The sequence below is a fragment of a genome, unplaced genomic scaffold (assembly GCF_019419815.1).
Source record: "Pyrus x bretschneideri cultivar Hongxiangsu unplaced genomic scaffold, Pyrus_bretschneideri_v1 Contig45, whole genome shotgun sequence".
Classification (NCBI taxonomy): domain Eukaryota; kingdom Viridiplantae; phylum Streptophyta; class Magnoliopsida; order Rosales; family Rosaceae; genus Pyrus; species Pyrus x bretschneideri.
This window is the reverse complement of record NW_025999779.1, coordinates 1-72,089: the sequence shown is the minus strand read 5'-3', so window position 1 is coordinate 72,089 and position 72,089 is coordinate 1. Positions and strand designations below refer to the sequence as shown.

The 72,089-nt window shown below is 37.1% G+C and overlaps 3 protein-coding genes, 1 long non-coding RNA gene and 3 pseudogenes across 7 annotated transcripts; 4 read left to right on the top strand and 3 right to left on the bottom strand.

Moving 5' to 3' along the window:
• The first annotated feature begins 7,464 nt into the window (after positions 1 to 7,464).
• Positions 7,465 to 16,756, top strand: LOC125469769 (cytochrome P450 71A22-like). Its single transcript, XM_048567538.1, has 5 exons — positions 7,465 to 7,596; positions 7,685 to 7,912; positions 11,188 to 11,308; positions 11,411 to 11,613; positions 16,367 to 16,756. The coding sequence occupies exons 1-5, from the start codon at positions 7,465 to 7,467 to the stop codon at positions 16,754 to 16,756; spliced, it is 1,074 nt and encodes a 357-aa protein (XP_048423495.1).
• A 1,190-nt stretch (positions 16,757 to 17,946) lies between these two features.
• Positions 17,947 to 20,387, bottom strand: LOC103927660 (protein PSK SIMULATOR 1-like). Its single transcript, XM_009336601.3, has 2 exons — positions 20,088 to 20,387; positions 17,947 to 19,716 (listed from the first exon to the last, which is right to left on the bottom strand). Exon 2 carries the CDS (start codon positions 19,651 to 19,653, stop codon positions 17,947 to 17,949), a length of 1,707 nt encoding a protein of 568 aa, XP_009334876.2. The 5' UTR covers positions 19,654 to 19,716; positions 20,088 to 20,387.
• A 7,636-nt stretch (positions 20,388 to 28,023) lies between these two features.
• On the bottom strand, positions 28,024 to 30,643 carry LOC125469798 (annotated as a pseudogene).
• A 7,242-nt stretch (positions 30,644 to 37,885) lies between these two features.
• LOC103930169 lies at positions 37,886 to 42,015 on the top strand. Of its 4 annotated transcripts, none has more exons than XR_007251976.1 (6): positions 37,886 to 38,057; positions 38,274 to 38,361; positions 38,547 to 38,639; positions 41,584 to 41,629; positions 41,757 to 41,846; positions 41,992 to 42,015. It is a non-coding gene; the product is annotated as an uncharacterized LOC103930169 (long non-coding RNA). The 4 variants fall into 4 exon arrangements; XR_007251975.1 differs by having other exon boundaries at positions 41,988 to 42,015; XR_007251974.1 differs by having other exon boundaries at positions 37,887 to 38,057; positions 41,757 to 42,009.
• Positions 42,016 to 53,383: 11,368 nt separating this feature from the next.
• Positions 53,384 to 54,396, top strand: LOC103930170 (EG45-like domain containing protein). The gene is made up of 3 exons (XM_009339471.3): positions 53,384 to 53,715; positions 53,806 to 54,088; positions 54,180 to 54,396. The coding sequence occupies exons 1-3, from the start codon at positions 53,610 to 53,612 to the stop codon at positions 54,184 to 54,186; spliced, it is 396 nt and encodes a 131-aa protein (XP_009337746.2). The 5' UTR covers positions 53,384 to 53,609; the 3' UTR covers positions 54,187 to 54,396.
• Positions 54,397 to 54,653: 257 nt separating this feature from the next.
• Positions 54,654 to 56,850, bottom strand: LOC103930181 (annotated as a pseudogene).
• A 10,230-nt stretch (positions 56,851 to 67,080) lies between these two features.
• On the top strand, positions 67,081 to 71,443 carry LOC125469756 (annotated as a pseudogene).
• The last annotated feature ends 646 nt before the right edge of the window (positions 71,444 to 72,089 follow it).

Below are 72,089 nucleotides of genomic sequence, written 5' to 3'. Positions count from 1 at the left end.
GATACACTTGTTTTGCTGCAATACGATGTGCTTGACTAAACAGCTTTCTACGAGCTTCTTCAAGTTCTAATTTTCCAGTAACCTGCAATGCCACAGAAATTAAACTAAACTTATATATTTATTTGTTATTTTTAATTCAGTGCAGATGTTATGACTAATTAACAGAGACTGACACCAGCAACTAAAGCACTGATGCCCATTTTATGCTTTCAGTACTAGATCACTTATTCCACATGTCTTCCTAAAAGCTTCGCCAACAGCTGAACAAAGAATACAAACTCTAGGTTACATGTGACGTTTTATGAATTTCCTATCTACATCCTATACAAATGATCATATAACTAAAAGTTTTTTTTTTTATAATTGTAGACATCGAAGGAACTTTCGTGTTCACAATAATTATTATTAAGGAGGGGAGGGGGAAGGTTCGAAACTATTACAATAATTGAAGGAATGAGGGAATTTCGAACCATGATGCATGGGTGCAAACCGTACACCATATCCACTAGGATATTAGACCACATGCTCATATGACTAAATGTTGTTACCACGTAGCAGGCCCGGCCCAAGCCTAGTGCCACCAGAGTAGTTGTCCAGGGCCCAAAATTGAAAGGAGCACCTAAAAAAAAAATCCAAATAATTAGGAATAAAAAAAGAATTGTCCAGAGCCCAAAATAAAAGCTGGAGGGCAAGACCCCAAGTTTGACAATAAATGGATTGGCCCAAGTTTTGGGCATTAAAGAAAAAAAATAACTTAAGGGGGACCACTCATCCCCCAATTAACCCTAAGCTCCTAACACATCTAGCCTTTTTCCCAATTCCCCACCCTACTTTGTTTCCCCACTGCCCTGCTGTCTCTGTTCTTTTCTCTCAATTACATTGGCTGCAAGTGCATCATTTTAACTCCCAAAATTCATTGTTTCCCAAATTTAGACTACAAGCTGCTGCGCTACAGCTTCCAAGCCTAATAGGTCCTTCTCAGCACCATTCACCATTTAGTGCATTCACCAACCCTTTTGAGTTTTGAGGTAAACTAATTTTTAAAATTTGAATTATTAATTCATAATTTAGTATAAAATTTTGCAAGTGACATAGAATTATATGATAATTGATGTATAGAATTGTTGTTGTTGATGAATTGAATTCTTGATTAATTGAATTATTTGATGAGTAATGATATTCATACCATGTTTTTATACCACCTTAGGTGGCATCTGATGTAGACAGCCACATCATTTGAAAAATTTGCAAAACTCATGAAAATGAAAGAGAAAGACTCCTTGTATACCACAATCATCACTTAATTAACTAGTTTTTCTTAATTATTAGTTTATTAAATAATGAACTAAATTTAAAAATCTAATTAATTCAAATGATGTGGCTGTTTACATTAAATGCCATCTAAGGTGGTATGAAAATGTGGTACCAAAACATGGTATAAATAGCATTACTCTTATTTGATTTCATTTCAAACCCAATTTTTCGGTTCAATTTTATCAATTTTAATAATATCTTAGACTATGTGTTAGTGCTTTTATAATATATATATATATATATATATATATATATATATAATAGATGTTAGTGTTTTTATAATATATAATATGTGTTGGAATGATAATTTTGATAGAAAATTTTTGTTATATCATATGTAGGTAATTATTGTGACATCCCGTTCCGAAATTCAATGTATTTTATTCCCGGTAGCAATGAAATTTCTAAAATGCCTTTGAGATACCACGTAAGCCATCCACGTGGATCTCAAGTTTCCTTTCACTTTCGTACTCTTCTTTTACTATTTCTGAATAGTACGTATTTTTACGAATACGTGGCCACAGGCTTAACTCAATTAGGAATTATAACAACCAAATTATTTTCAAAACTATGTAAAAAATACCTGAGACAAATTCAAAACTTGGAATTTTCTTCTTGTGTAGCGTACACCACTGCATGGGTCCTTTTTGGCACATTGAATTTTGCCTTCGTGCAGAGATATTGCTGCATGTACTGACCACTTGGGTTAGTGTGTGCAAGTGGACTTCAAAATAATGGTTTTAATAGGTTTTAAAAACCTATTTCCTCTCATCCAATCCTTCACATCTTCCCGAGAATTTTTTCCATGTACTTGGAATAAATGCCGACCTGGAGTTCCATAAATAAAAATTTGACATGTGCATATTTTTATTATTAAAATGCCAACTATTTTAGAAATTTTCACTAAAAAAATCAGAAGCTTACGAGAATCAATCTGAGACGCTGATTAACCACCCAGTGCACCGACCTTCATCACCGGCCGGCAATTTAACTAGCGTCATCTATCCCACTCTCTGTACTTTCTTTTTCTTTCCTCTCTCTCCCACTCTTACTTCTACTACATGGAACCTAGGTATTCTTGGTGAAACTCCAATTTAGATCCGATGTCGCTAATCCCGATCTATCAGCTGTTGGAGCAGCCTGCGTGTTCTTATTCTGGCACACGAAAGAGAAGAAATAAAAAGGGGAAGGGACACGGAGAAAGAAAGAGAAAGGGGGAGAGGTGAGAGGTAATGGTAGAATCGGTGGGGATGGTGCGTGACAGTGAGATGGATGGCGTTTTACCTTCTTCTTTCTTTTCTTTTCTTTTTTTTATTATTTCAATTATTTTCTGAAAATGAATATATAATGGTAAAATGAGTATTTCAATGAAATTCATTAATCACAGTGCCATTTAAAAAGTGGTGAGACAGGTGTCAGACAATTATTACTGGGGAATTTCAGGTCACCTTGTGTGATTGGTACGTGAAAAATTTTCTCCATCTCCCCATCACCTTTGCCTTTTCCTTTTCCCCCTCATTTAGCCGGATCTCTCTCTCTCTGTTCCAGCTTTCTCTCGTCACTCTCTTTAGAGCTTCGTGAGCTCTCTTTCTCATTCCTCTTCAAACCTTCAACAAATCAAGCTCAAAAATATTATTTTTGGAATCCTTGGAGCTCAAGGAACCCAACCATGGCCTTGCATGCGGCATCAGTGCATGGTGCGAGGTTCTACCATTGAAGCCGAGAGCTTGAGCTCTCAATCTTGAACCCAAGTGATGTTTCTATCACTATCTTTGTGTTCATGAGTTTTTCTGTGTAGTTTACTAGCATGCATGCATGTTTCCACGCGTTTTGAAGTATGGTTCCTAACCCACCATGTTTTCCGATGAGTTGTAGATTTTTTTGGTTGAGTTTGAAGGTGCAGGACGACTTCCCACTACCCCAAGGCCACAAATTTGAGCTTGCATGTCCAAAACCACTTTGAAACTAACGAAAACAGAGAACTACAACTCGGGCCATCACTTTCAAGCCATTTTCAAACGATCTTCGACAAAATTTTGGCCTTGAAATAGGTAAATCTTATTCCTCTCGTCCTAAGCTTCGTTTTGATATATTATGGGCAAATTTTGGTTGTGAAATGGCTTTGAACAAAGGGTTTGAAACCTCCCCAGATTTTCTGACGAAAATCTGCAACAAACCAAAAAACAAAAACAAAAAAAAAAACCCCAAATTGGAAACCGGCCCAAGCCCATACTCGGATCCGTGGGCCAGATCCAACCCGGACCCATTTTTGAAATAGAAGGGAATATTCCGTTAAAGTTAACTGTTCACAGTTAGTGGATCAAAGTTGACTTTTTTGAAAAATTGCCCAGGACCCTCCCTCAGGTATTTTGACACCCTGATTTCGTTTCCACACTCCGATTTTCCAAATTCAATACCAATTGTCTCCAAATTCTATTTTGAGCAAACTAAGGGGAAATTAGGTGTTTTGCATCAATTATTATTAGTTTAATGATTAGTATAGTAATTTTCTATATAGGAGAGGACCACCGAGAGGAGTACCGCAGGCAAAATAGGTTGGACGGCTACCACCCTGCGACATACCAGTGAGTGAGTCTTTCGATTTTAAATATATATATATATATATATATATATATATATATATATGTGTGTGTGTGTGTGTGTGTGTGATTTTTTTTCACATGTTTTTCTTTACATAATTGATGTCACATGCGATGGTTATTTTCATTTTAAATTTTCTACGTTGTATATTTTTATTAATTTCGAGTATAAAAATGTGGCATGACATCTTTATTTATTATATCTACTCATTGTTACATGTTTGCATGGTGTTCATTAGTTAGATGTATTGTCATAGGCCAAGGACTAGCTTCATGTGTATGTTCACATGCACCGTTACGTTCGCTTTGGATCCAAAGTTATGTGCCAACCTGTCCTTAGGTTTGTTGTTTAGACTCGTATGTGATGCGCGTAGCGTCAGCTTCACATGATGTAGTACTAGAATGTAAAACCTACACCCAGTGTGACGACCCGTCCCTAATTTTACAATTTTATTAATATTAAAAGAGTGAATTGACGAAAATGCCCTAGAGGTGAGATTGTTGACTTTCATTGATCGTCTTTTCATGGTGTGTACAAGTTACTATTTTATTGTGTTCTTGAAGTACTCAACCGTACGAACGTGTAGGTGCAAGCTGAATTGAATTCGAAGCTGCGATGAAAAATTTACAGATCCATGAATCTAGCAAATTATCTTTGTAAAAAAAAAAAAAATACTATTTTAGTTCTTTTATTATTTTTATGTTATTTTATAATATTTTCTTATCAGATAATTGTGGTGATGGGGGCACACACGCCTTTCTCACCCACTCACTCACTTCCACGTGACACTTTCTTCCCCACATTACCAAACCTTCCCTCTCAGCTTTCTCTCTCTCTCCTTCCGGTTTCTCTTTCGCTCTTCACTCTCTCTAAATCTCTCTCAGCTACCTCCCCCATTCTCTGATAGTAGACCACACCACCATCACCACTCGCCATTCAGGCGAACACCACCCATGAAATCTCCCCATCACGAACCTAACCCAGGTCGAGACACATCGTCTCCTTAATGCACAGTACCATCACTGTGCAAAACTCTGATCCAACAAGTTCTCTGGCGAAGGTAAGGCCTGAAACCTTCCTATAAATTTGTAGATCGTGCCTAAGACTACGTTTGGGATGTTTTTGAGACGGTTTAGTGGTGTTGGGCATAGGAATCATGTCGGGGAGGAACTTCCCTAGATTTTCCAATGGACCATTGTGTTGCCGACCTTTTTCTAGCCATGGCTGAGACCCAAAACGGTATAACTCGAATCCCTACACCTACTAGCTTCATTTTGGCATTAAATGGCGGATTTTGGTTGAGTTTCGAAGTTAAAGGAAGCCGGAAAAGTTTTCCAGCCAAAAATTCGGTGTTCTCCTTCACTGGGTCTGGCAGGTGCAACCCATGAGCCCACTAAGTCAACCCAACCCGGTTAAAAAAAAATTAAAAAAAAATGCCTTAATCCCAAAACCTGATCCTAGCCCGACCCAAACCTTTGGGCCATTCATCCATGACCCATTAAACCCAGTTGGCCCATTTACCAAATGGAGCTGGAATATTCTCTAGAATTTTTTCTATGAAATATTCTCTGGAATATTCCTTATGCTAACTTTTTCGAAATTTCTCAAAAACCCTCATAAGCTAATTTCAAGATCCTAAGTTCGTTTTTGACATCCATTTAGTGAAATTCTAAAGTTTTAACGTAGTTGACAACCGAGATGTCTTGGTTGACTTTATACGAAAATTGCCCGGGACCCTCCTTAGCGTATTTCGACGCGCTGATTCCAAATCCGCCGTCTATTTCTCCAAATTCAAATGTTTTAATTGATTTTTACTAATGGATCTCAATATTATGCTTATGTGCGATTACTATCGGAGACTCCGGCTAGCCTAGTTCGAACGGCTATGACCTCGCAAGTAACTGTGAGTGAGTCTTTTCTTTTATATAGTATATATATAATTGTTAGTTTCCATACATACATTTCATAAAGAGTTTTCTACAATACGTCTGGATTAGCATAACGTTTATAAGATTTAGCACATTGATGGAAATTATGAAGTTATGCTACGTCCTAAGCAATGCACAGATATGCGTATTATTATTGATGTCATAATTATATTTACTGCTATGAATAATATTATGCTGACTAGAATTATTGAATCACTGTGGCATGACTATATTTATGTCATCTGCTCATCATTTGCTACACCGGTGTTAGTACTCACCAGGGCTAGGGCCAGTCTTTCACGTGTATGTGCACATCGCACCGTACACTCACTTTGGATCCATTGTGGATGCCAGTGATGTCCTAAATTGCTATAGGCAATTAGGACTTGTATGTGATGCGCATAGCACCAGTCTTCACGTGATTGTAGTACTAGAGCGTATATCATTGTTACACCTAGTCTTGGTCATGTCAGAATATCTCTGCATGAACTTGTGTGTCAGCATGTGTCATGAGCACTCGATATGATACATTTGTTTATGTGAGATTATGTGACTATCGAACGTTACATGGTTATTTACGAAATATATTGTGACATGGAGTTCTTGAGATATTGCAGGCTACAGTAAGTACTTTCATACTATACGTAGTATGTATCTTTTGGAAACTATACTTGTTTTATAGCGAGTGGTTATTATGTTTTCGAAAAGTTTTTTACAAAACTTTATTTTCAGGCCCACTCACCCTTGCTTATCGCCCCTCCAGGTATTAGTGGCTAAGCTTTTGTGTCGACAAGGATTCTTGGTAAATCTTGGTATTGAAGATTACCTCGATGGTATAATTCTCATCCTACCTTACTATACTTTACTTATGCTCTGACATCATGTGTGAAATGGGTTTGTTCCCGCTCACAAGCGCACTCTTATATTTAGGCACTTTTAGGTTTAAATTTATTCACATTTTCCACATCACTTCACTTTATGGCTTCGTCACCCTCCTGGTGTCGGCCAGCATAGCTCGCTTCGGAGTCCAAGTGGACATTTCGGGTCAGAGTGTATCACCCAGCTTGTTCATGCAGTTACTTTATGTATGACTTGTGTGCCTACATAGATAATGAGCAGTGATTTTCATAACAATGAATTTTTAATAACTTTCATAGGTGTGATTTTATGATAGCTATTTGAGTTTTGATGACGAGATATTTCGTAGTAGCACCCTATATCCTTTAACTCATTCGTGTTGTAGGGTTCCCTACTACCTATATTATTACTTTGGGAAATCATATACTTGTTTTACAGCAAGGGGTTACACATTTTCAAAAAGGTTTTAGAAAACTTTATTTTTCTAGGCCCACTCACCTTTATTTTTCGCCTCTCCAGGACATAGAGATTGAGCTCATGGGAGTACAAGGTTTCAGTCAAAGTAGCTGACTGTTCTTTGGTCAAAATAGGTTGCTTATGTATTGAATAATCATCCTTTACAGATGAGACATCTTTTATATTTCTGCACTATGCTCTAAACTTCATGTTTTGTAATAAGGGTTACCACCCAATCACGTGTGCACTCTGGTTTATTTATTTAAAGTTTAAAGTTTTCCTCACTTTTGCACTCTAACCTTACTTTATGGCTTTGTCTCGCTCCGGGTGTTGGCCAACACATCACAATTCAGATGGACACGTGGACATTCTGGGTTGGGATGTGTCGATTTTTGCGAACAAATTATCGAAGCCATGTCTTTTAGGGAACAACTCTCTGGTAATATGAAAAGGAAAAAAAAAAGGCAAAGGACAATGAAATTTCTGAAAGTTTAAGAGGATCTCTTAATAAAAATTTTTCTACAAAGAATGAGTCGGTTGAAAATTTGAGAGAAAATGATGTTGGTGAAGAGTCACAAAATGTTGTTGGGAAGTCTCATGATCATGAAATTGGTGGTTATGTGGAGAAAGATGTTAATGACGACTCTCATGACCATGAAAATGGTGGTGATTTAGAGGAACATGTTGGTAATGAGTCTCAAGACCATGAAAATGGTGGTGATGTGGATTTAAATGTTGATGATGATCATATTGGTGTAGAGGAAAATATTGAATTTCCTAAACCTATTTTCCATTTAAACATTTATGATCCAAGAGTTTGGGATGGTCTTAATGCAAAAATGAGAGACTTACTTGTAGAAAAAGGACCAGTTCAAGGAATCTCACTTATCCTAAGGACAAACTCTTTAGAAAATGTTCCTCACACTACTATGATAAAAAAAAAAATTACGAATGGGTGAAATTTATGATAGGAAATGGCTCGTGTACTCAAAAGAGTTGGATAAAGTCGTTTGCTTTTGTTGTAAATTGTTTAAAACAATTGCCTCAAAAAGTGAGTTTGCAAAAGATGGAATTAGCGATTGGAGACATCTTGGTGACAAGCTTGACCAACATGAAAAGAGTAAAGAGCATCTCACTAATTCGAGAACTTGGGTTGGGATGAAAAGTAGATTGACAAAAAAATCATACAATTGACAAAGAATTTCAAATGTGAATCAAGAAAGAGACAAATCGTTAGAAACAAGTGATGCTTAGTGAAATGTCTTGCCATACGTAATTTAGCAATTCAAATGAAAGACCTTATGAAGACTCTAATAGCAACTTCTTAGGTTTACCTGAAATGATTGTGGAGTTTGATCCAATAATGCAAAAGCATTTTCGACTCATTGAGAATAAAGAGATTCATCATCACTATTTGAGCCATAAAATCCAAAATGAGTTGATAGCTATTTTAGCTTCAAAAGTCAAAGCTACAATCATTAAAAAAGTAAAAGAAGCTAATTTTTTTTTCTTTCATTCTTGATTGTACTCCTAATGCAAGTCATATGGAACATATGACTTTAATTTTGAGATGTGTTCACTTGTCAAGTAGGTCAATAAATATAAGGGAGTATTTCATGGAGTTTTTAAGTGTGGAAGATGAAGGATTATTTTGGAAGATCATGTTCATTTAAGCAACATCAATAGCATGCAATTAACAATTAAAGGCGGAATCATGCTTGTATGCACTTAAAAACAAAACATTTACCCATGAAATTCAAAGCCTAGTAGATAGGTGAACCAAGACTCAACTCAAAACAAAGTGAGTTGAGAAATCAATACCTTTGTAGATTCCTCTTTGCATAAGCAAAGGCTAATCACCCAAAGAGAGGGCCTTCATTCCTTGCATCTTAGATCCATGGATTTGGATAGATGAAAAGGTTTCTCCAAGTTCCCAAAATTGAGAACCTCTAATGATTCATCACCAAGGCATAATGAAGAAGAAATGAGTGACCTTGGAGGAGTTTGATTGCTAGATGATCCCTCCAAGGTGGCCGAAATTTTAGAGAGAAATGAGAGCTTGTGTTCTCATCCTTTCCCCAAAAATAACCCTTAATGAATTTTAGGCTATAAAGTCCTTTATATAGTCCCTTCAAATAAGTGACCTAATGGACCAAAAGCCCTATTCTTCTAACATGGCCGGCCTATAGGTTTATTGGGCTTTCAAGCCCTTTGTTTATTCAAGTTGTCATACAACTTGAGTTAATGGGCTTGACATTCAAATCCCATTGGGCCTTGCGGCCCAAAACTAACCCGAGGTCTTTAACGAACTTATTCGTTTGATTAATTAACATATTAATTAATCCTAGCCTTAGATAAATAATTAAACCATTTAATTATTCTTACTCATCTCCGTTGTTTCTTCAAACTCTACCTTACTCGGTGAACGATCCATTAGGTTCCTTTTAGCGAGGCAGTGGGCGATTCAAACTCTTTCAAATCGATTGTGAATTGAAACTTACTTTCAATTCTCCCGTTAGTGATAATACACTTTTAGGGCTTCCACAAACCATGGTTGACGCCTAGCAGCATGTCATGGTTACCCAAGCTAATCAGAAGAGGTGGAGAACCTATTCAGTTTTAGGATTACAAATGCAATACGGTCTTTCTCTAATACAATACTCTTGACCACATTGTTTGGTTTGATAATTTATTCATGTCTACTATCCAATGTGAGTCTTGTGCTTATATGATTACCTTGAATGTGATTTGGAACACATTCCTAAATCTCATTCATACTTTGGCCAAAGATTCTTAATCATATCATAGAGTATTCTCCCTCAAACAGTTTGAAGGTTAGAGATCCCTTGTTGCGCATTCACTTGCCTCCATGGTTAAGTGGCTTAACCCCAACGATGCCGTAGACACCCTCCTGATGGAGTGACTTTGACATAATCAAAGATTAAGGACCTAACCACAAGACAACTGTGATGCCTCAGGTCAAAAGACTAATTTGCATTATCCCAACCATGAGTTCTCATGTGACATGAATATGAGAACTCTTCGTTGATCGTGTTCAGTGAACTCATTCTCTATTGAGCACCTACGTACTTGTCTTGATGTCACACACACCAATGACTCGAGACTAGTCACTCTCCCTGAGAGAAGACATAGCACGTATTGATCTTAACGGACTGTCAATGCCCAATTGACAATCCTATGATCAGGAACGTTTAGGATGTGTCAACGAAAGAATGGTCTCATGAATCTAACTTCTTTAGATCGCATTCTTCCAATCACATATTCCTTGGACTTATCGTTTAAGCATATAACATTTATATGAGATGGCTCAAACAATAATCTTTGCCCTTTACATTTAAACTACATTAGTTTGAAATGTCCGTAAAGTATCATCATATGATTGGTTTTAGGGCACATTTCCAACAGAAGATACATCAGGATGACTTTTTAATGAGTTGCAAGATGTCCTAAAGTCTCTTGATCTTGATATTGATAATGTGAGGGGACAAGGTTATGATAATGGTCTAACATGAGTGGAAAACACCAAGGTGTCCAGAAAAGATTGCTAGACATAAATCCCATAGCCTATTACATGCCATGTGGTTCTCATTGTCTTAATTTAATAGTTTATGATATGGCAAATTCATATCTTAAAGAAAAAAAAAATTTTGGAGCATGTCAATGCATATATATGGTGTTTTCCAACTCTACAAAGTGTTGGAATATTTTGCTTGAACATCTTGATGGTTTAACTTTGAAGTCATTGTTAACTACTCGATGGGAAAGTCACATTGAAAGTGCTAAAGCAACTAAATCCCAAGTAGCCCAGGTTAGAAATGCTTTGTTTAAGTTTGTGGAAATTACTGAGAATCCTCAATTAAGCAGGGATATAGGATGTTTAGCATTAGGAGAACTTTCAAGTTTTGATTTTGTATTAAGTTTGGTTATTTGGTATGACATTTTGTTGAAGATTAACGTGGTGAGTACAAAATTACAATCTGAATACATGCGTATTGATGTTGTTGTACAGGCATTGGAATTACTTGTTACATTTTTCGAAAACTACAGAGAAACTGGTTTTGCTTCTGCTATGAGTGATGCTAAAGAAATTACACTTCATTCGGAAATTGACCTTGCTTTTCAAATGAAATGTCATAGACCCAAAAAAAAACATCATGACGAAGTTGATGGTAATGATAGGGAACAGCAGTTTGCTGAAAAATCATTTTGAACATATTATTTTCTTGTTATAGTGGATATTGCTATTTCTCAACTGAAACACAGGTTTGGACAGTTAAAGCCTTTTGAATCTATTTTTGGCTTCTTGTTTGATGCACCAAAGTTAATTTCATTGGATGATCAAGCACTAAAAGAAAATTGTATGAATCTTGAAGCACATTTGAAACATGGAAATACCATGGATGTAGATGGAGCCAACTTATGTTCCGAATTTCAGGTTTTGCAAATGATGTTACCTAAAGAAGCATTCTCTCTAATAACCCTTGGACATCCATGGAAATAGCAAACTTCATAAAAGAAACTGACATGTGTCTTAATATATTGATTACTTATCGTGTACTGTTGACTGTACCTGTGACCATGGCACCTAGAAAAAGAAGTTTTTCAAAATTGAAATTATTAAAACCTTACTTGCGAACCACTATGACTCAAGATAGGCTAAATGGATTAGCAATCTTATGCATTGAAAAGGATGAGATTGAAGACTTGGAGTATGATGATATAATTGATGATTTTGCTTCAAAAAATGCCTGACGACAATTTCTTAAAGGTTGAAATTTCAAGGAGCTTAGCTAGAAGTGCTTGTATGTGATTGTACTTTTGATTGTCGGGGTTTAGGTATTATGTCCCCTTATTGTATATTTTCTCAAGTAATATAATGTGGACATGAGGGCCTAGCCCCCCAGCTTCGACTGGGTTCCAGCCCTCGTTAAATTTTTTTTTTTTTTTTAACATATGTTTCCATATTAAAAAATGGCACATTTTGAGCTTTCGCACTAGGCATCAAAAAACTCAGGACAGGTCATGACACATAGAATTGGACACTTTCAATGTCAAGGACCCTACATTTAGCAACAAGAAAAGATCCAAATTTTTATTCAACTGGCAAAAAAAAAAAAAAAAAAAAAAAAAGTAGATTTTGATGTAAAAGAAAAATAAAACCAGAAAAGGACAAACAAATCACTATATATTACATCAAATTTCTGAAGAAGCAATATAATTTTGGAGGTATGAAGAGTCTCAACAAATGGTACTTTGAAGGACAGCATAGGGGTTCTTCATAAAGGGATAACTCATAGCTAACAGTTTTTTATAGCTATGTTTTACAGTTATAGTTTTAGTTGTAACAGTTTCTGTAACTAATCTCTGTGATTAAAGATTTAATTAAGCACAATTAGTCACTAAGCTTTATTAGGAAAGTGTATAAATACTGAGTTGTATTTTCCTTACTCATTAAGAAAGAGATAATGCAAGGCTTATTTCTTACATGGTATCATCGTCTCTCTGCTTCACCGTTTCTCGATCCTTCTTCCCTGCAATTGCTTCTTCAATTAGTGCATCTGCTAATTCCTCTCGATTTTTTTTCAAACTTTGATCTTCGATCATTGTGTCTTCAACTTCGTCTCATGTGCAACCTAAAGTTATTGCCCCAAATCTTGCCATTCATTCCCCTAATTTTGCAACGATGAACCCTAATTCCTCAAATTCCCCGATCTCGTCGATTTCTTCCATCACTGTTTAGAATATCAGTTGTATGGTTCCTACGAAGCTTAAGGATGACAATTACCTTGTCTGGAAAGCTATCTTCGCTCCAATTTTCTGACGATATAAACTTATCGAAATCAATGATGGATCTGAAGTTTGCCCGCCGCCTTATGTTCTTGATCAATCTGGTCAAAACTCTAGAATTTTGAATCCTGACTTCGAAATTTGGTATAAAAAAGATCAGAATATACTGATTTGGCTGAATTCTACTCTCCTGAGAAGATTATTCCATTCACCGTCATATCACATCATCTCAAGAACTCTGGCTAAATCTCTAGCATCGATTTGGTGGCATTTATGCTGCCTATATTCATCATCTTCGTTTTCGTCTTCACTCTGTTCACAAAGGTGATCTTCCTACCTCGGATTATTTGCAAATAATTAAAGGCCTCTCTAATTCTCAAATGATTGCTGAAGCTTCTATCTCTGATCATGACTTGATTGCTATTAGTTTAAAAGGCTTACCTGATGAGTATAAGTCGTTTAATGACTCTATCATGCTTAGGATTTCCACCACAACACTGGATGAACTTCATGGTTTGTTGATCAATAAGTAAGTCTTCATGAATCGCAAAAAGAAATGTGTTGCCTCATCTGGTTCTGAGCCTTTTCAGGCCTTTGCTGTGCAGTCTCAACCTCTTATTCCTACACCGCCACAATATTACAATTCTCCTCATGCTTATGTTGCTCAACAGTTTAATCATAATGCTCCACCAAAGTTTCACAACAACAATCGTGGTCGAGGATCTTTTCCACATAATAATTGTGGCAATTTTCACAAGAACTTTAATAATCCTCAAGGTAACTTTCACAATTCTGGTGTTAATCATGGCAACTATAAAAACAATTCTAGAATTTGTAACAATTTTGGTGGAAATCACTCTAATTCTGGTGGAAGAACTCCCTGTCAAATATGCCATTCCTTTGATCATGAAGCTGTTATAAGAGAATGAATCATGCTTTTGCTGGAAAAATCCCTCTTGCAAAACTTGCTGCTATGTGTGCTCACATTAGCTCTCAGCAATCTCCTTCTATTTGGTTGATGGACTTGGGTGCTACATTCCATATTACTAATGACATATCTACAATTCAATCTCCACATCCATACTCTGGCGAAGACAAGGTGTACATTGGTGATTGACAAGGTATGGTTATCCATCACATTGGTAATTCTATCATTCCAACACCACATGCTAATTTCAGATTGAGTAATGTCCTTCATGTTCCATTGATGAAATTCAATTTACTCTCTACCTATCAATTCTTAAAAGATAATCATTGCTCTTTCACCCTTGATTCTGATGGTTCTGAAATCAAGGATCGTTCTTCGGGGAGGATGCTTTTTCAAGGGCCAGTTAAAGCAGGATTTTGTCCCTTTCAAGGTCTCTCCAATGTGCCCTTCTCACATTCTGCTATGTTCACCACTAAAGCATCATTGAAGACCTGGCATAATAGGCTCGGTCATCTTTCTTCTGTTATGTTTAGAAAAGTATTAAATAAACATAAACTTGTTCACAATGGTGACAAGTTTGTATCTTTCTTTTGCACAGATTGTACCATAGGCAAAAATCATAAGCTGTCATTTTCTTCCAGTACTAGTTCTATGTCTACTAGTTTAGAGTTGCTACATTGTGACATTTGGGGTCCATCTCCAGTTTCTTCTGTCGGTGGTTACAAGTTTTGCTTGTTGATTATGGATGAGTTCACCAAATATACTTGGATGTTTCCTATGAAAACTAAATATGAGGTTTTCTCTATATTTGTATCTTTCAAAGCTTATGTAGAGAACATGATTGGCAATAAAATAAAAATCTTGCGATCAGATTCAGGGGGTGAGTTCACTAGCTCTGTGTTCAACTCTTTTTTATCAAATAGTGGTATTTCCCATCAATGTAGTTGTCCTCACACCCCAGAAGAAAATGGATGTGTTGAGACCTTACAGAGACTGCACGGACTCTATTGGTTTCTTCTCAAGTCTCACACAAATTCTGGGTTAAAACCTACAGAGACTGCACCGACTCTATTGGTTTCTTCTCAAGTCTCACACAAATTCTGGGTTGAAACCTTCTCTACTGCCCTTTATCTCATCAACAGATTACCAATTTCGAGATTGGACAAATCTCCATGGGAACTCCTCTTCAAGACAATTCCAGATTATTGAAAATTAAAGGTGTTTGGCTGTAGCTGCTATCCTTGGCTTAAACCTTATGTTTCCTTAAAATTGGAAGACAAAAGCAAGCATTGTGTCTTTCTTGGTTATAGTCTTCAGCACAAAGGATATCGGTGCTTAGATCTTCAATCTTAGAGAATCTACATTTCAAGGCATGTATTGTTCAATGAGGGGCATTTTCCCTTTCATGATGTACAAAAGTCTTCTACCTCATCAACACCACAATCTCCAGTGCATGCTTCTTCCACATAATTTAATCTTTCATTTCCTATATCTTAGCATGTTTCACCATCGTCTACAGTGCCTACATCACAGTCAGCAGCATCTCCATCACTTGCAACATCTCAGCCAACTTTATCTTCACAAGTACCATCTCAGTTCTCTCCACAAGTATCCTCAGCATCTCATTCATTACCTTTGCAGCCAAATTATTCATCTTTAATTTAGCAATTGATTCCTACCAACTCTCATCCCATGAGTACAAGGTCTAAAGCAGGTATCTTTAAACCAAAAGCTCTCTCTGCCACTAAACATCCAATTGATATTGATACTTTGGTGCCTACCACTTATCTACAAGCCTCAAAGCATGCTCACTGGAATCAAGCCATGCTCGAAGAGTTTCAGGCTCTCAAAAACACAGGTACTGGGACCTTAGTACCTCCCTCTCCATATCAAAACATTGTAGGCTATAAATGGGTGTTTCGGATAAAAAGAAAACCTGATGGTACAGTTGACAGATACAAGGCTCGCCTTGTAGCCAAATGATTTCACCAACAAGAAGGTATTGAGTTCACAGACACCTTCAGTCTAGTTGCCAAACCAGTGACCATTCAAATTCTATTAACTCTTGCTGTTCAAAATGATTGGTTTCTCAATTAGTTGGACATTAGTAATGCATTTCTTCATGGTACGCTCAAAGAAGAGGTGTTTATGCAACAACCTCTTGGTTTTATTGATGTTTCTCAGCCTTCATTTGTTTGCAAGCTTAATAGATCTCTTTATGGTTTAAAGCAAGCCCCTCAGACCTGGTTTGATAAGCTTGGTCATACATTACTGTCGCTTGGTTTCACTAACTCTCAATCTGATTGTTCCTTATTTATGCATACATATCATTCCCTTGTGATTGTATTGGTCTACGTTGATGACATCTTAGTCACCAGTCCAAATGCATCTGATTGTCAGGCTTTCATTCATAAGCTCATTTCTTTGTTTCTTGTCAAAGACTTGTGATATTGACAATCTTCCATACTTGCAGGGCATAATTAAAGAAACGCTAAGATTGCATCCACCAATTCCATTCCTAGTACCAAGAAAGGCAATGCATGACACCAGTTTCATGGGGTACTTTGTACCCAAAGACGCACAGGTGTTTGTGAATGCTTATGTAATTGGAAGAGATCCAGATGTGTGGCCTGAAGAGCCGACGTTGTTTAAGCCTGAGAGGTTCGTAGGCTCAAAGACTGATTATAAGGGGCAGAATTATGAGTTGATTCCATTTGGAGCTGGAAGAAGAATGTTTGCAGGTGTTCCTCTGGCTCATAGAATGCTGCATCTTACATTGGGGATGTTGCTTCACAATTTGATTGGTCACTTGATGCAAATGTTACTAGAGAAACTATGGATTGGAAGGACAAGTTGGGGATAACAATGACAAAATCTGAGCCATTGCTAGCAGTGCCTAGGAAGTTGGGGATGCAAATGTTATTAGAGAAACTATGATGTTGCTAGACAACAATTTGGTGTTCTTGAATGAGTGATCTTAATCGACTTGTTTAATATTGAAATATCGTACTGAACGTCAAATGTATTCACTGAATAACGTGACAGTGTTTCATTGATTCAAATTATGTAAAATACTGACGCAAGCATTGCCCCACCTCATTTGTAAACAAATTTGGTGAATCAATTTGATGATTCGAACGTTAATGCTAATAGTATTATGTCAAATTGTTGCTCAACTTATGTGCTACAGCAACGTTGTATTACAAAATGTGTGAAAGCTATTCGTTGGGGAGGGGGGGGGGGAAGTCTTAAAGAAGTATGTTGTATGGCAATATTAAAGAAACATTGTGTAGAAAAAGGAGATCAATTGATTGATCAAGCATGGTTTTTGATTAAAAATTTACATAAGAAAAAGTTAAATCTCTGGATTTTTCCATGTAGTTGGTATTATAAGGGCCCAAACAATAGGGACGACATGATCAACACATAGACAATTTTCTGACCATTGATATATATGAAGAACATAATTCATTGATACTATTACGAAAAGAGGAGTAATTTCCGTCTTTTCACCTCTTTGACTCCCTTTTTTTTGTTGTCACTAGATTGAATAGGTCAAATGAGTATCAATGGATAAAATTAGGAGTGCAAGAGGTCAAAAGGGAGTGCAGCGATATGCCCCCTTCCGAAAAGCAGAGGACAAAGAGGAGAAAATAACTAAAAAGAAGCAATCAATCTGATTAAATGAAGGTAGCTACGGATATGTCAAAAGATCGGTGCAAATATACCTATCCGTGATGCCAGAGTTTCGTATTACAAGATAAGCTTTACAAGAAACTGACCGTAGGCCCCCAATTCATCCAACATATGAACAAATGAAAGAATCTTTGAGTTCCAAGAAGAAAAAGTAAACAGCAAAACAGAAGCTAAACGTGTTAATTTGATGCGTTAAACATCTCAAGAGTGGAGTAATTCGATTTCCGATCACTTATAACTACTTCTTGGAAGTGTTGTCTGGTAACTCATGCTTCTTTAAACCACTTTATTGATGAACATCTCCGTCTTATAGACCTGTGCAAGTCCAAAATCCGCTAATGCCATCTGCAGAATTTGTTAAGCAATTTCATCCTGCTTGAGCATATAATCATCGTATGGCCGGCTGCCACCAGCATCTCGCATAGCCTTCCTATTAAGTTCATCAACCATGCACATATAGTTCAGACCAATGAGAAGCTCTGTAATTGCATCTTCAGTTTTAGCCTGACTTGCAAAGTAGAGGGTCTGGACCAGAAGCACATTTGTCTTGGAAACTTTCTGCTGCTTCACAATATTGTGGTCAGAATGCCACTGTATCATGTTATGGGCGAGTGGAGCAAGCCATCCCAAGATCTGCTCCATTGCTCGATTCCACTCTCCTGCAAGGGCAGGATTATACACAGATGAGCCCATAGTTTTGGCATATGACTTTAGTCTAGCTCTCAGAGCAGCTCTTATGGTTGTGGTCAACATATTGTAAAGATTAGATCTTTCATCAAGGCTGATCAAGTGAGGTGATGAAGCTATCTTTTCAATCAAAACTATCACATATGCGTAATGGAGAGCTAGAGCAGCATCGCCAAGGGTAGATGGTGGAGCATTTAATAGTGTGCATTTTGAACTGAACAGGGACAGTTTAGAATAGATGCCGTGGCTCAAAGATTGAGATCCCATATGTGTGTACTTTAAGTCATCAAAATGTTTGATACTGGTACTTCTCAAACTCATAGAACCACCCATATCTGGCTTGCAGCTCTCAAGAGCAGGAGAATTGCTTCCACCTGTCATACATTCTTTAAAAGGCCGAACATGAGCAAACCGTTTGGCTTTTAGTTGGGAAAAACTTCCATGTTGGATGGATGACTGGTGATGAGCTTGCCGCTGCTTGTTTGTTCTATTCTTGCCAGCATTAAACCTCGGCTTTGTAAGCGACCTCCCAAGAGGTTCAGAATAGAACCCACATGGATTACCATCAGATGGATGAACGGAAGAGTGCATAAGAGCAGAAAATGAATGACTGTGGGAAAGACAAACAGAATTGATAACTTCAGAGCTATCCATTCCCTCTCCCAAAGCCATTTGATTAAATCCAAAGACCAGCTTTATCTTCTCTAACATTGTGAAAAGGGATCTTGCCAAAAGTCGGACAATGTAATCATACGTTCTACTCCAAGGAGACATATCTTGTAAAATTTTCACTTGTTGACGCCGCCACATTACCTTCTGTTGAAACTCAAGCAATTTTACCCGATTTACTTCAGGATTAGCACGCATTCTCCTCAGAGTTTGCTCAAGCTCTGCCAGCACTTCCAGCTCCTGCGATAATTGCATTGTAGCTTCAACAAATTTCTCCATTTTCTTCACTTTCCTCTCCATTTTGCTCCACCTGTAAGCCCATCCAAGCCACTGAAAACCATTCTCGACAGGGTCCTCGAAAATTTCTTCAAAACGGTGATACACAGGGTCAGTGCACTTCTTCCCAAGCCTGACGACAGACATTGCCAGATATCCCAAATCCTCAATTATCTCATTCAGTGCAAGTTCCATCAAGTAATCATCGTTGTCAGACACGAGCCTTCTGACCCCAATCAAGTTAACAATCTCTTCCCTCAACCTAAGCATCTCATTCTCACTCACACTATTCCATAAATTAACCATCTTTAACATCAACCCCGCAATTTCAAATGCCAGAATTCCAATCACCGGCTTGTCAGCCTCCGCCAAACGACTCCATGAGAACCTCAAACTACCAAACCAGGACCCAGACACTATCTCACCCCCCATTTAAGCACATACACCGCAAAGTGCGAAACTAACCCTAAACAGAAACCTCAGTAGATCCCTTTCCTGTCCCAGAACAAGAAGTACAACTATATTATATTGTTAAACAAAAAACAAAAAACAAAATCACAATTTCTTGACCCCGAAAAAACACAGGATTTTCATGGAATTAACCCTAAATCCCAAAATATATCTTAGCTCAATAGTAAAACCATACACATGGCTCTAACCCTTCATTTGGTTGCTCGGAAAGACATTAAATACCCAAAAATCAAATAAAGAAATTGATAATTTCCCGGGTCCAAAACACAAGAATGACAACATTTTCTTACCAACCAAACAGCCCTCACAGATTCAAACAACAATACACTAACACAAGCATATACACTGGTACTAACGCTGTGCATGCATACAGTTACAATAGGAAGAACACTCACCGTTTTACTCGAACAAGGTGGAAGCTTGACATTGATCTGAAGCGCAGAATTAAACAAACATGGCTGAGCTATAGAAAGAGAGGAAGGAGGAGGAAGGTTTGGGGGTTTGAGGGTTTGGGGGTTGGAGTGGGAGGGAGAGCGTAGGTTTTGACTGTACGCGCGACCTGCGTACAAATAGCCGCGCCCGCAACGCGGAGAAAAACAAGCGAGACAAAGCTCAAGTCGAAAACAGTCCGAAACGAGTCGTGACCGGTCCAATCGAGGTGAGAAACAGGATATTACGTCGCCCCTTGGTGAATACCACCAATGGTCCAGTTCTTTCCATTTTTAGTATTATTTTTGTAAGAGCAATTCCCCATTTAAATACTTCGTACGATAGAGGCAATTCAATTCCTTCAGATGGACGGTAATTATTTTTAGTGAACAGTAATTGCTTAAGTGTATTTTTATTTCTAAACTGAATAGCTTAGAATATTAGTATTAAAATATTACTATTATTTAGTACAAGATAATTTTATTTTTAATTTTGAATAATAATAAAAGATTGGTTGAAAGTATTTGAAAATATTGAAATATGGTGTTATGTCACATCTCAGCCCAGGCCCCTACCACATCCCGGGCTCAACTCCACCGTAGCACGATATTATCCGCTTTGGGCCCTGACCATGCCCTCATGGTTTTGTTTCTGGGAACTCACGCTAGCAGAACTTCCCAATCGGTCGCCCATCATAGGAATGCTCTGGCCCTCTTTCTCGCTTAACTTCAGAGTTCGTACAGAACCCGATGCCAGTGAGCTCCCAAAAGGCATCATGCTAGGTAGAGATGGGAATATATATATAAGGCATAAAGCATCCTCACCCCTAGACGATGTGGGATCTTACAATCCACCCACCTTAGGGGCCCAATGTCCTCGTCGGCACACATCCAGTTAGGGATTGGCTCTAATACCAAATTGTCACATCCTGGCCAGGGCCCCCACCACATCCCGGGCTCAACTCTATCGTAGTACGATATTGTCCGCTTTGGGCCCCGACCACGCCCTTACAGTTTTGTTTCTAGGAACTCACGCGAGCAGAACTTCCCAATGGGTCGCTCATCCTGAGAATGCTCTGGCCCCCCTTTCTTGCTTAACTTCAGAGTTCCTACGGAACCTGAAGCCAGTGAGCTCCCAAAAGGCCTCGTACTAGGTAGAGATGGGAATACACATATAAGGCATAGAGGATCCTCGCCCCTAGGTGATGTGGGATCTTACATGTTAGGTGGAAGAACATAGTTAGGTATTTATAGAAAAAATATATATATAATTAAATTTTTTCCATTTTTTTGTATTTTAATTAAGTTTTTGGATTTTTAATTATTTTTATATAACTTCTTATAATTTTTTAATTGTGGCTGACATTAGCCTTGCATCACATAGCCTAGGGGCTGGCCCTGTTGATTTCTGCCTAAGGGAACAATAGGGAGCTAAGTGGTTTTTTTTTTTTTTTTTTTTAACAAACGATATTATCTACACTAAGAGATAAGGGAGTAGGCAGCTAGAGGGGCTTTTGGGTGGGGAAAGGGATTTAATTGACTATACCCCTAGGGATTTTTTTGGGCCAGTGCTCAAAGAGAGTTTGGATCTTTTTTAACAAACAATATAATTTATACTAAGACCATATTCAACCCTTTGAATTTTAGGTTTTAAACTAACCCAATTCTTCTCAAATGGTTGCGCTTAAAATAAGTTTTGAGTTAAAACCTAAAATTTGAGCAAATATAACCCATAATTTAAACTAGGAATAAAATTGCATGCATTAGCATTCCTAAACAACTCTTATATTAAAGATCAAAGGCTTATTCTTAAATCATTGAATGTGGCCACAATTCTTAAACCATTGAATGTGCCCACAATATCAATAACCGAAGGATAAGTTGAACAACCTAAAGACACGAAAATACGTATCCAATATTTAGATTCTTGATGTCATCTTTTATTCTATGATCCTAACATGTCCTTATTTTTTATGAGGAAAAAAAATAAAAACATGAATGTTATTTATATAATAATGTGACATTGTCAAGGCAAAATTAAGTATATTTTTGGATGATTTGGTTGGTGGGTTGATAGGGACGTGTAGTTGCGAGTGGCTGTTCTTGGACATGGGTGGTTTGAGGTTGGCAAGAGCATTGGGAATTCCACTGTGGGGTTGCGTTGGGCCGCCAGTGATCGAGGCCAACAGCAACAAAGAAGAAACAAAGAAAGGGTGTTTTGCTTTTGATGAATGTTGAATGTTTTTGTTTGTGTTAGTTTGCTGGTTTTGTTGTTAGTGAATTGTGTTTGGGGTATTTCCAGGCGCATATACTTGTCACCTAAGACAAAATTTGATTAACTTTCCTCTTCTAAACTGGAGATATTAGAAAGATGAGGATCCTTTTCAAATCCTCTTTGTGAGGATTTCAAGGATCACGTCATCGTGTCTGTTTATCGTACATCATGCGGTCAGTTTTCATCAGTTAATGTTTGTGTTGAATTTTAAATTAAAAAAAATCAAAATGATTTATAGCCGCAGAATGATAGATGAATGAAAAAGATGAAGTGATTCCCAAAATCCTCACAAAGAGGATCCATATAGGATCCCATTCCATATTATAAGGAGGGTGTGAAATGGATTTTAGAGAGAGAGACTTCTCATATCAGATGGTACATTTGTTTTGTTCCGCACTTGGTTAATGAGGGATAATCGACTGAATTTAAAGTTTAAGGAGAAATTGACAACGCCTTATAAGTTCAAGATGAAAATCAGCAAATACCTCTTTTTAAAAAAACACAAGTTTTGTCTCGATTTGAGAAGCTTCGACCCTTCTTTCATAAGTCTTTCCCCTAAGTTTTATTGTTTTGGTACTCCTAGCATGGTTCTTAGTTGAAGCACCATACCAACTAACCCTTTTTCAAGGAATCAAGCCATAACCATGGCTTGAGGAAGCTCAGTTTAAAACACAACATTCTTTGTTTGAAGTGATGCGTTTGACCTTGTTTTACACTTATATGTATGATTTGATTTACCTTTTTACATTTCCAAATTGTGTAAAGTCCATATCATTTAGTTTTCTTTTTGCATCATCATCATTGATTGATTGCACTTCTCTGGCAAGACAACAGCAAAAGCAAGGGTTACAAGAAGATCTTGCAGCGGAGCGAGTTTCCGATCGGATCCATCATTTCTCTCATCTCATTGCAACTATGTCCTCCATATCGACATTTCAAATGGCGCTCTCACATCTGTATGACGTCACCATCGTCTCTCTCCTAGGTCTTCTTCCACAGGCTTTTCTTGCTTCTCGAATCGAATCTACAGCCCCAAATCCTCTTTATTAACTACAAACATCCATGTTGATATATAGTTTTTAGTGAAGACATAAATTAACCACATTGAATAGGAGAACAACACATGGAATTTTAGCTTAATATGACAATTTTATCCTTGACATTGTGAGCAAACCACACCAGAGCTCAAAGGGCTAAGCATTTTCCTGCTTTATAAGTCTTGGGGCTTCGGTCCCATACACAAATCAAGGTGTTCTTTGGGCCCATGTGTTAGAAGTACGTCCATAAAGCCACTCATTTGATGCAATAGCTTTTGAAATACTTATGTTAAACTATTTATTTAGTTTAATGGAAGAGCCATATTTATTGTTAATCACTACTTGATGTATTATGTGTTTAATCAATAATGCAATCCAAGGAATGTAATCAACCCGAGAGATAAGTAATCTAAGTATGTTAGATCAATAAGACCTTTCTCTTATGTTCATTCCCAAACATTTGTAGCCATAGGATTGTCAATTAGGCATTGACAATCCGCTAAGGCTAATATGTGTGATGCCAACTCAATTAAGCGTATGACTTGTCTCAAGTCATTAGCGTTGGACACTAAGATAAACACATAGGTGCTCAAAAGGTTGTTGAGTACACTGAACAATGATCAATAGAGAGTTCTAACAAATATTTCATGTAAGAACTTATAAGTTGCAATTAAATAGTTTAACTATGTGATTTAGTGATCGATTACAACTAAATAGTTTAATTGTGGATAGTTAAGATTAATTAATTAGTTAATTAATCATACGAAGAAATTCTTATTGCACATTAAGTAAGCTTCGGGTTTCATGGCCAAAATGAATTTTGGCTTATAAGACCTATTATGCTAAAGTTGTATGACAACTTAAACAAAATGGACAATTAGCCCAATGACTAGAGGGAGGCCGTTTATGCAAGGAGGGAAGGCTTAATTTCAAGTTTGCCATTCACTTGTGAGTGAGTATAAAAGAAGTTTGAGCTTTAACCTCATTTGGGTTTTTTTGAGACAAATAGTAAAACATTTTCTCTCTTTTCTTTCTAAGGAGGGCGGCCACCTAGAGGAAGAATAACTAGAAATCTTTCTTCTTTTAAGTCATTCCATGTTCTCTTCACATCTCACCTTGGTGTGGAAACTTAGAGACTTTCAACCTTCAAAGCTTTGGAGATCATTTTCACCAAATCCTTATAAAGCAAGGAGCTAAGAGACAAGGAGGAAGGAAACATCCAAGGAGCTAAGAGTGAACTTGAAGGTCACCCATTTCCATGATAACTTTGTGAACACAAGGATGGGCTTCAAGAGTATGAAAGTTCAAATCCTTCTATTTGACTTTGTAAAGAATCTTGGTTCACCATTCACTAGGCTTTGAATTTCATGGGAATTAGAATAGTTTTTGAGTTCTTGCATGCTTTAATAGTTATTTTCTATGCTTGTATACTCAAATGCTCTTAGTAAATCAAAAGTTTTCCTTCACCATGATATCCCATTGCTGCCACTGTTTTTTCAAGGCCCAAGAAGGCAGGGGTCAACTCTTAAAAGTTTCCTTTAGGTGTCCCGCACTCCAGTGCCACTACGTGCCAGAGTCCTCCCATGGATTTCCTGTATCTATATGTGGGGATTGGTCTGCATCATGCTAGCTGAACTTAGCGATCTGCCTAGTATGGCCTACAAACTCACCTCCCAACTAACTGGGAGGATAATCTCTCCTATAAATAGCCAAGTCCAATATAGAAATCGGTTATCACCACTTACTACTTAGAATTCTCTATGCTCTAGTTTCTCTTAAACTATTTTTGATTTAGGCATCGAAAGCCCTTGGCGGATACCCTCTCCTTTTTTCTTTGGTGTTAGTCAATTAGGCTAAGGGAGTTTCGTGTTTTGTAGGTGTGATTTCGTCAATTCAATCCTGGACGAAATTTGCATCACAAGATTGATACTCCCACTATTTATGTAAAACGTTTTTGGAAGCAAGAGTATATGGTACAACTAACGAAAGCTTTGCATTCTTGATGGACTATATAGTTGCCTTAGGGCCTTAGGATGACTATGGACCTTCGATTGGATCCGACACGAGCCTAGTGTTGGATCTCGGTCTAGGGATGGTGGTTAACTTTAATTACACATTTAACCGAATTAAGGCATTTTTCCCTATTGTGCGTTGGACTGAACTACTCCAGTTTGCATGCATATCAAATACGACACAAAAGGAGTACTTTAGAGTAAAGAAGAGCTTATGCTTTTTTACACCACATTTGATTAAATCAAATTACAACCAAAATCAAATCTACACATTTTCATGGTTCAAACAATTTTGAGTGACGGCCAATCACATAGCTCAATTATCATATGCTTAGGTTCATAATCACTTTTTCTTTAATTAATCAAACACCTTAGCTAATTAAACTAGAATGCAGCAATGTCATTTGGTTTTTGTATGCTAAATGAAATGAAAATCTTATTCTCATTCAAAGAGGAAAACCTATTTTTTTTCCTTTAGCTAATTTGGGCCAAAATGCAAAACACAAACTTTTGGGGTCATTTTGTAGAAACACAAGAGTCCACGACTTCATGTAACTACAACTAAAACCCAAAAATTTCAATAATTTAAAAAACTTCATTAAAGGAACAAAACAATTTGTTCTTTAGTGAATTTGGGCCTGTATGCAAAAACATAAACTTTTGGGTCAAAGTACAAGTACACAAAAATATCAAAACTTTATGTAATTGAAAGAAAACCCCAAAAAAACACCCTACTTGTTGAGGTGGTCAGATCTTGAAGAGAGTGTGTGTCAAAAATTCAAAATTTTTTAAAGTGTGAGGAAAGAGAGGAAAGTGTGACAAGTGTAAAAGTACTAATCTAATCACACAAACGAACACAAACAAAGACTAAACAAAACTCAAAGTAATTTTGTGTCAAAACTTCCCAACTTTTTGTTCTTGCTATGAACATGAAAAACACAACAAGAACAATGAAGAACATTCATGAAATCCCATAAGAGCTTCATGCAAATTTTTCACCCAAAGACACCCAAAACTATCTTAAACAAAAAGGGGTTTAACTTATTAACATACTAGGGTACTTAGGTTCCTAATGTCACTTTAAAACTCTTTTAACAAGACAAACATGAACCCAAAAATCCACCCATGGATTTGGCCGAATTTCCCCAAACAAAAGGCTCCAACTTTTAGTTTCAAAACTTATGCTCATTTGAACTACATCTACAACTTTTGAGATGACAAATTTTCATGCAAAATTTACATTCAAAGAGGCAAGAATAAAGCTTGTAACTATTACAACATTCAAATCTTAAGCTATGAATAACAAAACCCAAGAGGGTTCACCAACTAGACCTAGGCTCTTATACCAATCGAAGGAAAATATTTGATAAACTGAGTTCATTAAACAACATAATGCATGCATTTAACAATTAAATGGCAGAAGCATGCTTGTATGCACTTTAAATCAAAACTTAAACCATGAAATTCAAAGTCTAGTAGGATGGTGAACCAAGACTTCACCCAAATTGACACACTCCAACCCGGAATGTCCACTTGGACTCCGAATTGAGCTGTGTTGGCCGACACCAAGAAGGTGATGAAGCCATTAAGTGTGGTGAAGTGGAAAAATGTGAATAAATTTAAACCTAAAAATGACTAAATGCAAGAGTGCACATGTGAGCAGGAATGAACCCATTTCACACGTGATGTCAGAGCATAAGTAAAATAAAGTAAAAGTAAAATAAGAATTATACTATTGGAAGTAGTCTCCAATATCAACATTTGCCAGGAGTCCTCGTCGTCATAGAATTAAGCCACTAAATCCTGGAGGTGAGAAAAACAAGGGTGAGTGAGCTTGAAAATAAAGTATTGTAAAAAGTTTTTCGAAAACGTATAACCCCTCGCCGGAAAACAAGTATAGTTTCCAAATATATATACTACATATAGTATGAACACACTAACCGTAAAATGAACATATAATATCAGGTGCTTATCGAAATATACTGACACACGAGTTCATGCAGAGGTATTCTGACATGAACATGATTGGGTGTAATAATGATTTACGCTCTAATACTATAATCACGTAAAGACTGACGCTATGCACGTCACATATGAGCCCTAATTACCTATAAAAATCTAGGATAGGACTGACACCTACAATGGATTTAAAGCAAGCATATCGAAGCGATGTGAACATACACGTGAAGGTTGGGCCTGGCCCGGGCAAGTACTAGCACCATTGTAGCATGCATAATGAGCAGTTAACATAAAATCCCATAATAGTACGCTGTGCATCCTGACGGATTTACAATGATTTCATAATTCACATCATTACGACATTACTTATAAACGTTAATTTAATTATGCAACGCATATAAAATTCCTTACTAAATATATATATATATATATATATGGAAACTAAATAAATATATACTATTTTAAAAACAAAGACCCACTCGTATTCATGTTGTCAGGTCATAACCCGCCTCACGGACTCCAAAAATTCTTGTGATGTGTTTCACCTAAAAACAAAACCATTTCCGTAAATATATAAAGTACTGATGTAAATTCATGTACTCGTACAAAGTACGGCTAATAAAGGAACTATTTTAAAAAGATCGAATTTCAGAAAACGAAGGGCGAATTCAGATTCGGCACGTTGAGAAACTTAAGGAGGGACCTCAGGTTCCTCCACGCATCGCTACACACCCTGCCACAAGGTGGATGTGCAATCTGTTAAACGCCGCAAGTGCCGAGCAGTCATGTGCTTGCGAGTACAACTGTACTCGTCTCCTTCACGAAATCTGCAGTTCTTGCAGGTTGCAGGGCTAACTTTCAAAGTTCAATTTGAGCTCATCATCCATTTTCCCATGAAACATCATGTAATTTGGGTCCAAAGTCAAGAGTGCCCGGACATCTCTGAGAGCTCCTTCAAAATCTTCAAGGGCAATTGAAAACCAAGCCCGCAATTCGAGACAATCAGGGGAGACCTTGAAACTAATTATCTTATTGATCTCTGTAATAGCTGCTTCAAACTGGTTCTCCTCCAACAACGAAACAGCCCTATACTTGTATGATAAGATAGAGTTGGATCCAAGTGAGTAGCGGTGCTCAAATCCATCATCTTTCCTTTCCAATACAATACAGAGATCGCTCCTGATACATCCACCCAACCGGTGTATAATCAGAAATGAGAGAGTTCATTTGCTTGTAAGCCGCATACTTATGGCCACGCTTGAACTTGGCCCTTGCAATGCCCACCAAGGAATAAATATGACCAACCTCTACTGCTGCTTCAAACCACCACTGAGCATCTTTAAATTCTTTCCTCTCAAGCATTACAACACCTAACAGGTAAAATGCAAGTTGCTTCTGCCAACTTTCAGTGGCACACTCTGCCAGCCTCTCTAGAAGCATCACCGTTGTGTTCGATCTCATGTCATCCTCAATAGCAACCTGGCTCAAAAAATAATACAAAACGAAAGAAGAGTGCCCAGACATAGCCAACCTTTGCCTAGCTTCTAAAGTACAAAATAATCTCATCATATGAGAATTGTGCAACGAACTCGGTAGCTCCCTCAAAAACACCTGCAAACAAGCTGCCACGATAAAATGAGCAGTCTCCTCCAACCAATAGTCAATCAGCAGCATTGCATCTTCCAGTTCACAAACCAGAGATGCCAAATGAGAATCACATGCCATCTTCAACTCATCGCAACAAAATGTGTTTGCAAAGGATAGCAGGTCCAAAACAGTTTTCACTTCAAAAGAACCTACTCTTTTTATCCTGCTAAAAATCTCCACTGCCTTCATTGCCTCCACAGATATCCCATTCTGTGTGAAATTTATCTTCTCCCTTCGTGTCTCCGTGAAGTTACCATACAACATTGCATTAAAAGGCCTTGAAAGCGAAGCAATGTTGTACCGAAGACACCTAATCTCAGCATCTCCAATACAAAACGACATATCACCATCCTCCTCCGAAGTGGAACATTCGTCATCATCATCGTCATCTTGCCCCCGCGGCGTCCTAGAACACATACAAGACTCAAAAACAGACTCAAGATCATACCCGGAAGCCAAACTAGCCTTCGGACATTCAACATTTCTACCACTAACAATCCATTGCTGACGACCCAATAAGCTCATCCTCTCTCCTCTCATACCTCAACCAAGACGCCAGCACCAACTTCGAGTGCACATCAACCGCGTGCTGCCTCACCGACCTGAGGCTCCGCCGGAACAATTTCGGATCCGAAACGTCGCACATTGCTCCAAATACATCTTCCACTTCTCGAATTGGGGGCAAATCACAATCCTACGGTACAAATCAGCTAGGGTTTCGACAAAATCGACCGATTTGAGGGATGGTTCGATTTGGGGCTCAAGGACATCGGACACCGGCAGACCGTAAGGGAGAAGAGTCTCGAGCAAAACATTGTTGGCGGTAGGGCTCGGAGCCTGAAAACTGCCCCGACTCGCTCTGGATCGAATCGAGTTGACCCGGAGATGGTCGTAAAGGAGCTTGTCCCCCGCACCACCACCACCACAGCCGTTTCCGCCGGCGGCAGTAGCTCCGGAAGGATTAAGCGCGAAAACTTGACTTCCTTTACACCCATCCATGATCTTCAAGCTCCGCATTGTAGTAAATATATTATGCTGCATCTTCCAAATTACCTAACTTTTTCAAATTCCCCAAACCACCCTCAAAATTCAAATCTCTAAATTAATTCAATAAAATTTGAAGAAATAGATAGGTAATTGAGAGCTACCTCATCACCCAGCAAGCACCACCGTTTGGGCACCCAGGAAAAAAAAAAAGACAAAATTGGAGGCGGGAACGATGGTGATGCAGGCGAATTCGAGGTGGGGAAATCGCAGATTTTACTGAGTATTTTTCTTTTTCCCAAAGAAAATGGAAAGAAAGTTGGGGTGTTTTGAAGAGAAAGAGAGGAGGGAGAGAACGAACGAATGATTGCTCACATTGACTTGCAAAATTTGCAACCAGATGTGTTGAGGTGCAGGGTGGCCTGCCTGGCCGTTGCAACCGCGATCTCTCTCTTTTTTCCCTCTTTTTTTTTTTTTTTTTTCTTTCTATTTTTTCTGATTTTTCTTGTCTTGTCCGTCTAAATATGCAAAGCCTTTCCTTTTCTCTCTGTTTATTTGCTGTTTTTATTTATTTATATATTTTTATAAATGTATATATTCGCAGGTGTATTTTTGTTTAATGTTTGAGGGTGACATGATGGATTATTGGGTATTTGTAGTGTTTTGGGACACAGGAGGATAGGCGTTAAAGTCGGCCTGCCTCCCTCTCTCCCTCTCCGATTTTGTTTATTAGAAAGACAGCTACAAATATTATTATTTAGACAAAAGATAAATTTAGACGTAGATCAGCAAACAAGATCAAGTTGCATGAACGATAATTAATCACACAAAACTATAATATATAGAGATAATGTAGAAAACTGACCTAAAGAGCTTTCATTACTCGAAGCCATGAATGAACAAAATCAAAGGAACAACCGCACCAGTCCTCCTCTTCTCTGTCAAAATTTCAAAACTTAAATTAACTGTATGTTCAATGAATTGAAAGCAGAGGCTACTCTCTCTCTCTCTCTCTCTCTCTCTCTCTCTCTCCCTCCCTCCCTCCCTCCCTCCCTCCCTCCCTCCCTACACACACATATATAATTCAAGGGCTGTGAATTTCAAAACTTAAATTAACTGTATGTTAAATGAATTGAAAGCAGAGGCTACTCTCTCTCTCTCTCTCCCTACACACACATATATAATTCAAGGAGTGTGATATACACACATCTTTTTTTATTTCTTTCACACCTTTTTAATTTCCATCATCAGATCGGATGAATTGAAAAAGGTCAACGGACATAAATTAACAAGGGGTGTGTGAGAAGTAAAAATGGATGTGTGGATAGCACACCCCATAATTCAAATAAGGATTCTTTATTAAATTCATATAGGAAACTGAATACGTTTCCTTTAGTGTACAAAATATCAGTTTTCTATTGCAATCACATGCCACTAAGGATTAGCACTCCTCTTCTGATAAAACATTCTTATTCTAATCGGACTCCAAGCAATTGGCCACTAAAACTCTCATTCTCATACTCGTTAGAGGAACAACCTCACCGCATAGCAGCCAATTTAGAAGTAGCTTGATAGACTAAATTATAGGGTAGTGCTATTTACACCCATTTTACCTCATACATACATACTGTGTTGATTTTGTCCTTTGACATTTTTCAATTGGAGTGTGATATCCACACACTCTATTTTACTTCTCACACATCTTTTTAATTTTCGATCGTTGGATCGGATGAATTGACGAAGATCAACGGATATAAGTTATTAAGGGGTATGTGAGAAGTAAAATGGGGTGTGTGGATAGCACACCCCTTTTCAATTAATTCGATAACACCACGGAAATTGAGAAAAGTATAAGGTAAAAATGAGTGTGTAGATATAGCACCAACCAAATGATATTTGACCTTCCATGCGTGTTTAATTACAATAACATCTTTGAAAGGAGCCACATGCATTGCATGTGAACATTATTTAATGAGTAATGCTACACGTATCATATATTTTTATCATCTCTCTCTAATAGAAGCAGGGCCCACCAACACATTTAGGTTCGATCTCTATTAGAGAGATGATACAAATGATGGTAAGAGTAGCATTTTTGTTGTTTAGTACAAAAGATAGATGAAATTCGAGAGAGTTGAACGCATGTGTCAAAACTTGTCGCATAACATGAATCTCACATAATTAATTAGGAAAAATTGTAGGCTATGTTCACAAACATAGAAGTTTATGGTGATATTATGCAATTTTCAGTACTAATTAGTGTTTTTCCTACTAATTAGCATGTTAAAGTTTTTCCCCTATCTTTCTCTCTCTCTTTTTTTTTTTTTTTTTTTTCCTCCTTGAAAAATAACTAGAGTTTACAAAGAGAACCTTTAGGACATTCACATTCCTGATTCAATTGATCGAAGTGCAGAGCTGAATAAGCAGCATAGGAGAGGGTATATAAATCCACACGTGCAGAGCTGAATAAGCAGCAAATTGAAGGAGTACAACTATAATCTCAAAAAAAATAAAAATTTCCACTTTCTTAATTCGAATAATAAACTTTAGATTATAGTTGTTCTCCAATATTGGACGATGCACATCATTCATTTGACTTGTATCGAGCCAAATTTGGCCAACATAAAGTATCACTCGAGGTAGGTGGTGATAGTATTCCTCTCTTGTTGGCCCAGGTAAGAATTCATAAAGGTCCAGCAATGTTGAATGATCCTCAAGGTCATTTTCGCATCATTTTTGGGCCAGGATTATCGGCAGTTCATCATCAAGACCTCACATAATGTTGTAGGCTTTGAAGCCAACACTCGTATGCTGGCCAATGTTTATTTATAATTTTTTTTCTTTCAAAGAAAATAAATATTATGGACTATAGAGGATAAATTAAAACTCTAAAATCTTTTTACAGTTAGAACTTTGGTGTGTATAAATGTTGGCAAGATTTTTCAGTTTTTAAAAACCAGATTTCTCAATTATTTTCAGAAAAATTATAAAAGAATACTTAAATTTCTACAAATTTAGAATTTTAGGCATGCCTCAATGTTGGATGTCATACGTCGCTAGTGATTGACGACAGCGTGTCTTCTTCAATGCTTCATTAAACGTTGGATTTTAGTCTTTGATCTTAGAATTTGTGGATTTCTAGTTTTATACAGAGCGGCTAGTCTGATGTGTGGATATGTGAGTGTAGAGGAAAACTTACATACTTTTAAGGGTGGATGACATTTGGTATCATAAAGTGTAATATTGAAAAGTATTGGATAAACTTATACTATAAGCTTTTAAAAAGTAATTGAGTTATGATACTAAATTTGGCGAACTTAATTAAAAGTTAAGCATTAGTTATATTATTACATTTCTAATCTCAAGTTGGACATGAAATTCATACGACTATATAATTTGGCATTGGACTATTATTAGGTAATATATATATATATATATATATATATATATATATATATTAACAATGGCGTATATAAAAATATTGTTTCTTCCAAGAATACAACTCTAGCATGTATTGGAGCTCAAATAAATTATATATTGACAAACCTATCGTGCGCCTATCTCTTTCCCAAACCTATCGTGCAAACAACAATATTACGCCTTTTTTTTCTTTACATTATCTCCTTCTCAATCTCCCTTCAAATATTTCTAGATTCTAACTTAGTTTTAGGGCTAGTTTGGTTATGCTTTTGAAAGAGCCAAAAACGCTTCTTAATGAGTAAAAAACACTTTAGTTTTAAAAAAATGGTCGTTTGGCAAATATTTTAAAAGTGCTTTTAGTTAGAAGTAGAAGCACTAACAAACATTTTCTAAGAAACACCTCCAAGCCGATTCCTCCTAAAAGTGTTGTACAGGGAAAACAAGGAAAGCACTTTGCTCATTTAATGATTTTTTTTTCAATTCCAAAATTATCCCTATTTTTTAATTTGCAAAGTCTAAAATGCCATTACACATTAAAAAAATCATCAAAATTGCCATCACTAAATTTTCCCAGTGCTTCTATACAATATAAAAGCAGTTAGTTGGTTGCGTGCCAAACAACAAATTGCTTTCTCATAAAAACGCTACTGAAAAATGCTACAAACAAAAGACGCTAATTAGTAAAAACACTTTATTAAGTATCACATCAAAACGAGCCATTCTTTCGTGATATAAAAAACTAAAAAAGAAGCAATACGATTGAAGTTGTTGAGTCAACTATGACACATGGACACATGGACACATGAAAGGATAAATGAACTGGCAATCTTGTACTTTGATAAGGATATATTGTAAGGGCTTGATTTTGAAAATGTGTGCATGATGATTTTGACTCTAAAAATGCTAGAATAATAAATTTTCAATGAATGTATTCTTATATATTTATTTTAGTCAAACTATTATGTTTTAAGCCCAAAAAATGAATATAAAGAAAAAATTTGAACATTTTATTATCCTTGTGAAATAATGTGTCGGAAGGGGCCCTATTTTAGTTTCTCGCTCTAGACCACCAAAAATTTAGTAAAGGTTATGTTTATAGTGGGCAGATACCAAAATGTTGATAATATCGTATTGAAGATCGTTATTATTGTTTACTTTAGGTGTGCATATTTAAGTCCAACACTAAACGAAGTTTTTACTGTAATTTTTTCAATTTTATTGTCCTTGTTCGCCATAGAAAGAATGTAAGAAAATCAAGCGTGGGAGGCAGAGTTCGAACCTCTTGCCTTCTTTTCATGTTAAGCGACTCTTCTTCTTCTTTCATAACCCAGTTAATCGGTGAAGCAGATTCCACGCATGCAACCTTGGATGAGGATCATGGGGGTCACTCAAGCAAGCTGACCCATATTATACCTACCTACACCAAAAGTTGCAAACACAAATTCATATGGCTAACATACATGTTAATAATTGTTTGTAATCCAATATTCTAGTGGATTGGTTGTTGAGTTTCTACTATATGTCCCGGGTTCGAAACTTCCTCATCCCTTGAATTATTGTAACAGTTTCAAACTCTCCCCTCTGCTTTTCTCCTAATAATAGTATAAAAAATAAAAAAAAAATTTACATGCAATACTACTTTTTAACTCAAAGTCATATATACTCTGCATATAACTTTAAAATCATATGATCTTAAATTTTTTTCGTGCATTAGAGAAGATTGAGTCAAATATAAAGTTCAATATAACTTTAATTTATTAAATTTCCTACTCACTAGAGATAGAGTAATTCTGTTGGTCAGCATGCATTATATTCACTTTAAATAATCAAACCCGCTTTGCAATCAAGTCCTTCAAATTTCTTTGATCAAAATAATAGATAATTACCTAAATACACATATTCTAAAGTTTGATTACATATTTCATTTATTTCTTACAATGCCCTTCATTTTTATTAAACTTTCACCGATATTGATAATTTTTCGATGTATTTGTTGAAAATTCTGTGTTTGAATTACTAAAATTTTCGGCACAACTAATATTTAAGATTTCAGTTGTGAGTGATTTGACTTGTTGTAAAAGTATATTCGTAAATAGAGTTTAAAAAAAAAATTTCGTACAAATTTTAAACAAGTATTTTGGGCTTGTTTGATTTTCTGAACTAATAGCGTATTTAAGTGCCCGTAATCAGAATCAAAATAAGGAGTTAAATTCCGATTATGGAGTATTGAACCGTTTACTAATTTTGAAAGAGGGAATCCAACTCCCCAAATTGGAGGAATTGAAATCCCTATAGGTATTTGAGTTCTCGGAGACTGAGGTAATGGGAATGCATTTTTCCTGCCTATTATGCCCTCTGATTATTTTTATAATTTCAAGTCTACCACTCAACTCACCGCTCCCCACCGCTCCCTGCGCACTCTGCTTCATGCGGCACACCTCACCTTCCAGTTCCACCCCCTGGTGCGACCTTCACTACCGAACCCACCAACTCACCCCCGTGCAACCTTCACTACCCAACTCACTAGCTCAAGAACCCCATCCACGTATCCCAAAATCGGATTCAAAAATCAATCACCCAAATCCTGAAAATAAACAATTCAAACCAAACTGAAACCCACAGATGCGGGGGAAGATGGAGGTGAGGACACGGATAAAAGATATGAAAAATTGCAAGGGGAGAGGAGTATTCTATTCAATTGGGTTTGAATAAGGGCATTATTGATACCATGGGTCTCCTCGAGGAAGAAAAGAGAATTATGGCTCTGGTGAAGAGCACTGGTACTTCCAAGGGAAGCACCGAAGGAGGGAAGGATGAGATTTGCAGAGATTTTCTAATAAATTTGTATACAAATTAATTTTTTTTTTAAGATGGGCATTATAATAATCACACTGATTTTCAATCTGATTGAGGTGAATTAATAAATAACTTATATGAATTCATTGTTATTTTTATTCCGATTTCAAAATATTTAAGTAAACAATTTTAACATGAATTTAATTTTGATTCGTTCTTATTTTAATTTCTCCATAATTCAATTCCTCTTGTTTTGATTCCGATTACGTAAACGGCGCATAAGAGATGTGGGTGTGTACTATCGTGTCCTAGAGAAGAAATTAGGTATTAGGTGGACCACATCTAATTGTATTACGTGCATGCCATTCCTTTTTAAAAAAAAGGCTTTGTGGGTTTGGGCTCCGGGTGGGGCTTTTTTTTTTTTTTGGTTGGTTGGAATGGGGTTTGGGGGGACGGGAATGGGGTTTGGGCACACAATCACCCACAGAGAGCAGGGGTCACCTGCAGATTAGAGATGGGGAGGGCTGACAGAATGGAGAAAGAGGGAGGGCCGCGAATTTTGACTTGGGGAGAGATGGCTATGCTTCGGGTGGTTGGGGGAGGATAGAGGGACTGACAGATTGGAGAGAGATGGGAGCTAGGGTTTTCGACTCAGTGAGAGAGAGATTTAGCTAGGTCCTCTGCCAGGATCTATGGGGTTTCCTTAGGGGTGGAAAAAATTCCCGAAAATTCCGAACCGAACCGAAAAAATCCCGATCTCAAACCAAAAATTTCCCAAACCGAAATTCCCGAAATTTTTGGAATGCTATCCCGAACCAATCCCAAAATTTCGGTATGGGATTCGGGATTGGCTTCTCGATATTTTGGGAATCCCATACCAAACCGAAAATATATAATATTAATTATTATATATATTTATACATATATATATTATTCTTTTATAATTGATGCTAGTAGTTTCTAATTCATGCTCAGCAACCTAGAATGCCCTACACCTTGCATATTTTTCATGTTTTGTTTGATATTCATGTGGATTTTATTATTGCTGCTGCCATGGCTGATGATTTCAGAAGGCTTGATTCTTTTGTCTCTCAACAGATTGCAAAAAGAGTTTAATTAATTTGAATTTTGACTATGATAAAAAGAGTCAAGCATGCCAGTGTTCAATTAAATAGTAGTGTGAATGAAATGAAATTCCTAGTTCATAAATGTATTCTTGAATTATATATTTGAAGAACAATTCATAATTTCATATTTCAATTTGGGATTCCCGATTTGTCCCAAAATCCCGAAAATATTTCGGGATTCTCGAAATTTGGGATTCCCGAAAATTTGGTTTGGGATTGGTCTTCAAATTACCGTCCCGAAAAATTTCGGTTTGGGATTCGGGATACTAGTTTCGGTATGGTATCCCATACCGAACCACCCCTAGGTTTCCTCTGATGTGAGAGAGAGAGAGAGGGACTGGCTTCTTTGCCCTCCTTGTGCCCGTACATTCTCATCCTCTCTTATTTGTACTGTCATAATTAAGCTCTGTCAATATTTATATCACTATTTTTTTTGTCTTATTATTTTTATAAAAAAAAATATATATATAAAATGTTAACGTATCTAACCGTGACTGGACAAAATAGAAGAGGATGAAAGTGTATAGGGAACTGGAGGGCAGAGGAGCCGGGTCCCTATTGTTTGCCTGGTAGAAAGGTCCAGTCTTGCTGTATCCTCCGACTCACTCCACTCTGTCTTTGTCTTTGTGATTTTGGGTTCTGTTCTGCCATTTTTGCTTCTCAAAGAAACCTAATTGCAGGTTCCTTTTCCATTTCCAAGCTTTTGTTATGCTTTGTGTTGCTGTATTTTCTGTTTTTAATGAGGCTCGATTGAAATATGCATCAGTTTGATTGAAATATGCATCAACTTGATTGATTATGCTGCTGTAATGATTTAGTTTAATTAATCAGTTAATAATGCTGCTGCTAATGATTTAGTTTTAGTATGACGATGCTGTTAATGATTTGGTTTTCAGTTTAAACCTGATTAGCGAAAATCGGATGGTTTAAGGTTATGCACTTGCTTTGGATGTGACTGCCAGAGAAATTCAAGCTTCTGCGAAGGTAATTATCGATAATTGGATTTTTTAATGTGATTAAACACGGTAGTGAAATGTTCAATTTTATGGCTACAATTTTCTAATTAGAATGCTAATGCTGCAATTCATCATGATCAATATGTTCTGACTTAAACAGTTACTGCAAATGTATTGTTGCTTTGCGATTTTGTAGTTTTTATATGTTTCCAGATTAAAAGTTAGGATCTGCAGAGAGTAGAAAGTGAAAAAGGGCAAAGGAAAGCGATGCTGACTCTGGAAAGATGGTTCAAGTGTCTGTTGGAGGTACATCGGATTTATGTTTCTGATGTGTTACGTACATTGTTAGGACTATGGATTTGGATTGAACTCAATGTTGTCTGTGTATATAAAATATAAATATATGTGTGTGTGTGTAGATGTGTATGAATATATGTGTGTGTATATAGATCAATGTTTTAAAGAACTCGCCTCGGGGCGCGCCTAGGGCGCCCTTGAGGCTGGGCGGAGAGGCAAATGCCTCAGTTTTCCTGGAGTAGGCGAAATGCTTCGCCGGAGACGCTGAGGCGGCGGAGGCGCGCCTCAAGGCGTCTGGACGTTTTTTTTTTTTTTTTTTTTTTTTTAACTATCCAAACCCAAAGACGTCGTTTGGGTAAGGATTTTCAGTCTTCACCCACCATACCTTCAAATTCGACCCATTTTTCTGCCTCTGCCTTTTGCCTTCTGCGGCTCTGCCTTGCTTCTTCTACTCCTGCGCGCCAGAAGCCCAGAGGCTCAGAACATCGGTGTCGCCACGCCGCCACGCCGCCACGCCGCCATCACCCCGCTGCCGTCACCTCAGCGCCATCAGCCCAGCCCCAGCGCCGTCAGCAAGATCCCAAAGGTTAGGGTTTCTGAAATTAGGGATTTATTTTCTGGGGAAGGGGTTAATAGTTTTCTGGGGTTAATGGGGATTTAGTTTTCTGGTTTTGCATTTTCTGGGGAAGGCCGAAGGTGCTCTGCGAGAGAGAGACAGAGAGAGACAGAGAGAGGAAGAAGCAGAATAGAAAACAGGGGACAGAGAGAGAGAGGAAGAAGCAGAATAGAAAACAGGGGACAGAGCCCACTGTTTTATGTCTGTGTGGCTGCCAAACTGTTTTGCACTTATAGTCTTATACCATAAACTTAATGCTTCTGCCGGCTGCCATAAATTGTTGCCATAAATTGTGTCCATGTGCACTGCCATAAATTGGCACTTAGATAAATTGTTAGAAATTGTTAGAAATTGGCACTAAAGGGTTAATTGTTAATAAATTAATTAAAGGATTAATTTATAAATTAATTAATAAATTGTTAGAAATTTATTTAGATGAAGAGGATTTATTTAGATGAAGAGGATTTAGATGAATGATTTATATCTTTGTTTGTATTTTGATTTATATGAAGATGATTTGGATGAATGATTGTTTTCTTTGTTTGTATTACCTTTTGAATGATGAATTTGGGTGATATTACCTTTGAATGATGAATTTAAATGATATTATCTTTTGAATGACTATGGATTTGAATGAAAAATTGAGAATGGATGTTTATTTTACATAGTATTATTTTTTATACAATTATATGTATAATATATAAAACATATATATAAAAAAAAATTAAATCCTGTAAGGCTTCGCCTCACGCCTCACGCCTAGGCTAGGCTTCGCCTCGGACGCCTCGCCCACGCCTCACGCTTTTAATACATTGATATAGATTTATACATAAAGGGAAGATGGATGGATAGGTGTATACTTAGTCTGTGAGAGAAGAAAAGAAAAGAAATGAAAACCACACCAAACAACTCGCATTTAAAGCTCTTTTTCTTTTTCTCTTTTGACGTAAATCTCTCTTTGCTAGATTGCTAGGGGGCTGCTGTGTGAGGGCCATGTATGTTTTATTACAATAGTATCTATAGTTTTGGGAACTGGAGAAAAGAAGTGGAACAAATCATTTGCATGGCAGAGGCTGACTTGATTCTTTCTCGAATTTGTAGTGCACAAAAATGGTTTAGAATATATGTTAAGGGGATGAAATAATGCAGATATGTAAATGCTGTATCAGAGATTATTCCTTTAGAGTTCGGTGCTTACATTTGTAGTTTTAAGATCGGTGTGCATGTTTCATAACATTGAAGGATCCCAAAACTATAGATGCTGTATCCAAGAATTGTTATTGCATTCAATTTTGTGATTCGAATAGTGAAATATATCTATGAACTGTTTTTTTTCTTTTATATTGTATTAATGAATTATTTCGAGCATATATCTGAATGCGGCTGGTGAACTTGGACTGAGTTTGATATGTTGATTGCTTGAAGTGAATCGCTTCGTAGCTTTGATTTGATTTTCAAGATATTAAATCACTGTCTTAGGCATCCTAATTCCTGAGAAACCTATTGAGCTAAGTTGTTAATTAGTAGGAAATTATGGTTGCTGGTGTTAGCGATGGATTGAGTCTTTCTATTTGTTATGATTATATCTCTACACAAGTATGACTTTAAATTAGGTGCAAATGACAAATTTGTTCACAAAAGAAAATTGTTAAGTGTATGGTTATTAATCTTTGCTTTTCGTCCACTATGTTATTTGATCTTTTGGTTGTCACTGTTGTGAAATCAAATTCATTGGATGCAGTATGCTACCAGCAAAAGCGTGACGTTCATGAACTATTTTCTTTCAATTGCTCCTTAAACATAAGAGGGCATACTAGCATAAACACTTTGGCACAAGATAGAATAAAAGTTATGTAATCGACTCAATTTTCATGTTATGCCATGTTGGTTTGGTGAAGTTTATTTGGACTGTTATGAACCTATAATTCTGTTATTTGAACTGCAACATATAAACTTGGTTATTTGTTTCTCACGCCATTGAGTCACAAATGTTGTTCCTGCATTAAGTAATTTTCTTTATATTGAAATTGAATAAATTTAATTTTCCTTTATATCCAAATGTATTATAGTAATTTTGAGTTGTATCACATGACTGTTCAATTATGGCCTTGGCCGAGGCCCCTTGCAGTTTACTGATCATTTTACCTAGGCCTTAAGCTTTCATAGTATCCGTTAGACCAGATTAATTGTGTTGGATTCAAAATATTTCTAAAATCTCATTTTTATTTTTTATTTTTTTTGGGTGTGGCTTTGGTCATTTAACTAAAATTTCATTAGATTTGGTCCTCGAATTTGAAAGTCTCTGAGTTGCTAATGGATTTACTTTGGAAATTTCAGAAATTTGGATCGTTGGAGGAAGAAGTTGGTTCCTTACCATTTTGAGGTATATAATTATACACCCTCATTTTTATTCAAAGCCTAATTAGTTATTTACATTTTTTAATTCATCTCTGTAAAGCTTTCATGCTTGGATTTAAATATATAATTCAATTTTTTTCATTTGAACTTAGAACCTAAACCCTAAACCCTAATGGATTTACTTTGGAAATTTCAAAAATTTGGATAGTTGGAGGAAGAAGTTGGTTCCTTACCATTTTGAGGTATATAATTATACACCCTCATTTTTATTCAAAGCCTAATTAGTTATTTACATTTTTTAATTCACCTTTGTAAAGCTTTCATGCTTGGATTTTAAATATATAATTCAATTTTTTTTCATTTGAACTTTTGGATCGTTGGAGGAAGAAGTTGGTTCCTTACCATTTTGAGGTATATAATTATAAACCCTCATTTTTATTCAAAGTCTAATTAGTTATTTGCATTTTTTTAATTTATCTCCGTAAAGCTTTCATGCTTGGATTTTAAATATATAATTCAATTTTGTTCGTTTGAACTAGAACTGGAACTGAACTTCTTTCTATTTTATGTGTGTGCCTGTATCTGTCCATTTATGTAAAGCTTGAGATAACTAAGCATGTATGTGTGTAATTGCTAGCTCTTAAGTTGGTGTGATGTTAATGGTTTGCAGATGCTTAGGAGACATACACAACCACAGTCAGATTGCTATTTCTTAAATTTTATATATTGAGTTGCATAAAGTCCACTGACATACGCAATCACGGTCAGATTGCTACCCTTAGTTGGTGGCATTATCTTTATAATGGATTTAAATTGGGGATTCAGAAAATTTAATAATAAAACTGAATTATTTGTTCCATGCTTTTCGTTTTCTTTATAGTGTGTATGTTATTTGTGTCTGATTGGTGTTTTCCCGCATATTTCCCTATGTTTTCTATCTCTTTATATGTGCACTAATTAATATGATCAGTGTGTATATTTTTTACATCAAATTCACTTGTCTTTTCTTAGTTCGTTCTTTATATTTTTGAACTATTTACTTTGTTTTTGTGTTGTGTAAGATTTGTCAAGCAAAGAAAAGAAAAATAGCACAAGTAGGATTTTAAGTAACAAATTCGTCAAAACTGCCTGTGCTGATCAGCTGACTTTGGAAGCAAGTTGCGAACAGCTCAGAATGCGTGAGAGAATGAGCCTTGTATTCTTGGAAAGCTACGATGTCTATTTTCTGGAGCATTTTGCGGATTGTTAATATCATTTGTCTAGAAGAAGTTATGGTCATTTTAACACTGAAAGGTTCTCAAGAGGCTGAGCAGTTTGTAACTGCAATGAAAACAATAAACCCAATAAATCTAGCAGCCAAAACTGAATCAGCCATGAACAAGCCAGCTGACCTTTCAAGCTTTCTAAGGACATCTCATTCATTTACCTCTAAGGACTTTTGGTCTACTAAACGTTATGGTCAAATCTGCCTACTCCATTTGGCTAATAAAATAAGAAAGTAAAGGAACTTGTTTTGTGCTTTGCTTTGTCATCAACACTCCGCGGGAAATGGGGTTTTGATTGCACTCATTTGCCTTTGGAGAAAGTGGAAAGCAGCAGGGAATGGCAGAGAGCACGGGTGCCCACTGTGAAGTGAAATTTTTCCTTTAGAAAATGCCAACAGCAATCATGAACTCAGATGGGTGGAGAATATGGAATTAGCTGGTCTTCCACTAGGGGTCTCGGTGGCTTTGGAAAGAAGCTGCCTCTTGTTTAAGGCGATAGAGGGAGCAGAGAGCAGAATAAAAGGCAGAAGGGAGAGAGGACAGAAAAAACATACGGCAGAGAGCAACGGGGAGGGGGGAGCATCCCAGGAACCCCGTCCCATCCGAATCCCATTTCCATGAATTCTTTGTTTTAAGTTTCAATGTTTATTTTAGATTATTTTTCAGTTATGATGTGTAACTAAGTTTTTAAGTAGTTAGGGGCTGTTTTGAAGCCCCGAATATGGTTGCAAGTTTGTTATGACTTTTCGTTGAATTGCTTTTATGAATGGATGAAAATTAGTTTACTACTTATGTCAGTGATGAATTCTTTATGTGTCTTCTACGGATGCATACTTAGTAAGCATATCTAGGATTCTAATACTATGAATATGTGTGTGCTTGTCCTTGTCGAATGAGGACCTACATATGTTCTAGAGTTGTACTTGTTAATTGCGATTAACATGTGAACGAATTTCTAGGATAAGTAAGACAATGCCAGTACTTACAATGTCTTGTGATGAATCAAAACTCTTTTCATTCTTAATGATTTCTACTTGTTAAATCTATGAACACACCATTCTAGATTGCATGTTAGGGACTAAGTTAAATTGAAAATGCTATTCTCTTAACATACTACATAAGAAAGAGTAATAGGTTGAATTCTAACATTGAGCCAACTTGAGCATCTTCATCCAGAAATAAAATGAATTTGAATGAAACATAACATGTTTGCATGATTATGTGGTGGTGGATAGCAATCTCCCTAACTTGTTTTTATTAATTTGTGAATTACTTAAAATCTGTTTCTGTCCTATTTTTGTTCGATTTAATTTAAATAGCAAATCAACTATGAAAATCCTAAAAATTTGGTGCAAGTGTACCTCTGTGTGTCTAGTGTCTGCATATAAAATTTCGTAGACCTTAGATAAGTGTAAGTAGGTCTAATAATTATATTTCGGTGGCTAGTCACTAGGGACAACAACCTAGTTTTTGTGATATTTTAAGTAGTCAGTTAAAACAATCTTCAGCAGGAAAGACCCTTATTTTCATATGTTACAATTGACAAATCTTAATGTTAATAAGGAAAATCAATAGGACATTTGTGTGCTACTTTGTGGTGTGCTTTTAATCCTACCAAATTTTTGGCGCTGTTGCCGGGGATTGTTATTTCTAATTACTTATTTTTCTCTTGTTTTCTTTTCTTGTTTAATTGGTGTTTTTGATTTTATTTCAGGTACTCTTCGTAATATTTGCATACTCAAAGGTCCAAGAGCATTGATCGTACTGTCTGTCTGTGGACGTAAAAGTAAGCGCTTATTGAGAGCTAACCCAATATTTTTGTTCATTGTCTTTTTCAATTTTCCATTTGTTTTTTTTTTCTTTTGAATTTTCTTGCGTGCTAAACTGAATTATTTCTTTTCTTTGTAGGAACATTTGGTTATGTCCATCCTTGGAGTTGATTACAGAATTGAAGTTTGTGGGTCATCATTTGATTTTACTACAAATTAGGAAAGTTTTCAGTCCGAATGATTTATTTTGCTTCTTCTTATTATTATTTTTTTATGCATTATAGTGTTTTCTGACATTGGGGAGTTTAAGTTTGGGGGTAAGAATTAAAAAATGACCAAATTGAAAATTTTCGAACCTTCGACTAAAAACTGGTTTGATTTGTTTCCGTGTTGTTTCTTTTTGTTTTCTTAATTAGTTTTGTTTACTTTTTCTTTTTTTTCAATTTCAGAAAATGTAAAAATTCAAAAAAATAGTCTTGTTTTCTTTATTGTTTTGAAGTAGATTTTGTTAGTTTCCCGACCCAACAATATAATTGGATCGAATTTGAACCACAGTGATCAAGACCTTAGTAAGCATGTGTTGTGTGAAATTCCTTCTTCTCTTGTTAGCTTTGTACAAGTTTAATCATCTTTGAAATACCAAATTCACATAGCCTTGTTGATGTGAAACTAAAGCATGACTTAAAGCTTCGTATGTGAACTTAGTGACCATATACAACATATGTGAGTTTTTGAGCTTATTGGAAGCATGTGCATTTTTCATACACTCATATTCTGTCATGTGTGATGAACTTAGGTGACTTACATCTCTAGAACTTGCGTAACGATCTTTCAAAATGTTTGTCATTTGATTGCATGAACTTGAAAAGTATAGAGTCATTAGGTTTATCACCATGACCCAAATAACCATGTTTCCTAAGGAAAAATGATATCATTAGATTGCCAATTTGAGCCGTATATGTTGAGCCTTTTATTTCTTATCACCAGATATGTCTACGCTTATACCTTAAACATTTTTCCTTACCCTTTCCAAGCTAGCTAGTAAGCAATGTGAGATTGTCTTATGAGAAATGTTTGTAAAGTACTTTGAAGGTGTTTGGCAAAAGAATAAGTGTTGGGGTATTTCGTGTTTGTATTTAGTTATGTGCAAAATGGTTCACTAAAAAAAAATGGTCAAAATAGAAAAGAATAAAAAATAAAAAAAAAGAAAATTGTATACAAAGCAAATAAAATGTTTTCAAAGTTTCAGTTTAGGGGTGTGATTGAAGGTATTAGTAGAGTGGTTGGAAGGCTAGGGTTCTTATAAATCTCAACAAGAGAATTTCTTGCCAAGTAGCTTGGAATTTGTGTTTACCTATCCTTTCATTTCAATAGCCCTCTGCCTAAGCCTCATTACATCCAATAAAAGTCCACTTGATTTGAGTTTTGCAATTATGATTGTGGAGATGTGATCTTTATACAAGCTTATGGTAGATCTTTCACATTTGATTCTTTGAGCGAAACACATTAAACTAAACATATGTGTGATTGAGTGTATGTCCTGTAAGAAGGTCAATAGTTTGCATGTGGTGTTTAAAATAAATAAATAAATAAAAACCTTAAAATTGCATTAGCATGGCTATTACACACACTACACTTCAAGGATGATTAAAAGGTTGCTGCTAACATTTGAATAAGGAAGATGAGCTTGGATTAGCTTGTTTGGTGCTTGCTAAGGTTCTTGATTTGTTTTCTTGAATGAGATTCTATGAGGGTCACATAGGGGGAAGCTAATGTTTTTCGTGTTGCTACTTTTTCATGTTTTCTTTGTTTTGCTCGAGGACTAGCAAAAACTATGTGTTTGGGGGGGGGGGGGGGGTATTTCATAAACTCATATTTATATACATTTTACATCAAATTCACTTGTCTTTTTTTAGTTAGTTCCTTATATTTTTGAGCTATTTACTTTGCTTTTGTGTTTTGTAAGATTTGTCAAGCAAAGAAAAGAAAAATAGCACAAGTGGGTTCCGGACCACTCAACGGAACCAAACCAAATACGATCGCCTAAAAATGTACCATGTACAACCAATCATCATCACCTCTAGCATTGCAGACATACAAAGCAAGACCATCCATGTACCACAACTACATGGTGCAATCTCATCATCACACATTAAACATAATTATATGCATACCTGCTATTGATTCCACATATCAACTAGCATCCAACTATATGGAACACAACACAAGGAATTCCCTTAATTACTAATTCTACTAAAAATCTAATAAAGTACCCAACTCATCTCCTGACTTCCATCTTCATCTCATGCTAGGTAGTAATAGGGCTGGGCACGGGCCAGGCCGGGCCCAATTTTGAAGGGACCGGACCGGACCTAGGTTCAAAGGGAACGGGGCGGGTCGGGCCGGGGATTACATTTTTTAATATAAGAACCGGACATTACCCGGCCCGGTTGAAACGGGCCGGTTCGAGCCGGGTCCACGGGTCCTTTTTTTTTTTTTTTTTGGTTGTTTGAAAGAAAAAAAAAATTGTACAGAATACAGATTGCAAACTGCACAGATTGCAATCTGTACAAAAAAACTGCACAGATTGCAATCTGCACAAAACTGCACAGATTGCAATCTGCACAAAACTGCACAGATTGTAATCTGCACAAAACTGCACAGATTGCAATCTGCACAGATTTGCACAGATTGCAATTGCAGAAAGTCACATACTGCATTTATGCAGATTTTGTACAAATTCACCATTATTCACAATTTCACATCCAATCTAAATACAAAGTCCAACATCCAAGTTCATAGATTAACAATACATCCAAAATAATAATATTACATCTTCCAACATCTAAAAATCAAATCAACATACAAAATATCCGAAAATAATCTACAGTCTACGCTCTCAACAAGAGTCTGTTTCTATAACCATCTCAATTGAGAAAAAAAGTCAAAAAAACCAATACTATTTTCTCATTATATGAATTGAATCATGAAAGAGTAGGACAGTTGTGATTAATTAGGGTTTAGAATATCTGCTCCCTGGTCGAAAGCATAGTCAAAGGAGACCTGCCCCTATTGCCGCACAAGCCTACAAACTTACAAGTTTATATTGTGAAGTTTTAAGATATGAAAGATTTATACATCTGTCCAACTGTATTACATTAGCATAACACGCAAGTTACAGCAGCATTAGTCCTAAACAGTAATTAGAAAATCAGTCAACAATACAGGCCCTTGAAATGGTGAGTGGGGTGGTCACCTTCCATCAAATTGGCATTTGAAATTGAAAGATGAAGCGTCAGGCTTCAGTTTTTCAGCTGGTCAAAAGAACCTTGAAAATAAATTTGAGTTTGAGTTTCTTTTTTGACTACTACTGCTACCACCACCCTAAAATCTAAGGAATATAATTATAATGAAGAAAAGGCCTACAAATTAAAGGCAGGAAGCTTTAAAGCATTTTTAAAGTGTTTAAGCTTGGAAATATCTCAATAATTCATTGTCGACTATTTCATGTTGCATTCATGTACCCATAAAAGTTTCTGCCAAATAAGTCTCCAACTTTTGAAAAGCAAGAGTAAATAAATAATTGAGAAGATGCATGCGTTAAACAAACATAAAACAAATAAAAAGTTTAGGATTTTAAGAAGGGTTTTAAAATTTATGAGGAGCAAAAACCTCGCAACAGAATGTTGATGATTCTGCTAGTTAACAAAATCTAGGGACAAAAGTTGAACTTGAAACTTACCACCCTATATATATTATTCATGGAAGTAATTATTCTCACTGCTACTGAGCTATGGGGAATTTGATTGGCAGGGACAGAAAAATGGAAAAAGAGCCAGAAAGAGAAGAGCCTGAGAACTATGGAGTATGGATATCAAATACTAAGGATATCAAATAAACTGTGGATATCAAATACTCGAAACCAATAAACTATGGATATCAAATACTCTTAAATTTCTGCAAATTTAAATACCAAACAACTTAAAATCTACAATCTATAAGCAGATCCATAAAATTCAAAACCAATAAACAAGTTTCTGCAAGTAATCAAATCGCAGCAGTCCATATAATCAATCAAAAAGCTTATGCAATCATAGCCCCAAAAACCCTAAATTCCCAAATCAAAAACCCACGGAATTCCTAAATCAATTGAAATTTTGAAAAGCTTATGCAAAAATCCTAAATTCCTAAATCAGAAACCCTAATTCATAAATTACCTAGGAATTTGCAGGACTATGGTAGTGTTCTCGACGGCGAGGTTGGTGTGGACCGTGTCGTGGTGGTCGGAACTCGCGATTGGGAGGATTGAAGGAGAGTCAGGAGACGATCCTGCGATGGTGATGGTGGCTACCTGATGAAATGTCGACAGACACAGTCGAGGTCGACAGTCACTGACTCACTATGAGTCTCAGGGAGTTGAGTCAGTAGGGGTGAGAGAAAGAACAAGAAAGTAGGGAGAGTCGATGGAAAAAGATGGGGGCGATCGAGCAAGGTCTGAGAGGAGAGAGGAGAGGAGATTTGGGGAGTGGGGTGTCGAATGTGGGAGTCTGGCAGGCAGAGTCTGAGACTCTTGACTTGAGTGCGATCAGATTAAATCAACGGATCAGATTAAATCACAAATTTTGGGAAGGTGGAAACGGTTCAGGTCGGGGACCCGTTTCCTCAGCAATTAGGACCCGTCCCGCCCCGTAAATAACATGGACCCGCCCCGCCCCGCCCCGTTTCAGAATTTTAAAAACAGGACCCGCCCTGTACCTGCCCCGAATCGCTTGGACCCGCCCCTACCCGCGGGTCCAGGCCCCGTTTGCCTAGCCCTAGGTAGTAATGCCAAGTTCACATAGGTATTCAGTTGACAAGCATATCCAAATAATTATCAAACAATATTTAGATCCCATAATTGTCATAACATTCATCATATTTATCATTCACATTATTAAAAAGTTAATCAAACACACACACACACACACACATATATCACAACACCAATACACAAGCCAAATCATAGTTAATTAGCAAAGGTCTATGGCTAAATATATAAAATTCACATTTCAATAGAAATCATAATTATAATACCAATTCATATTCACAAAAGATACTAATATAAGAAATTAAGATAATAATCATATCACATATGTTAAAGTTTGGTGACGTTCCACGGTTGGATCGTCGATTCACACTTTTACCAATTAACGTATTGTAGAGAATTTAATTTAGGTTCCAACCATCAACTTATGTCATACAATTACCAAAACTGAGCTCAAGACATCTAATTTAGCTTAAGAGTGACGTTGACGGCCCCCTGGCCACGCGCTGCCACTGTGGGTGGCGGTTGGCCGCCCCAACTTGCCTGAAAAATCCAACTATTTCCAAAAATTACCAAAATTTACAGGAATGAAGATCTCAATGAGCAGAGTAAACTTTATACCTACGGCCAAGGCCAATTTGGCCAGAAAACACCCCAAACTGCCCACGAACCGCGGAAACCCTAAGGTATGTTTTGAATTTGGCTTCCAATAGACTCCGACGCTTGCAACACCGCTTGGGCTTTGTTCCTGGGGTTGAGGGGAGTCTTTTGGTGGTGGTCATGGATGGTGAAACTTGCCGGAGCCACCGGAAAAAAGGGATAAAGCCGCCGGAACACCCGTGGGTTTGTGGCTTCGAACTGGAACAATGGGAAAGAAATTGGGAAATCCAACACTACAAAGATGTAGGGCTCATCAAGGGCTTTCCATGGACACCAAGATCACCCAAAACGGAGTTCGGATGAAGGAGATATGGCCGGGTCAAAATTGGAGTTTCGCGGGTCAAAAATAACCCAACTCGGGTCTTTCTCCTTCCCCCTCCTTGCCCTCCTCTGATTGGGCTGTTTCCCCTTCCGTAAAATCTGATTGGTTCCCCTTTTTCCCTTGCCTTTAACCCACATGTGGGTAATTCCCACAATCTATAGTTCACAATTTCAAACGTCCGTAACTATACCATTATAATTCGGACTTGCAAACGACTTTTGTCTATGTGTTTATGGGTTTGAGATCTATTCGAAAACGTTACTTGTGACTTCAAAAGGTCCATGAGTAAATAATAATTTTCCAAACTTCACTCTTCATAATTAGTTTAATTGAAGTCTAGTTTCCAATAAATTAGTATACTTTCCCGAAAAATAATAAAAATCTCAATAATACAAATACATAGATTATTACAGTGTAATCCGAGAACGGGATTTCACAGCACGGGTGCCCACTGTGAAGTGGAACTTTTCCTTTAAAAAATAGGAAAGCTAATGAAAAGAGCTTGAAAACTTTGAGTTTTAATGATAAGAATAAAATAAAGGGTAAAATGGATAGTACCAGGATTGACTTTTAGTGTAAAAATGTAGTTTTTCGTTAAAGTGAATAGTACAGCGGGTTTTTCGTTAAAACTCCCAAAAATAAGAAAACTAATGAAAAAGGTTTAAAAAATGCCAACAGCAATCATGAACACAAATGGGTGGAGAATATGGAATTAGCTGGTCTTCGATAGCAAAGGGGGAGGGGGGATCATCCCAGCAACCCCATCCCATCCGAATCCCATCCCATCCGAATCCCATTTCCATGAATTCTTTGTTTTAAGTTTCAATGTTTATTTTAGATTGTTTTTCAGTTATGATGTGTAATTAAGTTTTTAGTAGTTAGGGGCTGTTTTGAAGCTCCAAATATGATTGCAAATTTGTTATGACATTTCGTTAAATTGCTTTTATGAATGGATGAAAATTGGTTCACTACTTATGTCAGTGATGAATTCTTTATGTGTTTTCTACGGATGCATACTTAGTAAGCATATCTAGGATTCTAATACTATGAATATGTGTGTGCCTGCCCTTGTTGAAGGAGGACCTACATATGTTCTAGAGTTGTACTTGTTAATTGCAATTAACATGTGAACCAATTTCTAGGATAAGTAAGACAACGTCGGTACTTACAATGCCTTGTGATGACTCAAACTCTTTTCGTTCTTAATGATTTCTACTTTTTAAATCTATGAACACGCCATTCTAAAGTGCATGTTAGGGACTAAGTTAAGTTGAAAACGTCATTCTCTTAACATACTACATAAGAAAGAGTAATAGGTGGAGTCCTAACATTGAGCCAACTTGAGCATCTTCATCCGGAAATAAAAGGAATTTGAATGAAACATAACATGTTTGCATGATTATTTGGTGGTGGATAACAATCCCCCTAACTCGTTTTTCTTAATTTGTGAATTACTTAAAATCTGTTTATGTCCTGTTTTTGTTCGATTTAATTTAAATAGCAAATCAACTTCAAAAATCCCAAAAATTTGTGCAAGTGTACCTTTGTGTGTCTAGTGTCTGCATATAAAATTTCTTAGACTTTAGATAAGTGTAAGTAGATCTAATAATTATATTTCGATGGCTGGTCAGTAGAGACATCAACCTAGTTTTTCTAACATTTTAAGTAGTTACCTAAAACAATCTTCTGTAGGAAAGACCCTTATTTTTATATGCTATAATTGACAAATCTTAATATTACTAAGGAAAATCAATAGGACATTTGTGTGTTACTTTGTGGTATGCTTTAAATCATATCAAGAATAAAGACAATACTTTGATTAATTAATTCAATACATGCAATTGGCCGACATGCGAGACGGCAAGAAGAAGGAAAGAAGCCAACGTGCTTGAAAGCAGGTGTCAAACTGTCACATGACGTAAATTTTACAAGGAGAAGCCACTGGGACATCCCTGATTGGCATGTCAAACTTTCCGTTACTAATTGGCAAGTCAAATTTTCCGTCTTTCTCTTTTCTTTTTTTTGGCTAAAAAAAAAAAGAGAAATAAAAATTTACAAGGAGAAGCCACTGGGACATCCCTGATTCAATTGATTGAAGTGCTTACGATGATCAAGGTTGGCTAAGGCGTGAGCAGAGAAATTTGCTTCTTGGAAGTTATGGAAAAATCTAATATTAGAGAAGTTAACGCATATATGCTCAGTCAAGTTGAGTATATCAATTTGAATTTGCTATCCGTTCTACATCAAATTTTTTGTCTTCATTTGTTTTGATAAATTTATTATAAAATATAACGTTTGACGAAAAAAAAAAAAATATCTTCAAAATTAAAAAGATAAAAACAATATCTTCAAAATTATATGAATTTGTCTGATTTAACCAGAAAACAGACCAGCGTCCCCCTGGACTTTTTCATTAAACATACTTATCTTTTGCCATATTAATTCTCTGACAAAAAAAAGAAGCATTTAATTAATTCAAAAACGCGTGCTTCATGATTTTGGCTCGAAAAATGCTAGAAGAAGAAATTGTCAATGAATGTAATCTTATATATATTTTGGTTAAACAAATATGTTTTAAGCGCATAAAAGAAAAATATAACAAAAGATTGTAACTTTTATTTGAGAGTAATGATACATTTGTCACATATTTGTATCATTATTTATATTATTTTTCTAATAGACGTATGGTCTACCAACACATATAAGTTCCATTTTTATTATAAAGATGATACAATTGATCGAAAAATACGTAATAAGAGTTTGTATTTTTATTTTTCTTATGAAAATCGTACATTCTATTTTCTTGTGAAAAATTGTACATTTAGTTTTCCACTGCCGCCGTTATAGAGGTATTAAACCCTTTGACTTGAAATTGTCAAATTTTAGAATGATATCATTCTTTTGGAATCTAGAAGGAGGTAGAGCGAGAAAAAGAGAGATAGAGAGAGAGAGGATCTCCAATGCCAATTAAATATAATATATTACTTACTTGTGTCAATTGCTTACTCCGATGTGACTCTTACCTACGTCACGACGCCGGGCTCTTCTTCATTGTAGTGGTGTGCCCCAATTCATCGCAGCGCCCAAATCCACGAAAATCTACCAGGATTGTTTGATCGTCGGAGAATTGTCTGATCTCTACGCTCCGAAGGTACAGAATCCGGAGAGGATCTTAGTCCGTGAGCATGAACCTCTTAGTCCTGTCAGTGGTGTTAAGCTTATTCTGCACAGTAGCTAGGCTAGTTTCTGCGGATATCGGGACTGCAACTTCATACGGCCCTCCTTATATACGTGAGCAAGCAATATATATCTCAACGCAATAAAGATAAATATATCCAGTATGTTTGGGTTTTCTTATGCCATTATATTGTAATTGTGCAGCTACAAGGTGCTTTGGGCGGAGGCCAGACCAGTTCCCTCCGCGTTACCTATTTGCGGCCGTGAGTGAAGGGTTGTGGGATGGTGGTTCCGCGTGCGGAAGGGTCTATAAAATCAAGTGCCTGAGTGGACCTGATATGCCCTGCAAGTTTGGTGAGACTGTCGAGGTGAAGGTGGTGGACCTTTGCCGGAAATCTCCTTGCCCTTCTGCCATGGCCATGTCAACCGATGCTTTTGCAGCCATCTCACACCCTACTTCTGCACCAATCAACGTTGAATATGTCGAGTAAACATCAATCTAAATTTTGCACTCTCTTGTACTTGTACTCTTACAGTTCATTATATACTAATATAAATGCCGATGGTTTGATATACAGGATATGAGACTGTACAGCATCATCGAAGATGTCTTCACATACACCAAAGGTGGACGCGTTGAAATGTTTTATATTATGAATTGTAAAAGTTCCAGCAGATAGGATTGAATGACACAGTTCGAGGTACAACATTCATAGGACTCCTCTGCTCGATTGTACTTGTCAATAAAGTCCTTTCTTGGCAAAATTAATGAGATGTTTTGTCTGTGTTTATGAAGTCTTCATGTTCGATGTGTTTTGTTGCTGCACCATCATTCTGCTCTACTTTTTTCAAGGAACTATATCCAAAAGCCAACGCTTCTAAATCCTAAAACTTAGCTCTCATACTTTCAACCATATTATAAAATAGTGAACTGTAATTTCAATCTTTATTGCTGCCTTGTTGGTACTGAAATTGACACATTTTTATATGCATCTTAAATCTTATGTACAACTAATCTCATATACATCAGAAGAATAAAGAAAGATTTACGAATCACTTCAACGGATCATCTGAATACTGCTCACCATTCTACTCTTCTCCTCTTCTTCTTCTTCAAGTTTTGTAGCACGATCATAACCTGGTGAATTGCATTTGCTTTCTCTATAAGATAGCAGCAACCCTCAAGTTGGTTGCAGGACCCTGAATGCTGGGTCTTGTCACTGTTAAAGATTTTGCCACCGTTGCAGGCTTCAATTTGAAGGACTAAAACGACAAAAATAGGTTGTCTTTAACTTCGAAAATAGAGAGCCCAAAATGGGGGAAAAGGTGAGTGGTGCAAAAGCAAGTACAACAAAACTAGACGGCTCTAACCTTAGTTCTTATCTTTGGCAGCAACGAATCTCTTTCATCTACCTTAGCTTCGACCTGAGGCCGAACTTGTTCATTGACTTTTCCCAACTGCAAAATGTCAACATGTCGGAAAGGTATTTTGTAGAGCATAAATCGCAGGAAGAGCATGTGCTAAAAGACAGACATCTTAAAATGATTGTGATTTACCTTGCTTTGGCCATGAGCAGCAACAGCATCAATAAGGGGATATATGGGACGAGGGATCTTAGTAACTGGAACTCCATTACACCTTCCAACTTCACAGTCTGACATCACAGCAGAATTATGGGATGACCATGCTGTTTCTCCCCCTGATATTGGCATACAATGCTGAGGCTGCTCAACCATTGGTGGTGCTGTCACAGACGTGGAATGAGGTTCTCCCCGTTCTGATTCTGATTTTTTCAGTGAATGCTGAAGTACATTGGGCTCGATACCTGTCTCCCGCGTTACCTGCTGCACAGGCTGGATAATAGATCCATGAGAAGATTCAGGGTCATGTGTAGAAGTTGTACATTCAGAGCTCAGTCTAGTGAATAGATTCGAACCAGTCTGAACTTTTTCTCCCTCTGAAGCAAAGTGATTACTTCCTGGCCTATCATGAGATACCTCTGGTAACGATAAAAATGAGTTTGAGAATTGTGCCCCCCTTCAATCAGGAAAATTGTATTGATGATTAGCATCATTAACCATGGCTGGTAAACGCAATGAATACGGGGCAGGATCCACCACATTGCCCATTACAGGTCCAGAAACATGTTGGAAATTCTCGCCTTCTTCAGATGTGAGAGGCAAAAATGGGTTCTGGGGTGGCAGCACCTTGCTCTGTGGCATTTGCATATCAAATTGAGCTTTCTCAACAGATTCCGATGGCTGTATTGGCAGCAAAGAATCCTAACCAACTCCAACCAATTCTCTCTGAAAAAAGGGAAGCATGTTGTATTCCCATCCTCCATTGCATTGGTCGTAAAGGTGGCCATGGTGACGTCTTCCAGATTGACTACAATAGCTTCAATGGGCAGGACTGATATAGGAAGGGTAGAATCTAATGGTTCCAATGTTTGCTACATAACATCAAGTTTCTGGTCTAATGGTTCTGGTGAGAACTTTGATGTTAAAGCATGGCTTGGAAGATATTCAGGATGACATTCCGGGGAAGCATCCAAGCATACTTCCTGATTGATTTGATCCATAAATGGTAAGTGGTTGGATTTCTCCGAATCCATGTGGTTTTGAGACCCTGCCTGTACAGATCGAAGACTTGATAAAATGATGCCTTATCTTCTTCCGAACTTTCCACATCAAGCTCATCAGATTGAACCATCAGAGAACACTTTAAATCAGCTTCTGGCTGATGCGTGATCCCTTGCTCCATCTCTTGGCAACTATTTGATACCAACTTGATTTGCTTGCAACTCCAATGAATTCTCCAAACTAGTTTCAGGCTCTGGCAGGTAGCAGGTAGGTGAAGACACAACTTCCGTATTTTCTAAAGATGCTGAGGCCATGGTCACATCACCAACAGCCAAACTACTTTCAGTTTGTTCATCCAGAGAGAAATTATGACCATCATCAAATACTTTTGATCTGGAATGGTCACAAGTAGTTGATTTGCTTGGGTTTGATTCTGCAGGGACATCACGAACAGCCAAACTGTTATCAGTCTGTTTATCCAGAGAGGAATTATGACCATCATTAGATTCTGGAGTCTCTGGCAGATTCTGGAGAAACTTCATCCAGTTCAGATTCATTGTCATGGAAATCTCCAAATCCAGGAAGAGATGCATGCAAATTTATAAAGTTCCTTGGTGAAGAAGAAATTGCATTTTGAAATGAATAACTAACATCATTGACAGAGAAACATAAACAACAAAATTACACACAAACTAAACGACATAGATATTGAAGTGAAAGCATAACACAAATTGCAGAAATATTAATAGGCAAAGATACTGGAGCAAATCCAAAATCACACACGAATGGAAGCAGAAACAGAAGCAGAAGCAGGAAATTCCATTCACCCCAGGTGAATATGTTCGTCTAAGCTTTCAAAAATCAGTCCATCACATCTGCTAAATCCTTTTCGGCTTTGCACATAACTTATCTTTGTTGTTTTTACTCATCCTGCTCGAGTTTAAACTCCACAATAACAACTTTTTAACGATGATTAAGAAAATACTACTAACTTAGCAGCAGAACTAACAACATACTAAACGAAATTGATGTTTGAATCGGGGAATCAATTAATACCTGAGGAGCTAATTTCAAATCGATGCATGCATAGAGAGAGAGAGAGAGAGAGAGAGAGAGAGAGAGAGAGAGAGAGAGAGAGTACTTACATCAGATGTGCTCACAAAATGACTAATTCTTCAGTGTGAAAAAGCTATGTGCAGAACTAAATACTAAGTCCCTGCAGCATACAAAATGTTATTATTAGCAACGCACCAGTTCGAGTTCTACCAGTAATTTTCGAAGCTCGGCCACTCTAACCTGCAACAAAACCAACTAATCAATTAAAAAGATCACCCAAGAAAACATAACCCGTATTCCACAATAAGCAAAAAAGTGAGAAAAGGAGTGGATTCAGACCAACTAAATGAAAAACCACGGATAACTTATGCCCTAGGAAGCTAAAACTTAAGCATCAGACCAATTAAATGAAAAGCCCACGGATGATTGTGTAATTGTTGTGCTGATGAATCTGTTGACCACTTGCATCTGGTGTTTGGTTGATACTTAATAGTTGAGCAAGGAGTCTTCAGCTCGAGTAATTGCTTTTTTAGAATTTATATTCTTTGTTGAGGATATCTGCATGTTAGTTTAATATCGTGTTATGGTATATCAGCACAGAGACTGAGGTCCTTTATTTGGCAAAGCATCGCACTACCATATGAAATGATTGTTTGCAGCCTCATTATGCATCTGCTATTTTGACTAAGTTCTCTGTGGCTGTAGGTTCCTCTCGATACGTAGCATATTAAATTTGAATTGGGGAACAGTACGAATTGTTTGCGGGGGATAAAGATAGCCACCATAACGTCCCCACATTTGTGTATCTTACACACGTTGCAATTCTACATCTGCATTGCTTAGTGAACTTTCACAAAATTTGAAGCAATAAGAGCCAAGCTAGATCTGTAGACTGCAGAGAAATAGAAAAGTAGTGATGTTACCTATTTTGTCCATTATTATTTGAACTGTTGAGAAAAGCAGTTCATCAGCATGAGCATACAAACGCCAGGAAATAGGGTTAAATTTCTATGTATGAAAATAAAAGGCTTAAATCAGGTTGTTGAATTGATTTACACATCCTGATTTGAGCCTTTGTTGTTGAATTGGCTTCTTCTGTGCTTGATATAAATGTCTTCTGTGCTTAAATCAGGTTGTTGAATTGATTTATATAACCTGATTTCTCCTATTTTTGTGGATTGCAGGAAACGTGCCGCCGACACAGGAGAAAGAGAAGGATCTGAATGGGAGCAAGACATGACATGGAACAAGCAAGCTCATGAGAATGTTAACTTTCAGGGGATTCGGGGAGAGGGTGACCTATTATCCGGGAAAACTCAGGTATATGGTTGTTCCTCTTCGAATTACATGAACGTGTATGTATAATTGTATATACATTTAAGGTATGCTATCCACACACCCCATTTTACTTTTCACACACCCTTTGATAAGTTTTGTCCGTTGATCTTCTTCAATTTATCTGATCTGATGGTCGAAAATTAAAATGGTGTGTGAGAAGTAAAATAGGGTATCACACCCCTACATCTAATATTGTTGATACAAGGAATTAAATAATTAAAATTAGACCTATAAATAGTAGTTAATTAAGCCGGTTGGCAAGTGTGTGCAGCGCAAGCTTGAGCAGATAGTATTGGAATGCTCCGATGTCAGTCTCTTAAAGGATCAAGATTTTCGTAATTAACCATTTAATCTCTCTGTGTTTGCTACAAATCCTATCAGGATCCACTGAATAAGAGTTTTGTTAAGTTAAATTTTGACAGTTCGGTGGTTGGGGACAAGGCGACGGTGGGATTTGTCTTAAGGAATTATAATGGACAGCTTATTGGAGGTGTAGTTTTAAATTTGGATGGTGCTACTATTTCAGAAGTGGAGGCTAGGGCTCTCAAATAGGGCCTTCTTTTTGCAAGGAAGGGCTTTACAAAGAATATGGTGGAAGATGACTCTAAGTTGGTCATTCAGTCAGTGTTGGATCGAGGCACGACACCATGGAATCTGGTTCCTATTATTGAAGATATCAAGTGGACGACGACCAATTTTGATTGCATTGACTAGAAACATATTTATATTTGTGGTAGATGCCTTCGCTCGCTAATACCTTCTTATTACTGATTTTCATATTTGGGATCATTGTATTCCATCATTTGCTCTTCGGTTTGATTCTGTAGGGAACAGTTGTACTCGAGGGTTTTCCCATTAATATATATTTCTTAATTAAAAAAAATGGAAAATACACAAAACTATCTCAACTATAGGTCGAACTACAATGACATACCTCATGTTTTAAATAATGCAATGTCATACTTCAACTTATGAATTCGTTACAATGTTATACCTCCGTTAAATTTTTTGTTAATTTAGCTGTTAAATGCTGATATGGCAGGGGCAGAGCCCAATTGAAATAATAAATTATTAATTTTTTATTTAACAATTAAAATTAATTAAAAAAATTCCCTCCCCAAAACGTGGTCCTCTTCGTCCTCACCTTACTCTCTCTACATCTTTCCCCCTCTCTCCTCGCTTCTCTATCTTCCCATTTTTTTACCAGCTTAAAAGAGTACAACCCATATAGCAAAACCTTACACACAGTGAAATTTTGCCCAGGACAATCAAATCGGTGGAGTTATCGAAGTTGGACTATGTTGGAATGGTGTCGATTGGGGACAAGGCCAATCTTTCTCGGTGGTTACCGTTGCCACAGAGGAGGACCTGGAAAAACCATCAATTTCGACGAGGACTCGACCGACATTGAAGTGAATCTCTCTTGCTTAATCGCTCTGTCAAACCCGAAGAAAGTGAAGGTTAGATTTATCCGTTTAGGAGCAGTGAAGCTACTATCCAAGTTGTAGCAGGACCCAAATTCCACGACGGTGGAGGTGGAGGAAGCATTGAAGGTGTTGGAAATGGTGTCGTCGGTGAAGGAGGGGCGGGGAAAGATATGCAAGGATGGCAAGTGCGTGACGGGGATCGTGCAGAGGCTGCGAAAGGTGTTGAGTGCGGCGACGAAGCACGCAATGACGATACTGTGGAACGTGTTCTGTTTAATTAAGGAGAGGGCGGCGCAAGATGAGGTGGGGAGGGCTGGAAAGATTGGTTCTCCTTAAAGAGGAGGTGTGCTGTTTCTGTCCTCCTCAGAAGTTTTATTTTATTTTTTATTTTTTTTATAAATTAATTTTAATGGTTAAATTAATTAATTTTAATAGTTAAATAAAAATTAATAATTCATTATTAAATGAATTGATTTTTTTATTTTTATTTTAGTTGGATCCTGCTCCTGCCAATGTCAGCATTTAATAGCCAAATTGACAAAAAAATTAACGGAGGTCTGACATTACAATGAATTCATAAGTTAAGGTATGACATTGCAATATTTAAAATATGAAGTATAAGATTGTAGTTCAACCTATAGTTGAGATGGTTTTGTGTAATTTACCCAAATAAAAAGCATGAAAGTAATTTTCTAGTGACAATATTTGAATCAATAAAAAAGAGGTATTAGCTAATATACCCCAACTTGTAACGAACTGCTAATTTACCTTCTGAACTCTAATTTTAGTCAATGACTCTTTTAAACTTGTAAAATTTGTCAATTACCCCCATTCTCAACTTTCCACCCAATTTTTCACCCACCCCAACTTGAATTCCTTCCCCACATGAAGAAAATTCCAATTAAATCCGAATTACCTCAAATGTCACATCCCGACCCGTATTCCACCACATCCTAGGCTCGACTTCGCCGTAGCACGATATTGTCCGCTTTGGGCCCCAACCACGCCATCACGGTTTTGTTTCTAGGAAGTCACACGAGAACTTCCTATTGGGTCACCCATCCTGGGATTGCTCTTGCGCGAACTTGCTTAACTTCGGAGTTTCGATGAACTCCGAAGCCAATAAGCTCCCGAAAGGCTTTGTGCTATATGGAGATGGGCATGTACATATAAGGCATAAAGGATCCTCTCCCCTGGGCGATGTGAGATCTAACAATCCACCCCCCTTAGGGGCCCGACGTCCTCGTCGGTACACTTCTGGCCAAGGATTGGCTCTGATACCAAATTGTCACATCCTGACCCGAGTTCCACCACATCCCAGGTTCGACTCCGCCGTAGCACGATATTATCCGTTTTGGGCCCCGACCACGCATTCATAGTTTTGTTTCTGGGAACTCAGACGAGAACTTCCCAGTGGGTCACCCATTATGGGATTGCTCTCACGCAAACTCGCTTAACTTCGGAGTTCCGATGAACTCCGAAGCCAATGAGCTCCCAAAAGGCCTTGTGCTTTATGGAGGTAGGCATGTACATATAAGGCATAGAGGATCCTTTCCTTTGGGCGATGTGGGATCTAACATCAAATCCCACCAAAGAAACCCCAAATTGTGGCTCTTCAATCTCTTAATTTCCCACACCTTTGATGCAGACCTTATCAATCTTCAACCTTTTCCCAAATTCCCTCCATAGACGACACACTTTCTCCTTATCGTCCCCGAGCGATGGCGTTGATATTGACAATGGGAGAAGCCTAAATCCAGGAGAAGACCCTTGAGCCAAATGAGTTTGCATGCTGTGGAATCCATTGCGTAATACTCAGCCTCGGCGCTGGACCTTGCGACAAAGCGTTGCTTCTTGCTTTTCCAGGTAACCAAATTGCCTCCCACAAAGGTGCAAAAACCAGTGGTGGATTTATGATCAATGAAGTTTCCCGCCCAATTGGCATCGGTGTATCCTGAAAGCTATGTATGTCAATTATTTTTCATTAAAATTCCTCGTCCAATAGAACCCTTTATATAACGAAGGATGTGACGGACAATTTTCAAATGGGCCATGGTTGGTGAATGCATGAATTAGTTGACGATACTCAAAGCATAAAAGATGTTAGGGCGTGTAATGGTAAGGTAGATGAGTTTGTCAACCATCTTCTGATAGTATCTCAAATTAGTGACTGGATCACCATAAGGTTCCAGTTTGAGATTGGTATCAAAAGGTGTTCAAGCAGGTTTGCAATCTGTCATTGCAGCTTCTTGAAGAAGATCAAGGACATACTTGCGCTGATTTAAAATAAAACCTTTACGAGATTGTGCCGTTTCAATTCCCAAAAAATATTTGAGCTTTCCAAGATCTTTGATGGCAAATTTGTTGCTGAGATATTGTTTGAGGGAGGTGATCTTTGGAACGTTATTACTTGTCACAATAAGATCATCCACATATATAAACACCATCAATTTTCCCGTTGAACTAGTTTGAACAAACATGGAGGAATCAGCATGACTCCTACGAAATCCAACTTGTTCAAGAACAAAGCTAAGCTTAGCATACCAAGCTCGAGGAGATTGCTTTAGACCATAAATTGCTTTGTGGAGTTTGCACACCAAATCTGTGTCATTGGATTGAGATTAACAGGGAGAAAGTTTCATATAAACCTCTTCTTCAAGATCGCCATGCAAGAAGGCATTCTTGATGTCCATTTGAAAAAGAGGCTATGCATGATTGATTGCAATTGATAATAGCACCCTAATTGTGTTCATTTTTGCAATAAGAGCAAACACTAGAGAATAGTAGCACAAACATCAGGGTTTGTGTTACTAGAGAATGAGGGCACATCAGGGTTCATCAGAATGTGACTTCGAAGGTCTTCGAACTCAGAACTGAGACTTGCCAAAAGCTGGAAGATTTTGTCTTCCTCAGCCTTCTTTATTAGCACCATATCATCAATGGTGTGGGGATGATAGACATTCAATTCGTTCGACATGGTTGTTAGCTTTCCAAGATGTTGCACGAAGGGTTGTCTATATGAAAGTAGGGATCATTCTAGGCCAGAGATTAGGAAGGACTGCTAATCTACTCAAATTAGACTCAATTACACTAAAGTAGACTCTAATGACTTAAAACAAACTAGAATGACTCAAAACAGCACAAAACAAACAAATTGACTAAAAACAAGACTAAAGGGTGATTTGGACGAATTCTAACTTATGTTGACTCAAAACACTAAAAAGAAACCAATTTAAACAGATTCTAACTAAAAGACACAAAATTAAAGGGGGAAGTGGTTTTTGACGAATTTAAAGTAAAAGAAAACAGATTTAAAAACTCTAAACAACTTTGGACGAAATTGGGTGTTTTAATGGGTGAATGGCTGGCTAGAGGGTTCATCTCCACACATGACACATATGCATACAAATCGATTTCCAGTTATTATTCCTATAAGCCATGAATGACAATGCCCCAAGTTAACCGTGAACTGCACAAATTAACCATCAAATTTTCCTAATTTCATTGAATTAGACTCAGCGACGCAATCAAATTATTCTTATCAAGTTCCTTATATGAACTGCATGATAGAGATACATATCAAAGATCATTAAGTTATATGAAAACCATAAGCATTGACATGACATTCGTAACTATGAACTACATGATACTCCTGCCATGGATTTACTTAACGCGATTGTGACTAGCAGCCTCCACTACTTATAAATATAAGTTCATAACTATTAGGTGAAATTCTCTTATATTCTAGCATCAAATTCATATATGCAAACTAAGTATGCATCCTTAATCAACATATAAGCATAAGTTATCAATCAAATAGATAAGCAAATCGCATTCATGTTTTATGAAACAATAATTGGAGGAAATCAATTCATATCAAACATATGTCCATGGCTTTGAATCCACCTCTAGCTAAAACGAGTTTAGTTCCTCATGTTCGTACTTAAACAAAGATAACCTAAATTAAACATTGAAAGCAAAAGATAGAATACACCTAAGAACGTTCCAGCAATCCAAGCTTGAATGGCAAGGCACGGCTCCAAGGGTCTCCTCTCCTTTCTCCTTGCAAGGCTGCGGCACAAGAGAGATTTGTGTGTATGATGGATGTGTGGTGTGAATTGTGGTGAGAGATGGGTGCTTTATGATTGCTGCGACATAAGGTATTTATAGAGAGAAGGGAATGCATGGCAAAGGCTGAGAATGAGGGGAATTAGGACTCGAAATCAACAAAGGAAAAAGACACTTCTCATTCAGATTCTAGGGATGAAATGGAATGGTCCTCGCGACAGGAAACATGGCTTCTTGAAGGGGTGGATGCGGCATAGATTTAGGGATAGAGCTTTGGCTTCTAGAAACCTGATTTGTAGGTATCCTAATGTCATTTAGATTCCTCCTTGTAGTTGGAATTAAGGTGGGATAAGATTAGGATATGATAAGATAAGATAAGGTTGGATAATGTTTAGATAAGATAAGGTGGTTTGGATAATGTTTCCATCTTCTTAGCTGATTCCTTATCTTCCAAGTCTTGAATTAATTTCTTCAACTCTTGAGCACATTCCTAGCCTCTTTTGATCTTCAAGAACGTCCATCCACCTTGCTCCATGCATGTGCTATCCATTCCAAGCCCAAAACTGCTCTAAAATGCTCCAAATTGCACTTTCTTACCAACTTTGTCATTTGAACCTGAAAACACACGAAAATAGTCTAAAACACTCTAATAAGTAGAAAATAGCTATGTAAATGCAAGAAAACAAGCTAACTAAGTCGCATAAATATCCTCCTATCATCCTTCTTGCTGCAAGCCAGAAATATCTTTCTTCAGTTGGAAAACGAGCTGAGTTGTTCTGGTTTCCATACATTTCTTTGAGATTCTTCCAAAGATGCATAGATGACTCAGAATAACTGAAAAACTCATCAATTTTTCGCCATTGAGTTGAGCAGCCAAGACATGACCAGCTGGTCCTTGTGACATCCCATATCGCCCAGGGGAGTGATCCTTATATGTATATTCTCATCCATACTTAGCACGAGGCCTTTTGGGAGCTCACTGGCTTCGGGTTCCATAGGAACTCCGAAGTTAAGCGAGAAGGGAGCTAGAGCAATCCCATGATGGGTGACCCATTGGGAAGTTGCTCGTGAGTTCCCAAAAACAAAACCGTGAGGGAATAGTAAGCCCAAAGCGGACAATATCATGCTACGGTGGTGAAGCGGGCCCGGGAAGTGATCCGCCCCGGGCCGGGATGTGACAGTCCTTGCACAACCAAGCATCATAGCTTGAATAAGATATCTCAAGCATTGGAATGGCCACATTGACATAGCCGAGTTTAGATCTTCCCCTTAGAGCTAATGTAACAGCCTTTTCCCAAGGAAGATAATTAAACTCGTTTAAAAGAACTGAACTAAGATGTTGGTTTGGGTAGACATCAACATCAGAAAAAGATGAAGGTGGAGAAATGTGGGAACTTTCTCCTTCAAGATTTATAGAGCTTTGTTCAACCATAGTTGTGGGTTGAAAAACAGCTCAAAGAACAATCAGAAAAGTATACAGAAATAGGCCTGTTAGGGTCACTGCTTTGATACCATGTTGTAGATTGAGAGTTTCAATATTCATTCAAATCATAATTTGTACAAGAGTCCTAATTAGTATATATGTACAAGAAGAAAGGAACATACTCCTATGTCCCCTTGATTTACGCCTAGTCCTAGTCAGCTAATTACAATCCCTTGAATAAGGACAAAAGGTAACCAGCTAATTACAATCATAATAGTACAAGAAAGATGACCCTAGAAACCATCAATGGATTGAAGGAACGCTAAAGCAATGCCCTAGGAACAAGGGCTATCATATTGCACAATGGATATAAGCCTATGAGATTGCACAGTGGGTATAAGCCTTAACCTTAGTTGACTTTCTTCTTCCAATAATCCTAAATATATCTGCTATCGGCTCCTTCTTCTATGTCTTCTTCTTCATCTTTGTCGAGCCTCGCAACGACCATTGTTGGATGATTGGAAGAGTTGCTATGGAGAAAGAAGATGAGAATGCAGAGTAAGAAAACAAGCAGGGTTGGGTTTCAGTGGATTTTAGCCTAAAAATTGTTCACGTAGACATCGCGTGGCAGAGTAATTGGATGGAAAGTTGGAAAATCTAACGATAGGGGTAATTGACTAATTTTACAAGTCCCAGAGGGTAATTGACTAAAATTAAAGTTCAGGGGAGTAAATTAGCATCTCCTTACAAGGTTAGGGATAAATTGGTTAATACCCTATAAAAAATAACTTGAAATGAAAGCAATGTTTTATCCTTTTTATGGGATCTTGCCATAAATAAAGGGTTTGCTTATTTTTGTTGAAATTTTCTTTAGTTTCTCAAAATTATTTATTTTTATTTTTACAAATGACATTATTAGTGAGTTAAATTGTTAAATATTAGGAGAAGGGAGATCGGTTGGGATAGAACTCACCTAAACGCATAAACAATATTACTTTATGTCACTGTGTTAAAGCATCATATGCTCTTAAATTTATTCTTTTAAATTTATTTTCAGAATAAAATAGAAAAATAAAACTTCAAAATTGAAAATTACAATAATATGGTAATTGTAAGGTCGTATTTCATTAAAAAATGAAGATTTTATACCTTATCAGATGAGTCAAATCACGAATATTTTCACTAAACTTTTGTTTTGGTCTGCATAAAAAATTAATAACATGAAAATAAGAAAAGAAAAGAAAATTTAAAATAACCGAAAACAAAACGAAGAAAGGAGTTTATAAACAGTCTTAAAGTCACTCATCAATCATCATATTTAGTGTAAATAATATCTTTTATTAAAAAAAATAAGGATAAAACCGTAATCACACTCTCAACTAGATAAACAGAGCTGACGGTAATTTTGTTGGATGGGAGAGACATTGGAAGTCCAGACAAGAAAATCTGAAAGTAGCAGTTTTCAGTCTTTTTCTCCTCCATTAATGGAGGGAAGAACGTTTGTATAAACTCTCTCTCACATCACCACCTTCTACTTCTGCCGCCATTTCATCAGATTCTCTGTTTCCTCCTCTGTTTCTCGTTATGGAGGAAAAGGAAAGCACTTTTTTCCGAGTCACCCCCAGTGACTCAGACGGTGGGTATGTCCATGGTGGCCGCGGCCGCGGCCGCCATCGACACCACGGTGAGCTCGGACAAGAATTACGATAGCACCCCTGTCTTGGAAACAACCCAAGTGACAGATATTGCAGCAGCAGCGAGTGTTGGGAGTGGTCATTTCTCTGGGAAGAAGAAGAGAGGGAGGCCCAGAAAGTATGATGCAGATGGAAATTTGAGGCCGGGGTATAATAGTAGTAATGACAAAACTAAGGGTGGCGCTGCCCCACCGCCGCCGCCCGGGTTTTATCTTTCATCCCCTCCGTCCTCTGACTTTTCATCTTCTTCCAAAAAAGGAAGGGGGAGGCCTTCTGGATCCGGCCACTGGCAGATTTTTGCTTCTGTGGGTAAGTTTATCAATAGGAAGGACTAGCAGTACTACAAAGTTCGAAGCTATTTTTTTATTTTTTATTATTTTATCTTTTTTGGTTCTCAGTGTTTGTTTGTTTGGTTACCGAGAAAATGCTGTAAAAAGGAAAGAAAATTTGAGTGGGATTAGGATAATGTGGTTGGTGCTTGGTTGGGTTGATACTCATTTGTGTTTTGTTTTGTTTTGTTTTTGTTTTTTTTTTTTTTTTTTCTACATTTTCTGATGTATAACGGAAGACGTGAGACATAACATAGCACAATGACGTTCTAGGATTCATATAATTGATACCATTTAGTGGGAAAAGGCTTTGTTGTTGATGTTGTTTCTGATGTATAAAGCTCAACTTATCTACCTAATAGAAGAAAAAAAGGAACCTTCGTTTATTCTTGTTAAGTTATCTTTTGTTTTCTTGTATTTTCTCACCAACCAAACAGACCCTTTCTGGCTAAATAGTTCATTTGGATACTAGGAAAATCAGTCTCACTTATTTTGGCAGGAGAGTTGTTTGCAAACACAGCTGGTGGGGACTTCACACCACGTGCGGTTAATGTTAGCTCTTGGGAGGTAAAATTTCCTCTATTCACTCATCCTCAACTGCAAAAATTCTTTCGTGTTCCCGAGTATCCTATACTCTCTGGGATTTTCCGCGGTTTAGATCTTGTGGGTTGCATGAAAAAACTGACAAAAGGGTACATAAAAATTGTGGGAATGCAGGATGTTGCAAGCAAAATATTTTCAATTTCTCAGAAGGGTCGAGACGTTTGCGTTCTCTTTGCAAATGGAGTTGTTTCTAACGTCACCATTCGCCAACGGGGTTCTTCTGGCGGCATTCTCACCTATGAGGTATAATCTCACATCTCCTTCTGTCAACATCACTTGGCCCCTTTTCTTTTTTGGTTGGAATTGCTTACAAGTAATATGTCTTAGGAATTTTTAACTACAGTTTTGCTGCTTTCTGCTATTTGATGCTGTTTTTTCTGCAACTGTTGTCTTTAAAATGTATGTCATTAGGGTGTTTGATTTGTTTAGCATCCTCTAAAAACATTCAACTTTCTTGCAGGGCCGCTTTGAGTTATTGTCTTTATCTGGGTCATTTACAGTCACTGAGACTGGTGGTGTAAAAGGTAGAACTGGCGGCTTATGTGTCTCCTTGGCAGGCCCCGACGGTCGCGTTATATGTGGTGGCATTGCTGGTGTGCTAGCAGCTGCCAGGCCTATCCAAGTAAACTCCTTTCTATTTGAATTGCGAAACATGTCCTTTTCATTTTCTGACCATAATACCAAATTACCCTCAGGGTAGCGGTATTCCAAGTCAATTGCGCGCTAACATACGTTTTAATTTTCCGCCATGGCAACAAACGATTGGCTTGGGATAAGCACAAGGGATTATGCATTTTAACTAAAATAATATCAAATGGATACCAGATACATAAGATCAGGAAGCTTGATGCCAAATGGAAAATAGGTCAGATTGTGGTTGGAAAAGGTTTTGACAAAGTTGTGTTGTTTGTGGTTAGATTGTGGTTGGAAGCTTCATGCCAAATGGATACAAGGCTCATAAGATCAGGAAGCATTATCGTGAGCATACAATAGGTTCCCCAATCTCATCTGCTCCAAATACAGTCATAGCAGCAACAGCGATATCTCAAGCACAGCCTAAAACTGAAACCAGACTGAACTCGAGATCCCCTACACCGGCACAGAGCCATGGAGGAGATGCAGATGAAAGCATGATTCAAATGCACAACACCAATGTTATGTCCACCAATGCGAGCTGGAATGGCGCATCTGTTCCTGGTGTATCTGTAACCGGTGCTTAGAATAAGGTACCTATTATATGTATGCTGCAGAGTGATGAAGCTTCACCGCAGATGGGAAGACACAGCAGGACGTACATCAAACTAATCAATTTTTCATTTTTACTGTTGTAAGATGGAGATTTTAGTGACAGTAGTGGATAGTTTCAGCTTCAGATTGTAGGACAACAGAAACATTTGCAGCATCTATTTTAGCTTAACATGCTGAGATAATGGTTATCAATTCAGTTAAATTCTAGTAATTCGGATTTCAATTGAATTAAATTACTGTTTGAAGAAATTGGATAACAGTTCAACGTATTGTATCGTACAAGTCTTATTTAGTGGGGTTAGACTAAGAGTAAGGCCAGTTTAGTATTGTTTCTTTTCTTTTTCTTTTTCTTTTTTTTTTTATTTTTTATTTTTTTAACAAAAAACTGCTTCACTTTAAAGTTAAACAGTAAAAGAATATTTGGTAAAAATAAACTTATTTTAAAAGTAATGACCTTTACACAGCAGCTTCTAAATAACTTGTAGGTTATTTTTAAAGTTGCTTTAATAAAAAAGCAAAGTTGAGCCTTCATAATTTCTATAATAAGCTTATTATTTTAAAAAATGACATTATTTATACTTCTAGATGCTTCTTTTACATTGTTTTTCATACTCAAAACATTTTTAAAAATACAGTTTATTAAACGCTCAACTACTTAATTTTGCAGCTAATTATCATAAGCAATTTATTAAAAAAAGCATAGCAATCCCAAATGGCCCTACCTCAAACTGAATTCCGATCTTGTTGAGTCCAAGCCACCAAACGGGAACAAAACAAACTGGCATGCATCACATCTAAAGAAGAATGCCATACTCATACAACTCCCAAAATCAAAGGCATACGGCTGCTGAAACGGCCAAAGATCTGTTCAAACACAGGAAGGGGAAATAAAAAGCAAAACATAGCACTCACAATAAAATCGAACATTCAAACCACTCGAGCTTCTTCATAACAATGGGGGCAATTTTTGCAATATCTCAATCCTTCTGAAAATGGTTTATAATCTTGGAATAGAAACCCCAATCAGAATGTTCAGTTGTAATTGCAGGTTGGCCAAAAGGATGCTCCTTCACATACGAAGTAACATCATCTGCATCCGCCAGTCCATCTAAGTAAAGCCTCAACTCACCCTTGGGACCTAATCACAAAGGAAACTTCTGAGTAACTGAGAAATTAGACGGGCACAAGGGGTTGGATTTATATAGCTGAGATTCGTGGCAGTTGAAGTACTGTTGGACGGATGGTTTTCCAAGGTTGATAAATATGTATGGGAAAACATGAAAGGGCCGTCCATATATTTCCGTGACGCTTTGGTTTCTGAATATTTTGATTATATATACAGACGACGGCATGCAGCCTAGTGGTCTCGCATTTATTGAGCTTCCAAGGAGCGGAAACATAAACTAATTTAGGTATCCCATATCTTCTCATACCTTGGAAAGAAAAAAAAAAAAAAAAAAAAAAAAAAACAAAACAAAAGAGTATACATATATATATATATATATAAGGATAGGATAAAGGGACAAACATTTTTACTCTTTTTAAACCTTTAGATCGATCAAATGACATCCAAGGGCTCTTATTATTCATTAAATGACATGGATGCTTATGTGGATTTTAACTAACATTAAAGAAAATAAAATGAAAAGCCATACAATCTGAAATGAATTAAAAATAAAATTAAATAGAAAGAAACCCTATGAGCGTGCAAATAAAATGAAAAGCCATAAAATCTTAAAGGAATTAATTAAAAATTAAATTAAATAGGAAGAAACCCCATCCGCATCTGTCTTTTTTATATAATATTAGCTCCCAATCAATAATTTCCTCCTAGTTTTCCGCTCAATCAGCCTCTTGGCCTCACTCTCCGCCATCAAATTTATGAAAACGGCCGAATTCCCAAGAATGTTCCTCAGAGTCTGAGCACCCTGGATGTCAACTCTCAAAACAATGTCGTACCCTTTCCCCATTCATCCCTAATCTGCTGTTTGGGAATCCCCAGTATCCATTAACTCAAACTTTCATTCGAGCTTTTCTGTCATAAACAAACATACAAAACAAGCTGCAAAATAATCATCAGCCGTAAAACAATTGAAAGAAAGCCACAAATCAACTTACAGAAGTTTCCAGTAAAAAAGAAGTAACATACAGAAGTTGCAAGGAACATATCAAGATGACTTGGAACAACACTTTTCTTCTAAGATCTCCCCTAGACATGTTTCAACGAAATGGTTGTTCTCCCCACCAAGCTTATTGACCAGAGAATAACATATGTGTTCTTCCAGTGTATAACCTGCCCTAAACATAAAGTCTAAAACAAGTAAAGAATCATCCAACCTGTCTCTTTGTGAAAGACATTCAACTAGTTTCTCAAAAGTTTTCCGCTTTGGTTTAAGCTTACTCTTTAACATGTCTAAGAACCATTCCATTCCCTCTGCAGCATCTCCTTGATCACACAATCCAATGATGATATAATTTTGAGTGCCGAAAGTTGGTTCCAAACCTCTATTCTTCATATCATTCCACAAACTTTTTGCTTCTTGTACAGCTCCAACCTGACAAAGATTTTCAATAAGTGGGGTGTAGGAGTAAGTTGATGGTTGTAAGCCTTGAGTCAGGAGCTCTCGGAATAAGTTCATACTTTCTACTATCTTGCCTTCCTTACAGAAACCTTGGATTAGAGTGTTGTATGTAATCAAATCACGAACAATACCCTTAT

What these genes read in the sequence shown, in the direction of transcription:
- LOC125469769 (XM_048567538.1), top strand. Translation starts at nt 7,465, where the DNA reads ATGGCTTTGTCTCGCTCCGGGTGTTGGCCAACACATCACAATTCAGAT. An exon ending in TTGATGATGATCATATTGGT is followed by an intron (nt 7,913 to 11,187) that starts GTAGAGGAAAAT and finishes GTTGTTGTACAG; the next exon opens with GCATTGGAATTACTTGTTAC. An exon ending in ACTTATGTTCCGAATTTCAG is followed by an intron (nt 11,614 to 16,366) that starts GTTTTGCAAATG and finishes CCATACTTGCAG; the next exon opens with GGCATAATTAAAGAAACGCT.
- LOC103927660 (XM_009336601.3), bottom strand. Translation starts at nt 19,653, where the DNA reads ATGGGGGGTGAGATAGTGTCTGGGTCCTGGTTTGGTAGTTTGAGGTTC.
- LOC103930170 (XM_009339471.3), top strand. Translation starts at nt 53,610, where the DNA reads ATGAACCTCTTAGTCCTGTCAGTGGTGTTAAGCTTATTCTGCACAGTA. An exon ending in ATACGGCCCTCCTTATATAC is followed by an intron (nt 53,716 to 53,805) that starts GTGAGCAAGCAA and finishes GTAATTGTGCAG; the next exon opens with CTACAAGGTGCTTTGGGCGG.